Below are 72,089 nucleotides of genomic sequence, written 5' to 3'. Positions count from 1 at the left end.
AATCACTTTTCTGCAGTTCTCTGTTCACTTAATAAAGTATATAAGCCCTACAGCTTTAACTTGGATATGTGTATAATTGGTAGAACTTGTAAGAGTCTAGACCTCTTGGGTGAGGGTATATAACCACTAGAGACAAGGTGAGGAATATCTCTTCCAGCTTAATTAGTTCTTCCCAGCATCAAACCACACAGAAGCAAGGCTTCTACTCCTACATGGAAGGCAGTCCCCTGACGGCATGCTCCAGATGGTCTCTCTGATCCCCTGTCTTCCTTTCTGGTTTGGAGAGGAGACCAGACTGCCTGCAGTGCACCTCCAGGACAGTGCTGTCTCTGTCAGATAAATAGCCAGCCATATAATATAAATAGAAAACAAATGTAATTTAAACATTAAAAATTATATTTAGTCTGAAGTCAGGGAGCAGCATTTTCTTAGTCTTTCCAAAAACATAAGGGGAATCTCTCTCCAATGGGAACTTTCTTGCACACTCTTTTTTTTCCTCATTAAATAAACTGTCAGCACTGTGTGGCTTTAAGCACCAGTTCAGTTGCTACAGTGCCAATTTAAACTTTTAACTTTCTATTAAAAACTCTCTGGTTGTTTCCCTGAAAAGGTGTTTTCCATGCAGGCTGTCAGAAAAAAAAAGAGCAGGGGAAGGTTTGGAGAGCCACAAGGTATGTTAGAATGAAACCATTCAGAAACACATTAGCCTGGCTACAGATGTATACACCCACATCCACATGTACCCATGACCCATTTCCACAGCCTCTGCAGGAATCATCCTCCTAAAGAAGACATAGGACCCGACTGTCTCTCAGTTTAAACAAATGAACCCAAAAGAGTCTAACATATCAAAAGTCCCCAGGTTTGGCCTCTAATTTGGCCTGCTCCATTAGTTTAATATACTGCAGTTGTATAAGAAGAAAAAACAAAAGTGGTTCCACTCTACCTCTGTCTTCCCTCTTTAATGGAGTTCAAAACTTTAACCCTCTTTCAGAGGTCAGTGAATGACAAAAATTCAGGGAATAGTGCAAGTACCAGCAAAGTACACACAGTGCCATGTACATTTCATCACTTTACAGAATTCTCCCATGTTGGATAACATGGATATTAAATTCTTTGTCAGATACTGAATACTTTGGGCCAGATTCTATTTCTTGCATTAGGTGTATAAGCAGACCTAGGTGACTAAATGACATTCTACTCCATCCAGCCTGAGTACCAGGAAAAACAGTTCATGCAAGATGTGGGTGGGTCTTTCTCCTCCTTGCTGCTTTTTTGTGGTTGAATCCTAAGGGTAAGATGACTGTGCTACAAAAGTAGATGCATTTACACAGAGCATAAACATACTCTATGTTTGCAGTTAGAAGTGTAATTGGTGCAACAGAATCTGTCCTTTCTGTCCTAGAATGTTGTGAAGTGCATTGCCTCCATAAAAGAGAAGTTTAAACATAGGTCTGTGGTTCTGTCTACCCTACATAATAAAGTATGGTGTAGAGATTACGGCTGTGCAAAGCTTCAGTCACTGATTCAATCTGGTGGTGATTCAGCCCAATTCAGTGGCTGAATCTCTAAATCCAAATCAAATAAGGAGACCTTTTAATCTCTCTGAATCGAATCAGAACCCTCCAAATAGATTCAGAGAGATTCAGAAAGACTCAGTGATTTAGACAGTGATTTAGACATAGACACAGCTTTAAATGTTTTTTCTACCTAATAGGAGTTTAATGCCTCCCCAACTCAAGGCTCCCGTGCTGTCCGGACAGCTGTCCAGTTGTGAGTTTGAAACAACAGGGAAGTTGAGCTCTGGCCCTCTTGGGTGCATTCTGATTGCCAGGAGATTGTCATGCATCACCCCATTGCACCAGAAAAGGGGGTGGCCATGGCCATCAGGGAACTGGCCATCCCCACCAGCCTCCACCTCATCAGATACCAGTTTGGTGTGGCTCCCTGCATGGCCAGGGTGGTGGTATGTGAGGTATGCCAGTTGCTGCAGGACAGCATGGCAAACAATTTTATCTGCCTCTGTAAGCCCAGGAATGTTGCTGACAGCTTCAAGGCCCTAGGGTTCCCTAACTGCGTGGGTGCATTGGACAGCATACACATCCCAGTCCTATCCCCATCCCAGGAGAGCCGCCTCTGGAGGGAGTTTATTCAACAGCCTGGACACCCTGACTGTGAAGAAGTTTTTCCTAATGTTGAGCCTGAATCGATCTTCTAGGAGTTTGTGGCCACTCTTGGGTGCCCTGGTGAACAGTTGCTCACTGAGCCTTTGATGTACTCCCCTAGTGTAGCAGTAAACTGCTACCGGGTCCGCTTTAAGCCTTCTTTTCCTCAGGCTGAAGAGTCCCAGATCCCTCAGCCTTTCCTCATATGTGACATACTTGATCCAATGAATGAAGTGCCCACATGGCAACTACGTGGGTGAAACTAAACTCACAGAAAGAATATAAAGGGCAGGGACATGCATAGAACATTAGAAAATATTAGAAAGCTGATATTTTTAACAGTTTCTTTGCCTCTGTTTTCTTGAACAGGGACCGGGACATCCCACCTACCATAGGTAGGGACAATCTCGGGGAATAGCTCTGTCAGGCCTTCAGTCAGCGCAGATGTAGTTAGGGATCTTCTGGAAGGGCTAGACATTTTTAAATCTGCAGGACCAGATGCCCTCCACCCAAGGGTGTTGAGGGAGCTGGCAGGGGTCACCGCGGAGCCCTTGGCTTGGCTGTATGAGCATTCGTGGTCATTTGGCCAGGTGCCACAGGATTGGAAACTGGCTAATGTGGTCCCAATTTTCAAGAAAGGGAGGAAGGAGGACCCAAGTAACTATAGGCCTGTAAGTCTCACCTTGGTGCTCGGGAAGATCTTGGAGAGAATCATCAAGGAGCACATCTATGGGGGGCAGCAGGAGAGATCATGCTCAGGGGCAATCAGCATGGGTTCCTCAAAGGCAGGTCCTGCCTGTCCAACCTGATTGCCTTTTATGACCAAGTAACTAAATCCTTGGATGATGGTGTCACTGTGGACATAGTCTTTCTAGACTTTAAGAAGGCCTTTGACACTGTCTCAAACCCCATCCTCATCAATTAATTAAGCATCTGTGGCACTGATGCCTGGACAGTCGGATGGGTAAAAAATTGTCTGATGGGGTGCACCCAGAGAGTAGTGGTGGATGGGTTGTACTTAACCTGGTGAGATGTGAGCAGTGAGGTACCCCAGGGCTTGGTCCTTGGGCCCACACTGTACATTTTCATCGGCGACTTGGAGGAGAGGGTGGAAAGCACACTGTCCAAGTTTGCCGATGACACTAAGATGTGGGGCAAAGTGGACACACTTGAAGGGAGAGAGAGGCTGCAAATAGATTTAGACAGACTACAAAAGTGGGCAGATGAGAATTGGATGGGGTTCAATGTAGACAAATGCAGGGTGCTGCGCCTTGGCAGAAGGAATCCACAGCATACAGGCTTTGTAGTTCCCTTCTTGAAAGCACAGAGGAGGAACGGGATCTTGACTCCAGGATGAACATGAGCTGCCAATGCCAGACCGCAGCCAGCAAGGCCAGCCATATCTTGTCATGCATCCAAAGATGCATCTCAAGCCGGTCCAGAGAGGTGATACTCCCCCTCCATGTGACTTTGGTTAGGCCGCAATTGGAGTACCACGTCCTGTACTGGGCACCACACTTCAGAAGAGATGTGGCCAGCCTGGAGAGGGTTCAGAGGAAGGCCACCCACTTGGCGAGGGCAGCAGGACAGGTCCTATGAGGAGAGACTGAGGGACCTGAACCTGTTCAGCCTCAGCAAATGGAGGCTGAGGGGGGATTTGGTGGCTGCCTACAAACTCGTTAGGGGAGAGCAGCAGCAAATAGGAAGGGTCCTATTCCCCCCAGCAGCACCTGGGGTGACAAGGAACAATGGCCAGAAGCTGCTGGAGAATAGGTTCAGGTTAGACATTAGAAGGCAATTTTTTTACAGTTAGGGTGGCCAAAATCTGGAACCAACTTCCCAGGGAAGTGGTCCTCGCCCCTACCTTGAGCAAATTCAAGAGGAGTTTAGATGATCACCTATCTGGGGCCTTGTGAACCCAACATTCATTCCTGCCTGTTGCAGGGGGTCAGGCTAGATGATCTGTTCAGGTCCCTCCTGACGCTAGCTACTATCAAACCATGAAACTAGGAGCACCTTTTCCAGAGACAAGCACTCCCTCTGTGACTTCCCCATCCTTCAGCTCAAGGAAAATCCATTGAATACTTTGAAAAGGCAAAGTTGGGAACAAACTTTCACTAAGATGCCACTAAGAACCCAGGACTAAATGTTGCTATCTGTTTTACAGCACACTATGGTTTATCTAGCTTCTGAATTATTTCCACACAGGAAAGGTGAGAATGAACCTCCTCCCTTTAGATAGGCTTTCATTTTCCAGTAACCAGCTTCTTTTTTTAATGCTAATTGTGTCTCTGCTATCTCTGAGAATCTCTCGCACCCACTTCCCTCAGCTTTTTTTCACTAGTCTGTACCTAGCTAACTATGATCAGAGACCTGAGGAAGAATGTCTTTCATTTTAAAGCTCATCTAACTTTTTCCCAGCTACCCAGTTGGTTCAGTAGAAAATATCACCCTAAGAAATCCTTGCTTCTCACAATCTGAATGGCTTACACTTTTTGCAACAATTGAATGATGCCACAAGCTGTTAAGCAGGTGAGATGAAGGAGTAGAACTATGTTGTCCACATGGCCTAGCTTCCATTTTGTGGGCAAAAACAATGGTATATTTCCTGGAAAAATTACATGCAGCTATATGAGAAGAAGTATATATATTCCATATTATCCATGTTAGCTCTCTAAAACCTTTTTTGGACATCTACGTCATCTACAGTTTTGCTGTTTTATAGTAAAAAATGAAGACAGCCGTATTCCTATTTGCAGCCAGTTATTTTTGTTCCATCTTCCTCTAAAGTTTAGTAGGATCAGAACTTGCTAATAATAGAGCTTTTTTTATCTAATGGCTACAGATAAAATACTAATATTACGCTTCTTTCTGCATTAATAATACATTAGCTCCATTTACGTTCATATATATTAGAACTTGTCCTGTAAATTGCAGCCACTGTAACCAGAATTCAAACAGCTCTGTAGTCATTTATTACTATTGTATATTCAGCTGGTTACTAGGATGCTTTTTGTAAGATTATATTGGTTTAATTTAATTGGGGAGGGCAGGAAAAAGTGGCTCAATATAAGCTACTTCTGATTGACCACGTTACAGTTTTAAAGAGAAAAATGCCTGGTTGATTAGCTCTGAATGTTCTTACCCACTTGATAAAGAGAAATGATAAACAAGGACAGGACCTGGAAATCAAAAGACCAAAACAACTTGAACATCTTAAAAAGGAATACTTTGAAGAGAGAGGGGCAGCTCTTCAGCTGGACCAGTGGCACACAGGACCTTTTGGGCTGACAGGGAAAAAATTCAGGGAATGAGAAACACCTAGGTAAGAGGGATTTGCCTAGAGATAGTTTTAAAACCTTGCATTTTTTTTCCATACTGCAAAACAAATATGAGGTTTGTTTAAGAAGGCTTTCCGGTCACTCGAATTACTGCTAGCCATAGTCTACAGAGGGGAAATACCAGAGATGCTAACTTCATAGGGCCTACTGAATAAGCATGATTGATACCCATGGTAATGTAGGTCAGGGCCTGGGCCTAAAAGTGATTATGGCATTATCACAGCTGAAGTAAAGGCATCAGGTAGAAGACCTGAAAACGTACACTTCAAGGGACCCCAGGTGGAGTAAAATCACAGATAACCCCAAGCATTTCTGTTAAAATCAATAATGTTCAAAGGTCTATCCTGGTCAAGACTAAATCACATGTGATCTGAACCTTCCTCCTGGTAATACTTGTTCACAATACTGGGCCTTTACTCTAAATGCTCCTGAAAGAGAACCTGTAGTAAAGGCATACTGCTTTTTTCTCCCCTTTATACCATGGAATAATTTTTGGTTTAAAATCTCAACATTTTTGGTATATGATTTTGCATATTAGGATGACATCTTCTAAAAACAAAAGGAAGGACACCCCCAGTAATCTTAACTAGTGATGTGCAGATTTTGTTTGTTTTTTGGGGGGGGGAGGGTTATCAGTTATATTAATAATTGCTCTGCAAATGCCTTTGTATTGGAAAGCAGATCACGCCTAAACAGTAGCACCATGGACAGCAGCTCTGGAGTCTTTAGCTGTTGGTTTAATTTCCAGTCTTGATCTGCAGTATCAAGAAATACAGTGCACATGCACACTTTATAGAATAAGCTTGGTGCATCACTATAAATTGTTTAGTTGTGGGTTATCTAGATAAGAAATGCACTAGAAAAGGCTCATCTAATTTGCTTCTCTATCTCACTGAGCAACAGCAAAGGGACCTGGGGTTTCAGCTATAGCCACATCATTTATTTTCTGCTCACCAGAAAATAATTGAAGTCAAGTGATCCATGAGCACTGCCTCACTGGAAAATGTACCATATAGATCTACATAATAATCTTTGCTTTTATTAGTGATGAGTCAGTTGTCAATATTTGCATGAAGGAAAGGCATGACTTTCCAAATTAAAGTCAGATTCTTACTCCTGCAGGGAGGGAAATGTTTCAGTAGAAACAAACTTGTTTTCAGACATGATTATCTCAAAAACAAGCTAACTAGGTCTTAAGTGGCATACTTTCCTGAACTTTGCAACCAGAGAGGCACTAACAGAGTCCAGCTTTTGTGGGCACATTTATCTGACACCTTATATGATTGTCTTCCCCTCCCCTCCCCACCCCCACTCCCACCCAATTTCCTAAATCAGCCTAGTTTCCCCATTTGGATTATTCTGTTAGAATCTTTTTTTAATGGTGGGTGTTGGAGCCTAGGATAAAAAAATGTCATTGCTATAAGCATGCAATACAGTTTCTGGGATGGGGAACAAAGGGAAGTTTTGTCATAATCTGTTTCAGAACATCATTGTCCCCTCCCCTTCTCTTTAATATACTTATCATAAGTGCAGCTTCTTAAAAGGAAGACAAGCACAACTTAGCTGAAGAAAATGCCTACTGGTTGATGTACTTGCCTTTTAGAGTGATCTATTTTGCAACAACCGTGTGCATCTTTCCAGGGATAAGATTCCAACCCCACCCCTGGAAATAAGCAACAAAAGCCCAGTCTGATTTATGATTCAGTGCATCTGATTTCTATAATGAGGTGATCTATTCAATCTAATGAAGGATTTGGCCTCCTCTGCCATTTCTCCATCAGTAAAATGGAGATAAGGATGCTTACCCATCTACCATCCATGAGTACGATGAGACTTGCTCAATAGTTGTCTGGTGATTTGAACATTTAAAATACTGTAGGCTAAGAGTCATATCTTTTAAGACTTCTGTTTGTATTGACATCTCCTTTTCCCATTCTTTCTTTGGAATTAGGGCTTAGATTTTCTTTATGTTGTTTGTGTATGACTCCAAGTCTTGTCAATCTAAGATCCTAAGGAACTGTTACTTCCACCTGTCCCTTGGCAAATGAAAACAGTAGGAGTTACTGTACAGCTTTTGGGCAGCAGTAATTCCTACTGATCCCATCCTAGTGATGATCATTACTAAACTTCCATTTATACCAAGAGTCGGCAAAATGGCAGATCTGGCCAGCACCCAGACTCCATTTCCCAACAGCCCTTGCCTGCATCACTCTGGCTGGTTTCCATGGGGACCCAGGAGCAGAGGATCCATAACAGCATGGGGCCAGGGTCTCCATGGAAACTGGCCTAAGCAGCACTGGCAGGGTAGGTGGATGGGCAGGAAGCTGCTCCAGGGTTGGGGCTGGGGCCAGGGCCGGGATTTTGCAATGGAGATGGCATGGGCTGGAGCCAGGGCCAGGATCCACTGTGCAGGCAGCAGATCCCAGCTCTGCCCTGGCTCTGGATAGTTCTGCCACCGCCACAAGATCCCGGCCCATGAGCAGCTCCCTGCCCACGTTAGCGCTGCTCGGAGCAGTTTCCATGGAGACCCTGGCCCAGTGCTGTCACAGCCCTGCCACTCCTAGGGTCTCCATGGAAGCTGGCTGGACCTATGTGGGTAGGGGCTGCTGGGAAATGGAGTCCATTGTGGGCCCAGTCTGGCCTGTGGGCTGGACTTTGCCCACCCCTGATTTACAGCATTTTCTGGCTCTTCTCTGAAGTCCAAGTCAGTCATTTCCACCAGATGCTCTTCATTGGTTCAAGTGACTCCTTCCCTACTTTGCAGAACGGCTCAAGGAGCCAAGAATTCCCACAAAAGCTTTGGTTCACAATTCTGTAGGGGAAAGAAGGGATCTGCTTTCTGTATGATCAGAATAATTTCATATTTTTTCACTAGGGACTTTGTTGCTTATGATTTTGTTTTATTTTATTCCACTTTCCAAGGGAAGCCAGAACAAAGAGCACACCTATAGATGACAATAACTGAATTAATTACCATATTTATTGGAATATAAGATGACACCCCCATAATTAAACTCTACAAATGGAAAATGTATAAATGTGTTGTAATTTTCCAGGTATAAAATCTAATTATTGGACATTTGCCTCAAATTTGTCCCCCTCCCACTGTTACAGCAGGGAAAATAAATCTGAAGAGTCAGGTCACCCCCTTGCCTTCTATGCCCCCAGATTCTTCCACTTGTAGCCTGTTTTGCCTTTTCTTACTGTCAGACCCTACTCTTCCTGAAGCAAAGAGAAAATCTGAAAACAGTAACCTCAAAATGAAGGGGCCTGTAGTAATTGCATCTAGAAACCGTAATTCACACCTGCTGCAAGTTTTATTACAGGTATTCTGTAAGCACACTTTTAGGCAATACTTTTGTGCAACTACTTATATAAACTATGCATGATATTAATCTAAACCCAAAATCTCATGATTTACCATATAGTTCTTTGGACTGACTGGGCCCCAGCAGAGTCAACAGCATTTCAAGCCATAGTAACCCCATAGCTCAGCACTGCTCAGGGTATGTGCTTACTCCAAATACTCCCCACAAAGGATCCATGTGTTAATTATTCCCCCACTCATGACTGGAACCAGGTATTCTTGTCACGAGTCCTGGGATCCTCCAAAAATTTATATGCAGTAAGCACAGGGCAACTGGGTCTAGCTCCATCTCACAGAGGGCAGGGCCACAGTAATCATATACACCAGGTAGGGAGATGGGGTGAGTTTCTGGGCAAACTGTTTGGGGACATTTGGTAATGTTTACCAGACTTTTAAGGTTCATGAAGAAACAGGAATCATTGGAAATGGAAAAGAAAGGGGTAGTGAAGAGGAAGTTGAAATATGTGTATTGTTGTGGCTTGAAAAACAGTCGGCACTAAGGGTGACTGCACTCAATGGACCCTACCATGCATCTTATTCAGATGGGCTCTGCTAGCCTATCCTTGTGGTAGGGTCCCATCAGCATCTTGGCCTTTTTGGCTAAGATGAAATGTAGTGTGACGGTGGACGCGCTCATCGTGGGGACGCTCGGAGCCTGGGACCCCAACAACGAGAGCGTCCTCCGCTCCTGCCGCGTTTCCCGCCGCTACGCCAAGCTGATGCGCTGCCTCATGGTGTCCGACACCATCCGCTGGTCCCACCACATCTACGTGGAGCACATCACGGGCCACCGCCAGTTCATCGACCCCTCCAGACCAGCCGCCGCCGGACCGGACCCGGAGGACGCCGCCGCCTGAACCGCCCCCCCACCGCTTCGCTTCGCGTCGAGAGGACTTCGCCGCCACGGACGACCCCGCCCCACCCGAAGAGGACCCCCGCGATCGGACTTTATGGACTGAGACGCTCACTCCGAGCCACTTCCTTCAACATCGCGGACCACTGTAACGGGTATGTGTGTATCTATCTTCTTTCCCTCTCAGCGTCGCGATCCCCCCCTCCCCCCTCCCCCTTCCACACCCCCCCCACCCCCGGGCTTAGTTGGCTAACATTGTATGGTATGTAACCTAGTCGCGTTCCACTCCTCTCCCCCACCCTGGATTGTTAGTCCCTCGCTCGGGCGCTTTGTATTTCCATCTCAACATTGTCATCTTTTTCCTGGATTCCCCAACCAAAACATCTATTTTTTGGACCAAGGAGCGCTGGGAGCTGGGAGTCTCCCTGCAACCAGCCCTGCACGCTGACTGCATCACCGTGATGCCCCGCACGAGGACCTTCCTGGAGAGGTTCCTGAAGGACGCCGTCTGAACCAAGTACACCAGCAACCTGAGGGCCAAACCTGACCATGGCAAGGTCTTCGACGTCACCTCGAAGTGGGATGCTAGCAACCACTTCATGCCCAGCGGGAGCTTCAAACACTTCACGGACTGGCGCTTTCTCCGCTGCACCCGCCTCAAATGCCTGCCTCTGAACTGGGCCGTGCACTTCGGCCACCAGGACAAGAAGTGCTGATAGTGCGGCTACATGGCAGAGATCCTCTCCCACGTGCTGTGCAGCTGCAAGCCGCATGCCAGAGCCTGGCAGCTCCACCACAACGCTGTCCAGGACTGCCTAGTGAGGGTCATCCTGGCCATGGCAGGGGAGATCTCCATGAACCGCACTGTCCCGGGCTGTGAGAGCCAGATGCGACCCAACATAGTCATCACCAATGAAGAGGCCAAAAAGGTCGTGATCGTGGACGTCACCATCCCCTTCAAGAACCGGCACCAAACCTTCACCGACACCCGGGCTCGCAAGCAGGAGAAGTACACCCCACTGGCTGACACCCTGAGGGGCTGCGGCTACGACATGATGGTTGATGCACTCATCGTGGGAACACTCGGAGCCTGGGACCCCAGCAACGAGAGCGTCCTGCATGCCTGCCGCATCTCCTGCTGCTATGCCAAGTTGATGCGCTGCCTCATGGTGTCCAACACCATCCGTTGGTCCCACGACATCTTCATGGAACACATCACGGGCCACCGCCAGTACTCCGACCCCACCAGACGAGCCGCTGCTGGATCGGACCCAGAGGGGACTGCCTGAACCGCCCCCTCCCTCAACAGACGGACCTTCACTTCAAGAGGATTCTTCAACCACAGATGACTCCGCTCCACCCGAAGAGGACCCCCGCAATGAGACTCTATATGGACTGAGACACTTCCTTCAAACCACTTCCTCCACCATTGTGGACCATTGTAATGGGTTTGTGTGCATCTATCTCTTTTCTCTCTCAGCGGCGCAAACCCCCACCCTCCCCTTCCCCCTTCCCCCCATTTCCTACCCCTGGGCTTAGATGGCTAACTTTGTATCTCCTGTAACCTAGTTGCATTCCCCTCCTCACCCCCATCCCTCTATTGTTAGTCCCTCGCTCAGGCGATTTGTATTTCCCTACCAGCTTTGTCATCTTTTTTTTGGATTCCCAATGCTAAATATTTTTGGGATGGTGCCCTCCCAATGCCAGCCTAGTATTGCAGTATCTCCAGGCCTGGTGCCAGTTTCCTGTGGAGGGAACACCCACCCATTTCTTTAAGGGACACACACACACACACACACACACACAAAAGGTTTCCATCAGCACGTTTGCCTAATATGGGCCATATGTTTTATAGTCATGCTCATTGTTGGCTGCATTTAACCACCTTCATAGTTGGTTTCCATTGCTGAGCAAATGCTGCTTTTGTTAGCAGTTTAATGATAAACAATGTATTTAGTGACTTCTTCTTGTATGCAAATGAAAGACAAAGGGTTTTTCCCCCTATGCTGATTAGTGTGTGTGTGGGGGGGGCACTTTGTCTTGTAGTTGAGGAAATATGGTAATAATTTTAGAGGAAGTTGAATGTACAGTATAGATTCAAGAAAAATATTGATTAGACAGATAGGTGCAAAGAGAAATCAATTAAGAATCTGATTTGATTTTTAAGGCTTGTTCCTCCAGTTCCCACTAGGGCATAAGCTACCTTGGAAAATATTGGGTCTGTCTCTCTGCCCCTCCTTGTTCCAAAGATATTGCAGATGTCCAAGTATCCATCAGCAAAAATGCAATGATATGGGAATATTGCTTTGCTTCTTTTCTTTTCCTTACTGCCTTCCTCACTGCTTCTGGCCCTCTATAAAATGGGGAAAAAAATAGTCCTCTCCTCCTACAATCCATGTTATTTAACAGTTTTGCAGTATTCCATTGCTTATAACTTTTATTTCTCATGTCTCTTCATTTGTTCCTCTCTCTTGACCAGAAGTATCTGTAGGGTACAGATTCTGTCTCCTGTTTATGTAGAGCCTTATCCCATGGGTGCTACCATTTGCAGCAACCACAGCATTAGTTGTTAACATAATATATGAGGGTGTTTGAGAAACTAATGGAAAAATGGCTGCCCACACTGTGATATCTGTGACAGAGTAGGAAACTATGCAGCAGCAGGGAGTACCGATGGCAGCACTGTCAAATGCAGCTATCTTTTATGACTATGTAGACAAGTTATGTGGTCCAGTAAATGATAGTTGCACACAAAATAGTTTTATTTTGAAGTTGCCATTAGTTTCAGAAACATTCTCATAAGTATTTAGCAAGACTCCCCATAAATATAAATTCATAACTTTTGTGGGATGTCAGTATATTTCCATGCCATGTTTTTCTGTGAATCTTTCCTTTCCCTGAATCATTCTCTTTTCATTTTCCTTCCCACTAGGTGGAATGGCTTAAGAATAAGAAGCCTATTGATTCCAACCTCGATGAGAACATTGACACCAGGGCAGATCATAATCTCATCTCCCGCCAGGCCTGTCTGTCTAATTCTGGGAACTACACCTGCATGGCTGCCAATATAATGGCCAAGAAATGGTCTGCAACTGTGGTGGTGTATGGTTAGTGGAAAGATGTAATATTCACTAGACATTGTTAATCATTCAAGGTACTCAGGCAACAGATGCACAGCAGGTACTTACAGACCCATGGAGTTGTGCATTTTCCACCTCTGCTCCCTACTTTAATGAGCTCCAGTCCTGAGACTTGACCTCAAGGTCAAGTTGTTTGCACAGTGTTGCACAATAAGGGCTCCCTGCTGCCAGCTCAATAATATGATTGCCATTTAGCAGTCCTTGTTACAGTTCCTAATAATTGCAACCAAGCAAGCAAGCCTTATTCATAGGCCCAAATCTAACTCCCCAAAAGGCAGGTAAGTAGCACTTCCCCATCTCAGTAAGCCACACTTCCTGTGGCTTGCTTTTCTCCTTCATCAGCATTCTGAGGTGGGAAGCTGACTTACGAATTTGGGATGTTTTCCCAAGGACAATTATTTACACAATTTTCAGCAGCCTGAAAATTGCTGGATGGGTTCTTTTCCCCTGGACAAGGATTTCTGCAATTTTCTGCACCCAGTACATCAGTGTTTTGGCCCAGGAACCTACCCTACATATTTGGGCCCTATTCCCAGGACAAGAATTTTTGCCATTTCCTGAACCCCACCAGACAGCATTCTGGGCCAGGAAACTGACCTATAAATCTGGCCACTTTTGCCCAGGACAAGCATTTTCAGTTTTGTGCACCCCAGGTGTCAGCATGCTACAAATCTGGGCCCTTTTCCCCAGGACAAGGATTTTAGGAATTTTCTGCACCCTGCATGCCAGCATTGTGACTTGGAAAGCTGACCATCAAACTGGTCCTTCTTTACCCAGGACAAGAATTTTCACAATTTTCAGCATCTCGTGGGTAGTCATTATGGTCCGGGAAGTTTTATGACAAATCTGAATCCTTTTCCCAGGACAAGAATTTTCACAATTTTGTGAACCCTTTGGTTCAGTTTTGTTCAGTCCATTGGCTCAGGAAGCTGCCCTGTAGATCTGGGCCCTTTCCCCAGAACAAAGATTTTCACTATTTTTTGCACCCTGTGGGTGCGCCCACACACGCAAGCATGTGCACTTGCAGCAGCTCAAATAGAAGATGTGCAAATTTGAGCCAGGGCTTTTTGCTTCAGTGCATGTGCTTGGACATTCACTTTGTTGTGGAGCAAATTGTGCCACTTGGGGCACAATAACCCTGCCTGGCTCCTACTGGATCTTCAGACAGGGGGAGCTAGAGCCCAGGGCCAGCACCTGTGCTGTCCCCAGGAATATAAGCTACCCTGTCCTGGCCCCAGCAGTATAAAATGCCACCCTGGCAAGTAACTCAGGGCTAGTAGCTCTCAGGAGCTTCTGGGGCCCAGCCACTACCTGGAGACACTAACCCTTGTGCCCAAACAAGAGGTTCAGCCCCCCAACAGGGGGTTCAGCACTCTCACTCTCACACTCTCACTTGAACCCCCACACAAGGGGTATGAGCCCCCAACAGGGGCAAAATGGCCCCCACAGGGGCTACCACCCCCCCTTGCAAGGCCCACATGCCCCATCCCAGCCCCCCAATTGCTGCCCCACCTGGCCCCATCCCCCACCAGTTGCTGCTGCCCCACAATGGCTGCCCCACTCCCCCCAGACCTCCCAATGGCTGCCCCACCCATCCTCACCCACCCAAATTGCACCCCCAGGCCTGCATAGCTGCCCCTACAACCCCAGGCACCATCACTTAAAAAAAAAATGAGAAAAAAAAACCAGAAAAAAATGGGAAAAAAGCCTCTGCTTACCTTAGAAGCATGGGGGGGGGGGGGCTCCAGGGCCTCCTGGCAGAGGCCCCCAGGCAGCACAGGACAGTGGGGGGCAGAAGGGCTCAGGCTGGGGCTACTGGGGTTGTCAGCCTGCCCTGCACTGTGCAGGCGGGGCCCCAGTCAGACAGACAACAGCTCCAACTGCTGGTAAGTGCTGGGATTTTTTTCATTTTTTTTTAAGTATGGGGTGGGGGGCCAGGGATTGGGGAGGGTTAGGGGGATGGGGACAGCTAGGGAAGGGGTCAGGGGCCTTAGAGGGCTGGTGGGAGGAGGGATCAGCCCCAGGAGGGGTTGGGAGGCCTCTGGGGGGCTGGCGGGGGGAGGTGCCAGTCCTGGCAGGGGCCAGGGGCCTTGGGAAGGGCTGGAGAAGTGGGCGGGGCCATTGGGTCCTCCTGTGGTCCCCTCCCCCTCCTCCAGCCCCCCTGACCCCTTACTCACCGGCCCCAGAGCCCTGGTGCTGAAACATGCAGTCTGGCTGGCTGTGTGTTTCAGCATTAGGGCAAGGGCCAAACAGAGATGCTGTGGCCACTGGAGCATCTGGATGAAGGACGCAGCCTCCAGTTGCCTCAGGCAACTTTTTTAAATGTTGATTTTTTTAGACCCCTGGATATTCAAGGGTCTAATTTTCTCCCCATGCTGCAAGTTTGCTGCACAGGGAACATTTTTATGTTCCCTCACATGGCTGTTGCTCTGCCTCAAAGGGGTTTGAGACGTGGCAAGAGGCATCTGCACGCTTGTGTGCACACACCCTGTGGGTCAGTGTTTTGGCCGAGGAATCTGCACTGAAAATCTGTTAGCTGTTCTGAGGACAAGCATATTCATAATTCTGTGCAGCCCACATAGGCATTGCAAGGCAGCCAGCTGCCCTAAAAAATGGGGCCCCTTCCCCAAGACAAGGATTTTTGCAATTTTTCTGTGCACCGTGGGTTAGCATTTGGGTCCAGGGATCTGCCCTGCCAAGCTGGGCCCTTTTCCCCAGGACAAGGATTTTCACAGTTTTCTGTATCCGATTTTCACAATTTTGTACGCATTTTGGCCCAGGAAGCTGACCTGCAAATCTGAGCCCTTTTCCACACTGGTCGCTTTTCCCCAGAACAAGTATATTCATAATTCTGTGGAGCCAACATAGGCATTGCAAGCCAAGAACCTGCCCTGTAAAACTGAGCCCTTTTCTGCAGGACAGGGATTTTCACAATTTTGCAGGCCTGAATCCCTGTGCATTTGGGGCCAGGAAGCTTCCCTGCCAAGCTGGGCCCTTTTCCCAAGGACAAGGATTTTCAGAATTTTGTCCATCTGATCTTCACAATTTTGTAAGCATTTTGGCCTCGGAAGCTGACCTGGAAATCTAATCCCTTTTCTACACAGCAACGATTTTCACAATTTTTTGCACATGCCTGGTCAGCGTTTTGGCTCAGAAAGATGGCCTGCTAATCTAGAACCTTTTCCCAAGGACAAGTATTCTGCAAATTTCTGGACCCGGCGAGTCAGTGTTTGCTCTGCAAAGCTACCCTGCAAATCTGGGCCCTTTTCCCAAAGACAAGCGTCTTCACAATTCTGGCCCGAGAATCTGGCTTTCAAATCTAGTCCCTTTTCTCCAGGACTAGAATTTTCACAGTTGTCTACACCCCCAGGTCTGCCTTTGGGCTAGGAATCTGGCCTGGAAATCTGTAACCCACTTCCCCACTGCAATATTTTTAGCATTTTTATCCACCCATTGTTTTAGCCTGGGAAGAAAGCCTGCAAATTAGGGCTGTGCAAGGCTTTGGACAGAGCTTCGGATCCAGAGAAGCTTCGGATGCTTTGGAGTCTGAAGCAGCACATCCAGGTTGAAGTGCTGGCCTTGTTCAGCTTCTCAAAGTGGTTTGAAGCTTCCGAAGAGTTTTGGAGCCACTGCGGAGATCCGGCCATAGGGTATAATGGGGAAACAATAAAATATCTAGAACTTTGTTGTTTTTTGTCCAATTGAGATGAAAGTTTCAGGATTGGTAGACACTGAAAACAGGATGAAGCCTACCAAATTTCAAGAAGATTAGTGCAGGGGTTTGGGGGAAATGGCACCCCAAATTCTTAAAAGCAAAACTCCTGTCATGTCTATGTGTTACAACACAGAGGGTTCAAAACTGCAGGGGTGGTACCTCTTACTGAGGCCACAAATTCTGCCAAGTTTCAAGAAGATCAATGCAGAGGTTTGGGGGGAACTGCCCCTCAAGCTGCAGACAAGCAAAACTCATGCCATGGGTGCTTGTGGGACTGACTTTCTCTGTCTCGGGGCAGGGAGGGGAGATGCTGCAGGCCTGGCTGCTAAGTTACCAGTTACCAATCGATCAATCATGATTCACTCAGGAACAGCTCAATACACAGGACCTAGCTACTGCATAATGACTGAAGGAGCATCAATTAGCAGCTACAAAACCAGGCTAAGGAGAGGAAAGAATCAATACAGACAATCAACTGCCCCAGGACAGACACAGTCTTGGCAGGAGTTTGCCTGTCAGCACCTAGGAGTGCAGGGCTCCAAAACCCCCCTGCACTGATCTTCTCCACAGCTGGCAGGTGTCGTGGCCACAGCAGGGGCCACCATCCCTGCAGCTGTCATCCCGCTGAGCCTGAACACATGCAGTGTCACCCATGGCACAAGTTTTACTTGTCCGCAACTTGAGATGCAGTTCCCCCCAAAACCCTCATACCGATCTCCTTGAAACTTGACAGGCTTTGTGGGCTCAGTAAGAGCTACCACCCCTGCAGTTTTGACCCCCCTGCGTTGTAACACTTAGACATGACAGGAGTTTTGCTTTCAAGAATTTGGGGTACAGTTTCCCCCAAACTGCTGCACCGACCTTCTTGAAATTTGGCAGATTTCATGGTCTCTGCAGAGGCTGCCATCGGTGTAAGTTTCATCCAAATTGGACAAAAAAACAAAAAAGTTACAGATATTTCATTGATTCCCCATTATACCCTATGGCCAGATCTCTGACGAGGCTCCAAAGCTTCGGAGCCACTTCGGCCAGACTGAGGAGGAAACCCGGTCCAGAGCTCCGGATCAAATCGTGGCCATCCAAAGTGGCCTGATCCGAAGCTGGATCAGATCACTGCCGACTTGCACAGGTCTACTGCAGATCTGTGCCCTATTCCCCAGTACAAGAATTTCCCCAATTTTCTGCACCCCATGGGTCAGCATTTTGGCCTGGAAAGCTGCGTTGCAAATTTATGGCACTTTATGCAACTTCAAGTATTTTTGCAATGTTTTCACCAGCATTTTCACCCATTATCCTGCCCTTCAAATCTGGGTCCTTTTCCACAACACACAAATCTTCCCATTTTGTTGCACACCATGGGTCAACATTTTGGCCAGGAAGGTGCCTTGCAAATCTGGACCCATTTTCCCCCCGTAATGATTTAGGTCCTGCTGTGAATATCAACAGCTAGAAATGAGGGACAGAACAGAACTTTAATGATACCACAATGCTGGGTTCCTCCAGCACAGACTATGTGACTGCCTCCCTCTTGATTTCGCCTTACTCCCGAGGGGTCATGTTCAAATTCCTCAGGTGATAAGACATTTGCTTGTAAGGACTGCCTCCAAAGTCTAACCCTTATTATTAATTGCAGTTTTCTGCAGCCTGCAGGTCATCGTTTGGTCTGGGAAGCTGGCCTGCAAATCTGGACCCTCTGCCTAGGAAATCTGGACCTAATTTCTCCACTGCAGGAATTTTTCCAATTTTCCTGCACCCTGCTGGTCACGGTTTTGGCCTGGGAAGCAGTTCTGCAAATCTGTGCCCTATTCCCCAGTGCAAGATTTTTAACAATTCAATGTACAGCATTTGTGCAACATTTAATATTTCAATGTCAGCATTCTCAGCCACAAAGCCTTCCTGCAAATGTGGGGTCTTTCCCCACTCCAAGAATGGCTGGTCAGCATTTTGGCCTGGGCAGCTGTGCTGCAAACCTAGCCCTTTTCCACACCAGTAGAATTTTAGCTATTGTCTGCATGCTGCACATCTTCATTATGACCCAAAAAGCTACACTGGAATTCTGATCCCTTTGTCTCAGGAGAAGGATTTATGCAATTTGCTGCAGCTCCCAGTTCTGCCCTTTGCAAAAAATTCTTGCAGTTAGGGTATGGGTCCAGATTAACAGTGAAGATTCTGAAGCCAATGTTTTGCACCCCACAGATCATCGTTTTTGCCTAGAAGCAGGCCTGCCAATTTGTGCCCTATTCCCCAGTGCAAAAATTTTTACAATGTTATGTACGTTGCTGTTCAGCATTTTGGCCCAGGAAGCTGCCCTGCAAATCCAGGCCCTTTTCCCAGGACAAGGATTTTCATTATTTTGGCCAACCTGTTAGAAATATTATTAAAAATGCATAATAAATAGAGTGTTGTTAGAACTACACAGTTTGTATCTTGTACCTGATAAGGAGAAACACCACCAAGGACATTTCCCTCCTTCTCCTTCAACTTACTATCTCTTTGTAACACTAAATCACACACTCCCTCTGCTTTCTTATGTAGATTACAGAAGCTGTAATTCAATTTAATTGTGTCCTTGAGAAAGAGAAGGATTTGAACTTTTGGTAACCTGGAGAGCTTTCTAAGCATGCGTAATTAGCTAATGCATATATGCCTATCCGCCCCGCATACTTAAGTAGTTAATTATAATGCACATGCGATGGATGACGTAACGTCATTTCATGTATGTTTGTATGAACCGGAAATGAGTTGTAAGAGTTCCTGCTTCTGCACACATGCCCAGGAGGGAAGGGATAAAAGCCAGCTAAGAGTTCTCCTCGGGGGCAGAGTGGTCTTTTGTCTTCACTCTGACCCTATTTGCAAATATATCCTTTGTGTTGCTAACAATGTGTGCCTGAGGAATTATTATTCGTGAGCCTCCAAAGAAACGAACCGCGATTTTCATATCAAACCCATAGGTCTTCATTTTGACCCAGAAAGCCGCCCTGGAAATCTGAGGCATTTTCCTTTCCACAAGACTTTTTGCTATTCTATGCACACTGCAGGACACAGTTTTGGCCCAGCAAGCCACCCAGCAAATCTGGACCCATTTCTCCACTGCAAATTTTCATAATTTTCACTACCTCAAAGGTAATTTTTCCCCTGGGAAGATGACTTGCAAATCTGAGCCCTTTTCCCAGGACAATGATTTTCATAATTGTGTGTACCCTGTGGGTCAGTGTTATGGTGCAGGAAGCTGCCCTGCAAATCTGGGGCCTTTTTCTGAAGACAGGAAATTTTGCAATTGTCTGCATTTTGTCCAAGGGGTGCTTCCTTGCAGATATGATCTCTTTTCTCTGGTGCAAGAATTTTCTCATTGTTCTGCACACCTCTGGTCAGTCTTTTGGCCCAGGAAGCTGCTCTGCAAATCTGGGCACTTTTCCCCAGGACAAGAATTTTTGCTATTTTGTGCACCCCGCAGTTCAGCAGTTTGGCCTGGTAAATTAGCAGGCCTGCAAATCTGGGCCCTTTTCCCCACTGCAAGAATTTTCACAATTTTCTGCATGCCATGGGTCAGCCACTTGGTCCAGGAAGCTACGGTGCAAACCTGGGATCTTTTCCCCACCTCAAGAATTTTGCAATGTTTTGAATCCCACTATTTTCTGAACTCCATGAAGCAGCATTCTGGCCCAGGAAGCTGACCTGCAAATCTGGGTCCCTTTTCTGAGGACAAGGATTTTCACAATTTTCTGTATGATGCAGTTCAGACTTTTGGCCTGGGAAGCTGCACCAGGTATCTGGGCTCTTTTCCCAGGACAAGGATTTTTTCTTTTTACTACACAACACAGTTCAGTGCTCTGGCCTGGGAAGCTGAGCTGCAAGTCTGGGGCCTATTCCCCTAGGACAAGGATTTTCACAATTTTGTGAACCCTGTGTGTCAGGATTCTGGCCCTGGAAACTAGCCTGCAAATCTGGACCCTTTTCCAGGGGACAAGGATTTTTGCAATTGTCTGCACCCAGAAACAACAATTTTCCACAGGACAATGATTTTTACAATTTTCTGCATCCTGTGGGCAGGCATTGTGGTCTGGGAAGCAGGCCTGCAAAACTCTGCCCTATTCCCCATCGCAGGAATTTCCAACAATTGTGTGTAACCTGTACGCCAGTTTCCACTGTCGAAGCTGCCACAAAAATTGGGGGCATTTTGAACACATCAAGAATATTTCCAATGTTTTGCAACCTGCGGGTCAGTGTTTCCACCCAGGAAACTGCTGTGCAAATCTATGCCCTTTTCCCCACTGCAAGAATATTCTCAATTTTCTCCACCCTGTGGTTCAGGCATTTGACTCAGGAATGTGCTCTGCAAATCTGAAGCCACATCTCAACCGCCAGCATGTTCACAATTTTCTCCACCCCATTGGTCAGCAGTTTGCCCTGGGAAGCTGCTCTGCAAATGAGGGCCCCTTTTCACCAATACAAGTATTTTCGCAAAGTTCTGCACCCCATAGGTAAGCATTTGGCCCCAGCAAATGCCCAAACAACAACTGTGCACCAGGATGAATGCACACCGGAAATCTATCAAAGACAGGAATACCCAATTACCGGCGGGGCACATTTCTCACAAGAAAACTACTCTCTCTCCAATCTCTCAGCCCTGATCCTCAAAGGAAACTTACAAAACACTTCCCAGAGATGAGCCTATGAACTGCACTTCATCAACCTCCTGGATACTAAAAATCATGGACTAAATATGGACATTGGATTTGTGACACATTATAACCTGCCTGACATCTGACTCCCTAGGTATCTCTCCACTATTCATCCCCCTTCTTTCTCTTCCCTCCCCCCGACCCCACACCTGTCTCTCACCCATTGACTCCTCAATCTACATTTTCACTGACTGCCTGTCCTGTATGCATACCAGCCCCGCCTCTGGCTTCTTTACTTTTCTTTCCATCCAGGAAGAGCACACACCGACTGCTGAAACTTCCTTAGCCTGATGAAGGGTTTTTGAACCCGAACGCTTGCTTAATAATTGTTTTCCAATTGTTAGAAATGCGCAGCTTCCATCTTGCACCTGATAAGAAAGAAATACTGCCCAAGTCTCCTTTCTCCCCCAGTCCCGCCTTAGCCTTTCTCATGCTGATTACAGAAGCTGGAATTCAATTGACTGTGGCCTTGGGGTATGAACTTTTGGCGAACTGTTGTAGTTTTTGGGCATGCTTAATAAGCTGTTACATATTTACCCCTCCGCCCCGCATACTTAAGTAGGTAATTATACTACACATGCGATGTATGTAATGATGTAACTACATGTATGCTTGTATGAAACGGAAGTAGCTGTAAGAGTTCCGGTGTCTGCACACGTGCTCAGGAGAGAGAAGATAATTCCACTTGCAAACACAATTAGTTGGTCAGAAGCTGATTTGGGCATCAATGCCCCACTCTGACCTTGTTTGCAAACAAATACATCCTTTTGTGCCGGCTGATGTTTGTGCGTCTGTGATCTTTGCAGGCCTCCAAAGAAACGAACCGCTTTTTGCAACACAATTATTTAAGTTGGTCTAATAAAATACATCAGATTCACACAAAGAAACTTGTCTGCTTGCATAATTGAGCCCTTTTCCAGAACAAGGATTTTCACATTTTGTGTATCCCAGGAATCTTCATTCTGGCCATGGAAGCTGACCGGTATATCTGGGCCCTTTTCCCCAGGACAAGGATTTTCACAATTTTGAAAAACCCTCTGGTCAGCATTCTGGCCCAGAAAGCAGGCCTGCAAATCTGGGGCCTTTTCCCAAGTATAAACATTTTCAAAATTTTATGCACCCCATGGGTCCGCCATTTGGCCCAGGAAGGTGCACTGCAAATCTGGGTCCTTTTCCCCAGTTCAAGAATTTTAGCAATTTTGTGTCCCCCATGGGTCAGCAGTTTGGCCCAGGAAGCTGGATTGCAAACCTAGAATCTTTTCCCCAGGACAAGAATTTCTGTAATTTTGTGCACTCTGTGGGTCAGCACTCTGGCCCAGAAAGCTGACCTACAAATCTGGGTCCCTTTCCTGAGGACAAGGATTTTCACAATTTTCCCCGGGACAAGGATTTCAGCTTTCAGGTTCTCCAAATCTGAGGCCTTTCCCACACTGCAAGAAGTTTTGCAATTTTTGGCACCCTGCAGTCCAGTCTTTTGGCCCAGGAAGCTGGTCTACAAATCTGGGCCCCTTTCCCCTCCACAGAATTTTCACTAATTTCAGCAGTCTGCAATTAAGCACTCTGGCTCAGGAATCTGCCCTGTCAATCTGGAGTCTTTCCCCCTCCACAGAATTTTCACTATATTCTGCAATCCGCAGGTCTGCCTTTGGGCTCAGGAATCTGGCCTGCAAATCTGTGCCCTATTCCCCAGTGCAAGAATTTGCCCAATTTTCTACACTCCACAGGTCAGCGTTTTGGCTTGGGACGCTACAATGCAAATCTATGGTATTTTATGCAGTCTCAAGAATTTTCACAATGTTTTCACCAGCATTTTGGCCCAGAAGTCTGCCCTGCAAATTTGGGCCCTTTTCCCCACCTCAAGAATATTCCCAATGTTCTGCACCCTTTGACCAAAGTTTTGGGCCAGGAAGCTGCCCTGAAGATCTGAGCCCTTTTCTGCAAACCAAGAATTTTTGCAATTTTCTTCACTCCTGTGGTCAGCATTTTGGCTAGGAATGTGCCTTGCACATTGGGATCCATTTCCCCCCTGTAATGGTATAAGTCCCACAGTCAATATCACTAACTAGAAATGAGGGAGAGAACAGACCTTTAATGATACCACAGCACTGGGATCCTCAAGCACAGACCATGTGACTGCCTCCATCTTGATTTCTCCTGACTCCCCAGGGGTCATGTTCAAATTCCTCATGTGATAAGAAATTCACTTGTATAGACTGTATCCAAAATCTAACCTTATTACTAATTGCAATTTTCTGCACCCTGCGGGTCTTGTTTGGTCTGGGAAGCTGGCCTGCAATTCTGTACATCGCAGGTCAGCTTTCTCACCAACAAAACTGGCCTGGAAATGTGTGGCCTTTCCCCACCTCAAGAATATTCTCAATGTTTTGCAACATGCTGGTCAGCTTTTTGGCCTAGGAAGGTGCACTGCAAACCTGGACCTTTTCCGCAGCTCCAGAATGTTCACAATTGTCTGCATTGTGTGGGTCTTCATAATGGTGTTAGAAATATTATTAAAAATGCATTATCAATAGCAGATTTAGAAAAACACAGCTGCTTAGCTCTCCTTGTCTCCTTGGTGAGAGAAGGGGGGTTTGGAAATTGAAGGGGAAAAAAACTACTAAGGGCTCTTTGTACTAAGGTATCACTCTCTCTTTGTTCTGCAAATTTACTATCTCTTTGTTACACTAAATCACACTTTCTTTCATGACTCCCACATTTCTTAGGCTAAGATAAGAGTAATTGCCATCTTAGCCTTGGGCTTGAACCTTGTATAACCTTGAGTTCTTTCTAAGCACGCGCAATAAGCTAATACATATTAAGCCTATCCGCCTCGCATACTTAAGTAGTTAATTATAATACACATGCGATGTATGATGTGATGTATTCACATGCATGTTTGTATGAACCGAAAATAAGTTGTAAGAGTTCCTGCTTCTGTACACGTGCTCAGAAGAGAGGGGATAAAAGCCTGCTGATGGGTGTTCTCCGCGGGCACAGCGTTTGATCTTTTGTCTCTCTCTCTGACCCTATTTGCAAATATATACCCTTTTGTATCACCAACAATGTGTGCCTGAAGAATCATTAATATTCATTGAGCCTCCAAAGAAACAAACCAAGAGATTTTTTTTTACTTCAATCCTGGCGCCCAACGTGGGGCTCTTTGGCTGACTCCGGAGTTCGTCGGCACATCGTCTCTGCCCCCCCGGGGGGTTGCGTGCCGAGCCTTTCTTTCTGGCTCGCCCTGAGGGGGGGCTCGAGGCGTGAGTCGGGACATCCGGAACACTAAGGGCTCCTATGCAAATTTTGTTTTTTTGGAGTCTTCAAGTACACATTTTGGAATTTGGATCGAGATCTCTGGGGTATCTGAGTGAGTATATGAATTCCCTTTGCCCAATTTGGTTCTAGGTTCAGAGCAGGAGGTGTGCATGTTCTCTGAGAAACTCTAGGCTCAGCTCTCATGGTAAATCATCTGCTGTAAGGGACTTTTTGGTATTTGGTGTGCCTTGGGTGCACTCTTGTAGGCAAAATGAGTACGGCTAGCTCCCATGTAGAAAACAACATGGATACCCCTCTAAGGTGCTTATTACGTTATTTTAATAAGTTTGCAAAGCCGGCCGATTACAGAGTAAAAATGAAAAAAAGTGATTTAATTAAGTTTTGTCAACTCGAGTGGCCAACATTTGGGGTCCACTGGACCCCGAAAGGATCCTTTGTGCTAAAAGAAGTGATAGCTATCCATGAAATTGTTATGCAGAATGGGTATTGGAATCAGTTTCCTTATATTGATTGTTGGTTGTGGGTGGTTCAAAATCAGCCACCTTGGATTAAGAATTACTTAGCAAAGTCTCATGTGATGCTTGTTAAGAAAAAGACTCGGGGGGGGCCGCCTGTACTTCCTGAGTCTAATGAGGGGGGGATTCTGAATTGGCTGAGTACCAGACCCATGCTCCAGTTGCCCTGTCGGGTAGCGAAGATGAGTCAGACACCTCCTCGGCATCCAGTCCTTCTGCACCACCGCCCCCTCCCTTAGAGAGACCACCACCGACGTACCAAAACATACCTAATGAGTTAGAGCGTGAGCCTCAGCCAAGTGCCTCATCTGAATCAGGGAATAAGGGTTATTATTTGCGCAAGCCTGTAGAGTCACAGCCGGTGCTGAACTGTCCGATGCGAGAGGTTATTGGGGAAGAAGCAATGCAACTTTTGTCTACACCCCATTTAGCACTTCAGATTTATTTAACTGGAAGAATCAAAGCCCCTCTTTTCGTGAAGACCCTGAAAAGATGAGGGACCTGTTTCGATCTATTGGGCAGACTCATCGACCCACTTGGGCTGATGTCCAGATGATGCTCCAAACCCTCCTAACCCCGGAGAAGAGGAGATTAGTGTTAAAAACAGTGGAGCATATTGCGGCAGCCAGAGTTAAGTCAGAGAGTGCTGCTGGTCGTACTCTGCGTGATACCTTCCCTGTAGAAGAGCCGAGGTGGGACAATCATACTGCCGAAGGCAGAGAGCTGAGTGCACAGTATCTAGGAATTATAGTGGAAGCAATGGGAAAGGCAGTGCCTCGAGTTACCAATCTGTCTAAGTTGTATGAAGTGAGACACGGAAGAGAGGAGGATCCCTCAGCTTTCCTTGGGAGGCTGTATGAGGCGTTTCGCAGATTTTCGGATCTGGATCCAAAAGCCCCAGATAATCAACGCATGGTAAATCTTATGTTTATTGGTCAATCTGCTGCTGATATCCGTAAGAAGTTACAGAAAACTGAGGGAGGTGCAAGGAAACCGATTTCAAAGCTGGTGGAAATTGCATATAAGGTGTATGGGAATCGTGAGCAAGTGCAAGAGCGCAAGAAGGATAAAAAGGCTCAGCAACAAATGGCAGCACTAGCAGCTGCGATAACTGGAGGTAACCCTGGAAAGGCTGGGATACAGAAGGGGAAAGGAGAAAGAGTGAGAGCAGACGTTTGTGCTTATTGCAAAGAAAAAGAACACTAAAAGAGGGAATGCCCGAGGTTGAAGGAGAAGAGAGATAGGGAACCGAGAGGTCACCTCATGCGGGCAGAAGACAAGGGTGAGGATTCAGAATGAAGGGGACAAGGATCTAAGACCACTACCCTTCGGGTTGGAGCCCGAAAAGATCCCATGGTAACCATTAAGGTTGGTGGCAAAAACTTTGAAGCCTTGGTGGATACTGGGGCTACATTTTCAATGATTCCAGAAAAAAAACCCTGTACAAGAACTAGTGAACAGCATGTACTTGTGGAAGGGATTGAGGGAACGCAATCCCGACTCCCTGTTTGTAAACCATTCCTCACCAAAGTGGGGGACCATTTGCTCGAGCACTCCTTTGTGTATTCTCCAAGTTGCCCGGTTGCACTCCTTGGGCGGGACTTACTCACAAAATTGCAAGCTGAGATCTTTTTCAGAGACGATCAGATGGTAGTCCAGCTACCTGTCAAGCAGAGCTCGAACTATCAGATGGCTCTCCTGGAGGACCGGCGCCCTGCAGTAAGTCCAGAAAATCACATGACTGGAGTAGACCCCTCGATACGGGCTGATGGAACCCCTGCGCGAGCTAAGTTCGTCTCCCCGGTAAGGATTGTACTCAAGGATGGGGAGGGGCCCGTTCGGGTAAAGCAGTATCCACTCAGCCAAGCGGCCAGAGCTGGACTCAAGCCGTTAATAGTGAAATACAAGAGGTACAGATGGCTAGTGGAAGGGTCCTCACCCTATAACACCCCCATTCTTGGAGTGCCGAAGGCAGATGGGGTCTCATACAGACTGGTCCAAGACCTACGGGCAGTAAATAAGAAGGTCCTTTCAGACCATCCTGTAGTCCCGAACCCTCACACGATTTTGACACAAGTACCGGGGGAAGCTGAAATATTTTCAGTGCTAGATTTGAAAGATGCTTTCTTCTCTATTCCCCTTCACCGAGAGAGTCAAAAATTGTTTGCTTTTGAATGGGAGGATCCAGACACCTTCCATAAAGCCCAACTCATGTGGACAGTTCTCCCACAAGGATTCGTAGCAGCCCCTCATATTTTTGGACTTGCCCTTCAGAAGGACTTGGAGGAGTGGAAGGGATCACACCCCGCAGTGACTCTCCTCCAGTATGTGGATGACCTGTTAGTTGCAAGCCCAAACTTGCAGCTCTGCGAGGAAGCCACCAGGTCACTCCTAAATACTCTGGGGGAAAAAGGATATAAAGTCTCTAGAGAGAAAGCCCAGATATGTCAGCCTGAAGTCACATTTTTGGGATATAAGCTCTCAAAAGAAGTCAGAGCCCTAAGTGCAGATCGCATACAGGCAATCCAAGGTCTAACCCCACCCAAGTCACCCAAGGAGCTGCGGGCATTCCTAGGGCTAACTGGGTTCTGTCGACTATGGATACCAGATTATGGTGGGAAGGCTAGACCACTGTATGACTCCCTGACTAAGAACAGTCTCACTAAATGGAAATGGAATAAAGAAATGCAGCATGCCTTTGATCTGCTTAAAGCAGCATTAACCCAGCCCCCTGCCCTGACCATCCCAAATAGTAAAAAGCCATATCGACTGTATGTTCATGAGAATCGAGGGGTTGCATCAGGGGTGCTGACACAGCCATCGGGCCCGACCTGGAGACCCGTGGGATATTACTCAAAGGTTCTAGATCCAGTTGCACTCGGGTGGCCAGCCTGTCTTTGGGCTGTGGCAGCCACAGCAGTAGTTGTTGAAGAAGCCCAGAAGATAGTCATGGGTGCGGATATAGAAATACTCACTCCTCATGGAGTTCCCCAGATCCTAGGGACTGAGGGAGGAAAATTTCTTAACCCCTCCAGACAATCACAGTATGAAATATTTTTGCTCTCTAATCCAAGACTTACTTTCAAACATACTACAGCCTTAAACCCTGCAACCTTGCTGCCTGAGCTAGGGAAACTGATGCATGACTGCCTTGAGGTCCTGAATCAAACTATGCAAGTGCGACCTGATCTTGCTGAGGACCCAATTGAGGACCCAGATGTTGAATACTTCATAGACGGCTCCAGCTCTGTCATCAATGGAAAAAGACGAACAAGATGTGCAGTGGTAACCTTGGATAAGGTAGTATGAAGGGAGTCATTGCCAAGCTCATGGTCGGCACAGGCCACGGAACTCACTGCGCTCACCCGAGCATTACAGCTGGGGACAGACCAGCGGGTTAATATATACACTGACTCTCGCTATGCTTTTTCTACAGTCCATGCGCACGGACTATTGTGGAAAGAAAGGGGTTTCATTACGGCCTCTGGAAATAAGATTGCTAATGGCCCCCAGATTATCAAGCTACTAGAGGCACTCCACCAGCCTAAAAAAGTAGCAGTCATTCATGTGCAGGCCCATGGGAAGGCTGCTGAGGAAAAGCATAAGCTTGGAAATGCAAAGGCTGATGCAGCAGCAAAGGAAGCTGCATTTATTGAGGAAGAAGCAAAAGAAGTATCCAAGCAGGCCATGTCCCATGCCATATGGCCAGACATCCAAGATTTAGTCCCACAGGATTCCCCTGAAGAAGATAAATTTGCACAGAAAGCTTGTGCAAAAAAAAACTCCCAGGGGTGGTGGATAGTACCAGGAGGGAAAGTTATGATACCCAGGCCATTGCTCCAGGAGGTGCTACAACAGCTCCATGCAAGAACCCATATGGGAGGCTTGGCCATGGGTGATCTAGTGATCCGCCAAGCAGTAGCCCCAGGGCTATATGTAGAAGCTCAGCGCATTGCTACCAAGTGCATCACATGCCAGAAAGTAAACCCTTGAAGGAAACCCCCTGTGCCAATGGGAGGTAGACCCTGGGCAGCGTACCCTGGACAGGCATGGCAGATTGATTTTGCCGAGCTCCCACGGTCCGGACATCACGAGTTTTTACTTGTCATGGTAGACCAGCTCTCTGGTTGGGTCGAGGCCTGGCCCACCAGAACTGCCACTGCGGCTACAGTAGTGAAGTATTTGTTGCAGGAGATCATTCCCCGGTATTCCCTGCCTAAGTCCATTGAGTCAGATCAAGGACAACACTTCGTGGGAAAGATAGTTCAAGAAGTCGCGCAAACTCTCAAGGTTACTTAGAAACTACACACACCATGGAGACCACAGAGTTCAGGACAAGTAAAACACATGAATAGGACTTTAAAGACTTTGCTCACCAAAATCTGTATTGAAACACGCCTTAAGTGACCTCAAGCATTGCCGCTCGCTCTTACTAGCATTCGAAACACTCCCCGACGGGGTCTCAAATAGACCCGATATGAAATTATGTTTGGCAAGCCCCCTCGAGTCTTACCTCCTGGGATGCGAAAAAATGTAACTTTTGAATTAGGTAATAGTGAACTTCATATATACATTATTACTTTGCAGTCTGTCTTGTCTTCTCTTCACAGGTATGCAGGCTCCTTTCAGCGCCTGCCTTTAGACGTACCGGTACATGACTTCTCCCCGAGAGATTAGGTCTTGGTGCAGCGGTGGAAAAAGGAACCTTTGACTAAGAGGTGAAGTGGCCCTTTCCAGGTACTTCTAACAACCCACACCGCTGTAAAGATTGCTGGCCATGACCGTTGGATACACCATACCCGTGTGAAACGACATCCACAAGCGTCAGAGGACATCAACTCCCAAGACGAACTCACTCCGGAAGCTGAGTCGTCTTCGGAACAAGAAGCCAGCAAGTGAAGCTGTGAACCTACTGGTGATCTCCAAGTGCTCCTGAGATGGCTTAATCAGAGCTCAGAAAATTAGTCAAGAAAGTAAAAGGAAAAATATGGTGGGAATCTTAATGTGCCTTGTTGTTATCTGCATAATGAAAAAAGCAAGGTTGCGTAGCCTTAGCCGCTGGCCTATGCCCCCGCTTTCCCCAATTGTTTCCCCAGGGACAAATTTGTATGTTGACATGATGGAAAGAATTGCAGGTACTTTTAATCTTACCAACTGCTGGGCCTGTGGGGGGCTCCGGAAGGCCGGAGGCCAGTGGCCTTGAAGGGCTTTCCTTTGGCCCCGAAGTAGCTAGTAGGTAGTAAGGCAGATGTTAAGAGTACTAGTCAAAAATAGAATAAAAACCACAGTTAGGAACTTTCCCAAGTGGCATTAAGAGAGTATTGCATCAGTAATAATGGTACAAGAAAAAGGTTGAGACACAGCCGTTGCATATGGACTTTAAAAGTAAAGTGGATAAACCTTACAAAATTAAAACAGCTTTATTATCCTAATAGCCCAGGGTATTATCAGCTAGTGTGACAGCATCCCAATGGGACAATTGTGTGGTTTAATAAGTATTAGAGTGCCACAAATCGAAGTAATAATCGGACAGATTGTACAGACAAGAACCAGGATGGGCTATAGAAATGTTCCATGAAAAGAGGCCACGCAGTTGCTAGTCCTTTGGGTCCAGAAGAAGGCTTGGGGTTTCCCGAGATGCCCTATGGTTGGGCCCCTCCGAATGCCACCAATAAAGAAAATAGGGCCTTAAGAGAATACTATTGGATTTGTGGACGACGGGCCTATACAATACTACCACAAGGGTGGACAGGAACTTGCTATATGGGAATAATTGTACCAGCTTTCTTTTTGTTACCGTCTAAGGTTGGAAATAAGCTAGAAGTCTCTTTGTATAATGATTGGAAAAGGGCCAAGAGAAGTATTGACGTAAGTTTGACACGAGGTGGCTCCCAAAAGTAGAAGAAGGATGAGTGGCCTCCTCAGAGAATTATTGAGTATTATAAACCAGCTACATAGGCTAATGATGGGAGTTAGGGGTAGCAGACACCAATATATATGCTAAATAGAATCAGGTTGCAGGCAGTCTTGGAAATAATTACCAACCAGACTGCCACTGCTCTCGAGTTATTGGCCCGACAGAGTTCTCAGATGAGAGCAGCCATATACCAAAATCGGATGGCCTTAGACTATTTACTTGCAGAGGATGGCGAAGTCTGCAAAAAGCTCAACCTTTCTAATTGTTGCCTCCAAATAGATGACAACGGAAAAGCGGTCTTAGAGATTGCCAAAGAGATTAGAAAAATAGCCCATGTACCAATACAAACGTGGAAAACCACATGGAATAAGAACTGGTAGTTCCAATTATTTGGAGGACCCTGGTGGAAAAAAGTAGAATTTGTGCTTTTGTGTGCTCTGACTGGTTTGATTTTTATCCCTTGTCTCATTCCTTGTCTTACTAGATTGATAACCACCACAGTAGAAGGAATGCAGGTCGCAGCAGTCCCTCTAAAAGCACAAACTGTAGCAAAAGTCATGGTCCTCAGAAAAATTCCTCGTAATTATCTTGATATGCCCAAATGAAGTAAAGATCAGAAAGCATCTTGAGGGGGGATATTGTTAGAAATATTATTAAAAATGCATTATCAATAGCAGATTTAGAAAAACACAGCTGCTTAGCTCTCCTTGTCTCCTTGGTGAGAGAAGGGGGGTTTGGAAATTGAAGGGAAAAAAAACTACTAAGGGCTCTTTGTACTAAGGTATCACTCTCTCTTTGTTCTGCAAACTTACTATCTCTTTGTTACACTAAATCACACTTTCTTTCATGACTCCCACATTTCTTAGGCTAAGATAAGAGTAATTGCCATCTTAGCCTTGGGCTTGAACCTTGTATAACCTCGAGTTCTTTCTAAGCACACGCAATAAGCTAATACATATTAAGCCTATCCGCCTCGCATACTTAAGTAGTTAATTATAATACACATGCGATGTATGATGTGATGTATTCACATGCATGTTTGTGTGAACCGAAAATAAGTTGTAAGAGTTCCTGCTTCTGTACACGTGCTCAGAAGAGAGGGGATAAAAGCCTGCTGATGGGTGTTCTCCGCGGGCAGAGCGTTTGATCTTTTGTCTCTCTCTCTGACCCTATTTGCAAATATATACCCTTTTGTATCACCAACAATGTGTGCCTGAAGAATCATTAATATTCATTGAGCCTCCAAAGAAACGAACCAAGAGATTTTTTTTTACTTCAATGGCATGAGAATCTACCAGGAAAATCTGGACCCTTTTCCAGAGGACAAGGATTTCTGCCATTTTCTGCACCCCTTGAATCAGCCTTTTGGTCAGGGAAGCTGCGCTGCAAATATTGGTGCTACCACAGGTCAAGGATTTTCAGAATTTCTGCCTCCTCCCTCCCTCCTCCCCCCAGGGCAGTGTTTTGGCCTATGAATTGGCACTCTATAACTGGGCCCTTTTCCCAGGACAAGGTTTTTCACACTTTTTTGCATTTGGGCCCAGGAATGTTAGAAATGCGCAGCTTGCATCTTGCACCTGATAAGAAAGAAATACTGCCCAAGTCTCCTTTCTCCCCCGGTCCCGCCTTAGCCTTTCTCATGCTGATACAGAAGCTGGAATTCAATTGACTGTGGCCTTGGGGTATGAACTTTTGGCAAACTGTTGTAGTTTCTGGGCATGCTTAATGAGCTGATGCATATTTACCTCTCTGCCCTGCATACTTAAGTAGCTAATTATACTATACATGCAATGTATGTAATGATGTAACTACATGTATGCTTGTATGAAACGGAAGTAGCTGTAAGAGTTCCGGTGTCTGCACACGTGCTCAGGAGAGAGAAGATAAATTCTGCTTGCAAACACAATTAGTTTGTCAAAAGCTGATTTGGGCATCAATGCCCCACTCTGACCTTGTTTGCAAACAAATACAAGCTTTTGTGCCGACTGATAACTATGTGTCTGTGATTTTTGCGAGCCTCCAAAGAAACGAACCACTTTTTGCAACAGGAAGATGACCTGCAAATTGTGTATTTTCCTCAGGACAAGGATTTTTGCAATTTTTAGCAACCCTTTGGTCAGTGTTTTGGCAAGGGAAATTGCCCTGCAAATCTGGGGCTGTTTCCCCACCTCAACATTTTTCCCAATGTTCTGCACCCCGGGGTAATGAGTTTGGCCCAGGAAGCTGCTGTGCAAATCTGCACCCTTTTCCACACTGCAAGAATATGCGCAATTTTCTGAACCCATTGGGTCAGACTTTTGGCCCGGGAAGGTGTCCTTCACATCTGGGCCCTTTTCCCCACCTGAAGTATTTTCCAAATGTTCTACACACTTCTAGGGTTTAGGCCCCAGAACATCCGGTGCAAATCTGGGCATTTTTCCATGCCGCAAGAATCTTTGCAGTTTTCTGCACCCCTCTGGTAAGAGATTTGGCCTGGGAAGCTGTCATGCAAATCTGGGTGCTTTTCCATAGCACAAGAATTTTCACAGTTTTCTGCACCTGGTAGGTGACCTTGAAAGGATTTTCACAATTTTGCAAACCCTGTGTGTCAGCGTTCTAGCCCAGGGAGCTGACCTTCAAATCTGGGCCCTTTTACCCACCTCAAAAATTTTTCCAATTTTTTGCACCCATGGGATTGCCTTTTGGTTTAGGATTATACATTGGAAATCTGGGCCTATTTCCCCACTGCAACAATATTCATGGTTTTCGTGTTTTATTCCAGGAAGCTGCTCTGGAAATCCTGGCCCATTTTCCCACCTCAAAAATTTTCACAATGTTTTGCATTTCCTACTTCAGCAAAGATTGCCCAGGGCAAGAATTGTTACAATTCTATATACTCTGTAGGTCAGGGTTTTGGCTCAGGAATCTGGCCTGAAAATCTGGACACATTACCCAACTGAAATATTTAGCAGTTTTCTGAACCCCACAGGGCATTGCTTTGGCCTGGGAAGCAGGCCTGCAAATCTTTGCCCTATTTCCCAGTGCTAGAATTTTCATAATTCTATGTACCCCTCATTTCAGCTTTTTCACCCAGAAAGGTGGCTTGAAAATTTGGGTCCATTTCCCCACCGCAATAATTTTTTTATTTGTTTTGCTCCCAGGATAGCATTTTGGCCCAGGGTACTGCCCTGCAAATCTGGACCCTTTTTTGGACAGCAAGAATTTTCCCCACAGTTCAGCGTTCTGGCCCTTTTCCCTGGGACAAGGATTTTCACAATTATGTGCATCCAGCAGATCAGCATTCTGGCCTAGGGAGCTTACCTGCAAATCTGAGCTCTGTTCCCTTCCAGAAGGATTTTCACAATTTTCTGCTCATGGTGGGTCAGTGTTTTGGCCCAGAAAGCTGTCTTACATATCTGGGCCCTTTTCCCAGGACAAGGATTTTCAGGATTTTCTGCAGCCCACGGGTCAGCACTGTGGCACAGAAAGCTGATCTGCAAATCTGCACCCTTTTCCCCTGGACAAAGATCTCTGCAGTTTTATGCATCCCTGTGTGGCAGGAAGCCACCTTTGTTTCTCCCCAAAATCTCTGCTGTGTGACAATTTGGTTAGGATGGGCCCAGTAGAGGATACGCACCTTACCCTATCTCTTAGGTAACCTGAGCTGGATACATTCCTGAGGGAGGGGGGAAACCTGCTCCCTCTGCCTACGTGACTGGTATCACCTACCTGGGTGAGGGGCTTCTACCTGGTGGGCTAGAGTCTGCCCGGCAAGTAGTGATGTATTTCAAATTGGTTGGCCAACACCCAACAGGTGCTGGCCTCCATTGGACCAGGTGAATGAGGTCACAGGGGCTATATAAGTTAAGACTGCCCAGGAGGAGGGGACAGCAGCCATGCAGGGGACTCAGACTTAGAGAGGAGCTTTACCATCTGAACTGGCTCTCTCTCCTATAACTCCTGATCCAAGGAACTGCCTGCCTCCAGAAGGAATCTCCAACAGCCTCTGGATGATGCTTGTCAGTAAGCTACTTGAGATCTGATTAGATATCTAGCTGGCAGTAACTCAGATGCGTGATCAAAAGGCTATCTCAGCCAGACTGTTTTGCTCTATGGGATTTCTATGATATTGCTCTATCTTGTACCCTATTTTCACCCTACCCCTTGTAATCAGTAAAGTTCTCCTTTGTGACCAGTGTAGGAGACTTATTGAGGGGTGGGTCTAAATTATGCCTAAGAGGTCCCTTGGGTCTGCGGACTAAGGGAGACTGTTTTTGGCCCCCAACTTGGGGAAGTGCCCCAAGTGCTCATACTGGGTCAAGTACCCATTGGAATAGTAGGTCTGTGTTTCCCCAAGGACACAGAGCTTAAGAGGGTCCCCCTCGAGGTGGTGGCAGCTTATGTTACCCCCGGACTCTGCGGTGGGTCTCAAAAGGGGGTCTGCCAGGGCTTAGGCGCCCCTAGAGAGACATGTGGAATCCGGAAGGTGGACAGCTGTGGTGAGGTGGGAAGCTCAACACAGAAGCTGCCTCTACGGGCCCACCACAGCCTGTGTGTCAGTATTTTGTCCCAGGTAGCTTCCCTGCAGATTTGGGCCCTTTTCCCCAGGACAAGGAATTCCACAATTATCTGCACCCCACAGGTCAGTGTTTGGACCTGGTAAGCTGCCCTCCAAATCCTAGTCCTTTTCTGCACTGCAAGAATTTTCTCAATTTACTCCACATCTCTGGTCAGTGTTTGGCCCAGGAAGCTGCCCAGCAAATCTGGGCCCTTTTCCCCAAGGCAAGAATATTCACAATTTTCTGCACCCCATAATTCAGTTTTTTTGCTCGGGTACCTGCCCTGCCAAGCTGGGCCCTTTTCCCCAGGACATGGGAAAGTACAAGGATTTTCACAATTTCTGACATGATTTGTCCACAAGATGCCTCTTGGATTCACTGTGAAATCCATGTCATTTTCAATTTGGTTGGTAGCATTCTGGTGTAATGCATGCCTTTCCACAGCATGGGGAAAGGATTGAAATTGTACTACCTACAGATCAGGCACATCATCTCCTCAAGGCCTGATTCAGGTTAATTATTTATTTATTTTTTTACTGAAACCATTTTCTGTTAGTAAACGTACTGTACTCACAGCTTCAGTAATCTGAAGCTAGCCCTAGCTCGGGCACTAACCTGCAACTTCTCACCCCTTTCCCTGAGGTCTTTCTATAATGCATTCTATTTTTTGAACAACCCAGGGTTTCCACAGTGCTCCCGCAGGTGTTTTAGAGGTCCTTGAAACTGTAGCCTGTCAAGCAAGTAGGCTGTGACAGTACTGGTCCTGCACACTTTGGCACATCTGGCCCATCCAGCACACTGGTCTGGCCAATGCAGGTGCAACCTGGGGTCTTCCCTCCTTACCATGTTGCTGGCTGGGGCTTCCTTTTCCCAGGCCCCCACATCAGGGTTATTTCTCCTCCTTGGACCTTGGGGCTCCCCTGGTCACCCTCACAGTCCCCAAGACATGGAAGGCAGAGGTAGGCACCCCATGAGTGCACCTGGCTCTGGCTGTCCGACAAATTCTTGCTAACACAAAGGCAGGTCTTTTCTGCCCCCCAACCTGTTTTCAAGCACCTCTTTGAAAGCACAAAAACAGGGTTCTTTTAACACTAAGCTCTCTTGCTCCCTCACCAATGTAGGATATCACACTGTTGACTGTTTGGGAAGCCGCTTGTGGCAGTGCTGGCCCTGCAAGCTTTGCCACCCTTCAGCACCACCCAGCCCAATGGGGTCACCAATGGGGGTACACCTCAGTGGCTTCATGCCTCATCTGTCAGCCTTGCTGGGGTGCTAGTTTCAGGGTGACCCCAGGGTCTCCCAGGCAGTTCCTGCATTAGCATTACAGCTCCCCCAATGCTGAACAACTAAGTGGACCATAGTCCTTTTTCCTCATCTCTTCCAGGCCACACTGTCTCAACTCAGGAATGACCCCACTCCTCATGCCGCTTTGGTTCCAGGTTCCCAGATACTTTCATGTTCCCCATTCTGTTCCTGCAAGCCTGCTCCACAAGACCTTCTGTACAGTCAGGCAGTTACAAATCTGGGGAGAGAACCCTAGCATGTTGCATTGGGCTCCCTAAAAAGTGGATGGTGAGTGCAGGCCACTCACTGTGAGCAGGGGGTCCCCCACACCCTCAGGTCTGGCCATGGGGAGGGGTCACTTGCAGAGAGCAAGTGAAATGTGCCTGGGGTCCAGCAACACCCAGAACAATTGTCTCCATGCACTGCTTGCTAAATATAGAGTATGGCTTCCTCCATTCCTAACAGTGTAAGCAAAAAGAACAGGGAAATATTTCTGACCCTAGAAGAGTCACATTGCAGAGCTCTGCTTCAGGAAGAGAAAAATATCATGTTTATTGAACTGGGCTGGCATCTGTTCAAACTCCTGGCAAACCATGTTTGGATGTCTGCCTCAACACACAGGTTCCTGAAGTCTTTTGAAGAAGATGAATTTAGGGCTCATGAGACAATAGCAATAGCAACAATCACCAGATCTAGGCACCTGAAAGCAGCTCTGACTGGTGGGAACACATTATGTTGACCTGGGAAGACCAGCAGTGGCTGGAGATGTTCTGCATAAGCAGGGACACCTTCTTCCACATAGTATGCTGTCACTGCATACTGGGTGCCAGACAACTGTCACGCGGAAGCCAATTGCCCCAGAAAAGCATGTTGCCATGGCTGTTATGAAACTGGCCACTCCAACAAGCCAGTGCCAGGTGGCAAATCAGTTTGGCCTGGCTCCCTGCACAGCAGGGGTGGCGATAAGAGAGGTCTGCATGCTGCTGCAGGAGCTGGCAGCAAACAAATTCATCTGCCTCAGTAACCCTGGGGAGGTGGTTGAAGGATTCAAGGAGATGAGCTTCTGAAACTGCGTGGGAGCACTAGACAGCACACACATTGCCATACTGTCACCATGCCAGAACAACTGGTCATTTGTCAACAGGAGGGGATTTCCTTCAATCATTCTCTAAGCTGTAGTGGATCACCATGAAAGTTTGACTAACGTTTACACAGGATGGGCAGGAAGCAACCATGATGCACCTGTCTTTTGAAACTCACTGCTGCCTGGGATGATGGAGAAGTGCCAGTATGCCCCAGAAATGGAGGAGGTTGTCATCTGGGGTGTTTTAGTGCCACCCCTCATAATTGCTGACACAGCTTACCCGTTCCTGCCCTGGCTCATGAAGCCAGATGGGAGGCAAGTGACTGACCCCCCAGAACAGACCTTCAGCTGCCACCTAAGTAAATGCCACATGACTGTCAAATGTGTCTTCGACTGTCAAATGTGTCTTGGGGTAGCCTACATGCTACACAGTATTTGTGAAACACGGGTGAAATTTTTAGTGAGTCTTGGACCCAAGTCTTGAGACAGTGTCTCTTATGGGTTTACAGGATAGAGAGAAGTCCGCCACAATATATTGGTTCAAATCAGTACACTGGTGGGGTGAGGCTGAGCCCTGTTTGTTTTCACAATGTTCATGATTTTTATTCCTTTAATATGTTTATTAAAACTCCTTGCTATGCATATAACACTGCTTAGCTTTAAGAAGAACCACAAACATTAAAAACACAATAACTACATATATTAGAAACAATGCTCCAAATGCACTTCCTTCCCAAACAATGCTATAAGAATTAGTATTACAAAAACAGCTACAATCACAACTAAAGGTTAAATTGGAATCACTACTATTATTTCTCATGGTATACTTACAGTCCTAGAATTCAGAGAAACCAAATCCCCGGATATACTTTCATTCTTTAGTTATAGTTTTAGGGTTGGTCTCAGCAGTAATAGGAACAAGTCCCCTTTCTTTGATTCCACTCGGACGCTCTGTGGCTTCAGCGTGAACAGGAATTCTTGTTCACGGAGAAGGTGGTTCAGGTGATCAGCCTGATCCGGCCTACACTTGCGATTCTTCCTTCGGTGTTCTGCAAGTAAGGTTACCTCCGAATTGGGACTATACGTTACAGGTTATATACTGGGTGAGTTGCCGTCATGGGTCCCTCCTACCCAAACCTGTCACTACCCACAAATTGGGCTCAGATCTTACTCAAAAGATTTTTGCTGGGTGGTCAGTTTGTATTCTGCAATGGAATTTATCCGCCGACTATTCAGTTTATCTTAAATTCTTGAGACTTTCCGCAACACTGTGGTGACTTATCTTTCCCAACCCCCTTTTGAAAGCTTCTAGGATTTGATCTCTCAGAATGTTTACCTAAGGGTCGTTTTTCTTGTCCCCAGGTTAACTTGTCAAAGGCCTCTAAAGATAAGATTGAGAACCTAAGACTTTTAAACAAACTTGTTGCAGGCCAGACAAAGCAAACAATGGCCTAGATAAGAAGAAAACCTTGCCTTTTGTCTAAACTGGCTAAGGGGCAGTTATTACAAGAATTCAAACTATTACATTCAATATGACAGAGACAGGGTTGGGCTGGCTTCTGTGGCTGGCTGGTGAGGACAGAGTGAGCTGTGAAAGGAAAAAGGAAAAACTTAGCCAGTTTGCAATTTAATTCTCTGACGATGCATTGATAACACTGTATGAAGAAAAAAAATTCTTTGTACAATCAAAAGAGTCTGGTCATTGCTTTGTCTCCCTTTTGGGTGGTGGGGTTGCCTGAAAATGGGCCTGGCTGAGAGGGAAGGCCCTTGATGTACAGTCTCTCAGTCAATGTTGATGGGAAAAAATGGGTATGCTGGTGGGGGGGGATATTGGGGTACACTGTGGTACGATGCCTGCTAAGCAAGGACAACAGTAAGGCAAAGAGAGCAGTAGCTGAGCTGTCTTAGGTGTTTCCATAGTTTCCTGTTGTGTTCCCATGATGGTTGCAAAGGTGATGATTCCCTGAGGCAAAGCTGGCGCCCCCGAGTGTTATTATGTTTGTTGGACAAATGACCAATGCACAGGTTCGGCAAACCAAGGTTTATTGCATAGTATATGGATAACTGAGGCAAACTTAGCAGCTTCTATAAAAATCACTCTTACTCATTCACATCATACATACTACACACCATTCAGGCCATCCACACTGTCACCTATCCGCGGCACTTGCAGTCGCGCTGCAGTGGCCAGTCGCAGGCTTCTTTGAGGCAGTGTTCAGGGAGTAGGGTGCCCAGAGACTTGTCCACTAATCACCAATCACCACTCAATTCTTCACATGTGCTTATCTTTTGGACTCTGTTCCTGGTTACGTGTTGTCTTCACATCCCAGTCTGTTTTTCAGTTCTGATTCGTATCATCTCCACATTCCTGGACTGCCACCTGCACTTCATCCTGGCAGTTATCTCTGCTTACTCCAAATATTTCATAGCAGTCTGTCTAATACCTGCTGCAATTATCCAGCTATCAATCACACACCACAAATACACACACATCCTTATTGCTTCTTCTTTTATAAAATGGAAGTACATTTTAAAATGGCAGCTTAGCATAAATATACCATAGTACAGAAAAAATATATTCTAAAACACATTCTAACATGTTAATGAGGAAGGTAATCACCATGCCTATGTCAGAAATGAGTACTAAAAAGGACCATGACCCAGCTTGGACAAAGAGGTTTTAAAAAAAACAAAAATTAAAAAAACCCAAAGTGACTGTAATAAAATTGCTGCCATGCCTCAACATTGACCAAGCCAGTACATTTCTCTGGGGGAGCACCTGAAAATGCTTTGCTGATTGGCAAAAAATCTATGGCAATGCGAGAACGCCATACATAGGCAATAGGGTCCAAGCCCCCCACATCCCGGCGGCTGCATGTGGGGACGTATGCTGGCCTCTGTGCAGGGGCAGTACTTATGGAACTGCAACCAAACACTAACCAGGCTCACCTTATGTCCCCAAAACTGACAAAGTTAGTACATCTCTAGGGGAGAGCACCCAGAAATGCATTGCTGAACAGCAGAAAATTGAGGTGGTGGGAGGAGTCTAACCCGACCCTGCCAAACACCTAAACCAATCACAAATTACATTCCAAAATGGGCTCCCTGCTAGAATTTCGTAGTAGGTCAGGAGAGTAAATTTGTTAAGAGGTGCCCTCTAGTGTTTTCCAGTAATAATAGTACATTAACCAATTATAAGTGCTAAATGCATTCAGTGCAAAATTGTAATGGGAATCATTATGGTACGTTGTGAGAGTCAAATAAACCCAAAGAATATCTTTAGCTACAAAAAGCCAACATTGTGTACAGGTGCACCCACCCCCCTCCACCCCCATAGTAGGGCTGAGAGGAGAGCAGGGGTCTGACCCCAGAATCCTTGTCTGAAGCTGCCCAGGCCAGAAGGACAATAGTGCTGGGGCTCCAGGCTCTCTGTAACCCTGATCTTTGTTGGTTTTTGTAGGTGCTGATGAGCTATGGCTGGAGAACGGAGGCAGCCCCTGTGCTGGGAGAGTGGAGGTTAAACACCAGAATGAGTGGGGGACAGTGTGTCATGATGGGTGGGACATGAAAGATGCTGAGGTTGTTTGTAGGCAGCTGGGATGTGGGTCTGCTGCCTGAGCCCCTGGAGAGGCTCATTTTGGAGAAGGGTCTGGAAGGATTTGGATGGACGAAACTGCCTGTCGTGGTGCTGAGTCTGCTCTCTCAGAATGCAGCCACTGGGGATGGGGTGTGAATAACTGCGATCATGATGAGGATACCGGTGTTATCTTTTCAGGTAAGAAATCAGCAAACTCATCCTTACGTTAAATCTTTGAGAGGAAAGGGCTTGGTCCTGAGCAAGTTGCAAACATTAATGTCATGTGAATATGATGTGACTGGGATTTTATTCCCAAACCCCAAAACCATGCATCTTGCCATGCCATATATGCATGACTGGATGCGTAGTGTTTGGGATCAGGTAAAGAATTCCTCAGATCCCAATTGAATGACTGCTCAGTTTTGCAGCCGGGGATTAGGTGCCTTTACATGTGGTCTGGAGGTTGGGTGGTTTCCAGGTAAGCTGAGATGTATACTCTGAAGCAGGGAGGCTTCCAAGTAGGCCAAAATGTATACAAGGAGCGTGCTCCCTGAGGCAGGAAGCTCCCTCATGGTACACAGCCCTTGTATACATCTCAGACTACCTGGAAGCCTTCCTGTGCAAAAACAGTCCTCCAGGACAATGCCATGGAAATCATGGGTATTTCCCTTTGCCCTCAGTCTCTAGGATGGGAATGTTTGTGCAGATCCCACTCAGTCAAAGCTTGTCCAACAAAAATGTCTGTATTTGCCCAGGTGATTTAGAGAGTGAATGAGGCATTATTAATACAACTCTGTGTAAAGCACAAGTCTCTGCAGCTGGCTGCACAGGCGAGCCCCTCTTTGTATGTTGCTGACAAATGGCAACACTTGCTCTTGATGGCTCAGTCTATGCCTCTCTACTAGCATCTCATGACCACTATTGGTAAAGAAATCCCAGGGTGCTGGGGTCAGTGCTCTCTGAGTGATCTCTTCCTATCCAACCGCTTATTAATGAAGAATGGGTCCACAGAAAGGGGCCACAATATCACCGTTAACCCTCCTTGACTCTGGTAACATGACTGACATGATGGGGCTGCCTCAGGAGCCCAGGGTCACAGTAGCCCCAGCACTCAGAGGTGCATGAAGTCCCTGTGCAAGGCCAGGGCAGGATTTCAAAGGCTTTCCCAGTGTAACTGAACGTACAGACTGTTCCTGCAAAGGGATCCCAGTACAGGTGCAGCGTAGACTGGTAGAGCTCGCTCTTTCTAGAAGGGCTTGTTCCAGCCCTTCCACTTCCATTTCTGAGGCTGGAGTTTCATCTCTCCCTTATCTGTACCTTGTCTGTCTTCTGAGCTGGGACTTTTCCTCTCAGCCCAGAACTTTACCTCCTTTCTCTCTCTCTCTCTCTCCCCCTTTTTGTCCCCTTCAGCAGCGCCATCCTACTCCAGGGCAAGTAAATTACCTGGGGTAACTCATATGCACCTCAGAAAGCCTGTAGCTAATACAGCCCACAGGCTCCTCAGTTTACGCAGTGTACTCACCTCCTTATCCTGGGACACAGTTTATTACCACTGCCTTACTGGACTCTGGAGCAACATACAGTTTTATGGATGAGACTGTGCCTCACACCCTGTGAATCCTACTAAAAATGTGGCTCAAGTCTGAGAGGATTGAATTAATAAATGGCTCAGGTCTGGAGTTTTGCCCGTCAGCAGCTAGAGGTGCAGAACCCCTGCACCTATCTCCTTGAGAGCTGGCAGGCTTCGTGGCCGCAGCAGGGGCTAGCAAGCCTGCAGCATGCACCCATGTCACAATTTTTGCTTGTCCCCAGCTTGAAGTGCAGTCTCCCCCAATCCCCTGCACTTATCTCCTTGAAACTTGGCATGCTTCATGGCCTCAGCAGGGGCCACCATCCCAGCAAGTTTCATCCAAATCAGACAAAAAACAACAAAGTTATAGATATTTGATTGACTTCTCCATTATACCCTATGGCCAGATTTCCGAAGCAGCTCTAAAGCTTTTTCGAAGTGGTTCGGAAGCTCGGAACCACTCTGGAAACCCTAAAGAAGGCAGCGCTTCAATCCAGACATGCCGCTTCGGCATCCGAAGCGTCTGAATCTTCTCTGGATCCAAAGCATGGTCCAAAGCCTCACACAGCCCTACTAGCCACCTCCCCCTGCATAGCTGCATACTGCTGGAAAGGTTGTCAGCATGCTATATTTACAAAATTAGAAAAAATGTTCATTGCATCAAACTACCTTTGAATACCTTGGTTTTCTTTTATTCCCTGAATTACCTACTGTACAAAAACAGAAAATTCCTCCAGCATGGGAAGCAGCTGCAAAGGTTCCTGGGATTTGCCAACTTTTATCAAGGGCCTATAATCAATTTTGCTGAGGTGGTGAGCCGTCTCACCACCTTATTGAGAAAAACATCCAGTTCTACTTGTCTGCAGAAGCCCAATGAGCCTTTGAATATCTGAACAAGGCCTTCACCTCTGCCCCTGTTTTAGCCCATCCAGATCATGCTACCTTGCCATTAATAGTAGAAATAGATACATTCAGCCTTGCAATAGGTGTAGTTCTCTCCCAACAGCAGGTCCTGAACTGATTCTGCATCTCTGCATTGCCTTTCCTATAAACTCAGCCTGGAAACACAAATTATTAGATCCTGGAACACAAAACCCTGGCAGTCAGAGCAGCTTTTGGGGACTGGTGGCAAGGCATTGAAGAGACATGGAATGAAGTACAGGTCTTTACAGATCACAACATCCTTAAATATGCCTTTAAGGCCAGTGCATTTGGCCAGAGGCAGCTTTGCTAGGTGCTTTCCTTCTCTCACTTGGACTTTCAAATAGCTTATGAGCAAAGGCCAGAAATGGGAAGATGGCTGCTTTTTCTGAGAAGGTGGAGGGAGATGATGACCCAGCTCAGGGACCATAGGAACCAAGGCACAGTTTGAAGCTGCACATCAATATCATCACCTCCTTGCTGGTGGATATGTTGTCCCTGCTCTGTCATGCCTCCCGGGAGGAAGGCCCTCCTGAAGAGCAGATCATCTTTACTGTATGGAGTGCAGGATGGGGCACAACTTCACCAGGGTGAGATTTACATGCCCCCACGTTCAGTTCGACCCACAGGATTACCTTTAAGCCAGGATTCCCCATTTACCTGTTCACCCTAGAGCAAGGAAAACCTATTAAGTAACTGGGTTGCAGGCATGACTCATATTCCTTATTTCTAAGCTTATGGCCTTTCCCTTAGATAGACAGAGCTGCAGAGGTATACAAGTCAGGGTGTGTACCCTGGATGATGGCACAGGCAGCGGCTGACACGCTTCAGTTTGGTGCTAGCTGGAAGGCAGCCCCAGCACTGAAACTCCCTCATGCCCCAGACAGCAAGGTTAGCGTCTACATGTGTGTTGAGGCAGCTTAAACAACTCTGCTGTAGGAAAGTATTTATATTTACAAGCACTTTCCTACAGCAAAGTTAAATAGTATCCTCTGTCCTAATAGCATGGCATGTGTAGATTGTGAGGTTTCACTGTGGAGCTGATTAGCTAAACAGTAAACAACTTGTGTAGATATGTCCACAGAAACCTGAACACTGTATTGCATCTATGCCATTGCTCTCTTCAACCAAATAAATGAGCCCTTATCAGATCATTCATCTTTTTCTTTGGGAAGACCTCTTTTCAATAAAAACACATTGAATAATTTACCCCTAACTTTACATTATTTATGGACTAAAGACTATCCATTTTTTGCATCATTTTGCTCAGAACTTATTTCCCAAGTTACCATCCTATCATTCCTCAGATCAGTAAACTCTAGGGGTGCGATGAAATGAGGACCCTAAATTGAAGTGGTGGGATTACAAAACACCACTTCAACTGAGCACTGATTAAACCCCTGTGTCGTGCACACACCCTGCACCTACCTGCCTCTCTGGCAGGAAGGGGAAGGTGAGCGGTTGATGGGCAGAGTGGTCCCTTGGCTGTGGAGGTGAGGTTAACGCTTCTCTCCATGGCAGGAGTGGCTTCCCCAGGTGGCACCCACCCTACAGGCACCTGTCTAAGGCAGTCTTGGTAGGGCACCACAGCTGTGAAGGGAAGCACCAGGCCCCCACGCAACTCAGGCAGGCAGGATCTGGGAGGCGGGGAGAATCAGGTTTGCCACTTTTCTTGGGCAACGTCTGGTTTCCTGGGCTGCTGCCAGGCTGAAATTAATGCACAATACACTGCTGAGGAGCACAAACACGAACACCATTAAAGAGGTGCAAAAGCATTTAGCCTGCTTTAAAGGTGTCATACACACATGCCCCTCATTTCGTCTACATATGGCTTAGCACAGCAATGGTTCTTCCAGCCTTCTGCAATGTTTTTGGGATTGAAGGACCAGAGATCTCAGGAGCTAATTCACTTAGGACACTAGGATAGAGGATCTCCAAGCCTGTTATTTAAGATCTGTTATCCCTTGTAGATGTTGTTTTACATTCTGCTGTGTTGCTGGTCAGTCAGAGAGTTCTTTATTCCCCTCATACGATGAGAAAGCATTATCTTGCTCCCATCAAACTAGAGCAGAAAACCATTTACAGACCACTTTTGCCAACTCAGTATCATTATTATTGACTTTTTAGCATCTGCGTAAAGCATGGAGGTGGCACAGTGACAGACTAGGGCCTCACTACAACTATACAGATGTGCATTTGAGCCCTATTCTGGATTCAAGACACTGGCCACTCCCAGGTGACCAGCTGTAATGGATGCCTGGTCATTCAGGTGGTAGAAGCCAAAGGCAGCCAGATGGAGTACTAGCCCTAATACTCCCTTGCAGGTCATGTCTACAGAAAGAAGTCACACAAGCCCCATAGAATCAAAAGGTTTAGGGAGACCTTTGACTTGACCTGATGTAGGACTAGGATGTTATCACTGGAAGGATTTCCCTTGTGTTTTTGTAATGAGGTCAAAGCACAGTTCCAGATCCAGGCAGCGTCAATCAGGGGGCAGGGCAATGTATCTCCTGAACAGGTACTACCTGCAGCAGTGCTAGAGCAACATCATGGTCCCAGATAGGCTGAGTGAAATGTTCAGGGCAGTCTGTCCCCTGAAGCCACAGACAATAGGCCCCACCTGCTCCAGGACTTAAAAGCCAGGCCCAACTCAGTCTTCTTGTCCAGGCACTGGCAAAAGCTCTTGCTCCTGCCCCTCTGCGTACTTCCTTCTTAGGTCTCTGGTTTTGACACCTGGCTCCAACTCCGGCCTCCAATTGTGGCAGGATCTGTGGCACCCTCTTATCATGGTTTTCTGCTCTTGATTCTGGTTTGACCTCCATCATTGGCTTTTAGTTTCTGATCCTGGTTAAACCCTTGGCTTACCCTCTCTCTGGCTCTGGCCCCAGTCTGTCTTGACTTTGACTACAGCTCCCAGTTCCAGCCCAGATATGAGATCCCTCTGTACTCCCAGCTCCTGGGGGACCAACCTGGACTGCACCCATTTCTCCTTATCAGTTTCTATTCTTCAGAAATTCTCACTTATGCAGATTGCTACCTATTCCCTTTCTCTTTACACTGGGTCTTTTTATTTCTAATTGCTTCAGTCACTTCACTGTGAACCAGGATGGGTGTAATGGACCAGGGCATAGCTGGTCTGGTTTATTGCTTAGGCCACCAAGGAAAAACAGGGCCTAGGACTGCATCAAAGAGTGGGAGGCATAAGCTAAAGCAGAGAGATCCAGAAGCAGAATCCATGATGCAGTCCAAGGTCAGGATCCAGGGGTCAGAAGCCAAGTACTAATCTGGGCAGCAATCCACAGGGCAGTCCAAAAACAAAGTTGAACCAGGGTCAGGAGCCAAGAAATAGAACCACAGGGAAATCCAAAGCTGAAGTTCAGAAATAACCTAAAAATCAGGGTTAGGAACCAGGAGGCTTGCCACAGCACAATGGTTGACTGTTCTGCAGACCCAGAGCTCCAGCTGGTGCTACATGGATAGCTGGTGCTCCCAGCAGCCAATGAAGGTGCTTGTTGCTCCTACCCTGGGGCAGATTTTATTAGCTGCAGTTTGCTGCAGGTGTGGCTGCTGTGGTACTTGGCTCAGGCAGCCTCTCTGTTCGAAGTCCAGACAGCACTGGGCCCACTTTGCTCTGCCTTGTCAGTTTAACATCCCTGACAATGGGCTGTTAATAAAAGAGTGCTCCAGGAGAGGTATCCAGGTCTAAAATGGCACTTTGAAAATTCCTGCCTTTGACGTTCTAGGCCATGTTCAAGCCCATCTGGTTGGAGGGCCTGGAACCTGTGTAGGACGTGTGGGAGATAAAACTCGGAGACACCTGGGAAAGCACCTGTGATTCCCACTTTGATTTCAAGGCTGCCAGTGTTGTCTGCAATCAGTTACAGTGCAGAATAGCTGTATCCACCCCAGGAGGAGCTTGCTTCAGAGAAGGACAAGGGCCCACTTGGACTGAGGAGTTTCAGTGTGTGGCAAACAGGTCTAGCCTTGTGTACTGCCCCAGGACACCACACACAGATCAATCATGTTCACATGGAAATGATGTTGGTGTCATATGCTCAAGTAAGTATTCAACATCATGTCTAAAATACTATGGATGTGTGCTCTGGATGAGGATGAGCTCACTATAAAGCTATAAAATCAACTAACTGCCTTGCAGGAAAACCGGGGGGGTGGGGGGGGGAGGTCACTGCATGTCAGCTGCTTCACAGAAATTGCTTGTTTGCAGTTTCCTGATGATAAAGGGTATCCAGTGATAGTTCACATCTTGTTCACTGTAATCTTGTCCCTCATTAGTCTTCAAAATACCACAGGTTATGTCCTGATTCATGGGCAGGTACTGTGCAGCTGCTGATGTATTATAAAAATACACCTCCTTTTACAAGGTGCTACATTGGCCCCTTGCCCACAACCTAACCATGTAGGGAATTAATGGCTGGGACCAACTCCTGGTAAACCTAAAACAGTCCAAGACAAGGAGGAAGGAATCAACTTCCCTTTCCCTTCTATACATGATTGGCACGTGGGCTATTTATCTCTCTTAAACACCCTCTCCCTTCTCTGAAGGGTTCAGGCTGGTGAACGGCAGCACACAGTGCTTGGGGAGAGTGGAGGTCCAGGTGCTCGGTGCCTGGGGCACCCTCTGTGACTCATGCTGGGATTTATTAGATGCCAATGTTCTCTGTCATCAGCTCAACTGTGGAGTTGTTGTATCCGCCCCATGAGGAGGGCATTTTGAGAAAGGAACTGGCCCTGTCTGGGGAGACACATTTCATTGTAATGGGACTGAATCCCATCTGTGGCACTGCTCTTGTTATCATCCTGGGGGCCCCTCAGTGTTCACAGGACAGTGATGCTGGTGTGATTTGCTCAGATAAGTGCAGAAGCAATACAGAGTTAGCTACACCTACTCCTCACTGCGTAATACTCAGGGGAACCTCAGGGCTGTTCCCTCAAAAGGTAAGCTAGATCAGAACTGATGGATTATTTAGTTAGAAGCTTGTTATTACCTGGGGAAACTCCTGGATCCTCAGAAGGACCACAACAACTTTGCCTGCTGCTTGGAGACAGATTCCCCATGAAAGAGATTAAGACTGAGCAAGATGAAAAGGGGCACTTGACTCACTTTCCAAAGCTGGGTGCTCAGTCCCATGGTCACTCTAGGTCATGGATGGGCAGAGACCAGCCTGCAGGCTGGATCCAGCTGGCAATGGATTCCATTTCCCAGCCTTCCCTGCCTACATGACTGGGTCTGGTTTCCATAGAGATCCCAGCAGCAGCAGCACTATGGTACCTGGGGCCCTAGGTTGGCCCCAGCAGTGCTACAAGGGGCTGGGCTGGGATCTTGCCACAGTGACAGCATGGTCTGGAGCTGAGGCAAAGCCACAATATGCAGCCTGCATGTCATGGACAGGGGCGTGCAGGCAGCAGATCACGGCTCTGCCCCAGCTCTTTGCAGCACTGACAGCATGGTCTGGAGCCGAAGCAAAGCTGCAATCTACTGCCTGCAGGCCCTTGCCTGGAGCATGCAGGCTGCAGATCGGGGGGTCTGCCCTGGCTCTAGGCCATGCTGTCACTGCTGCAAGATCCCACCCTGGCCCTGGAGCAGCTCCCCTCCCTGCCAGTGCTGCTGGGGCCATGGAAATGCCTGCTGTGCTATCACATCACAGCTGGTGCTGGAGTCTCCATGGAAACTGGCTCCAGCCACCTGGGCAGGGGCTGCTGGGAAATGAAGACTGGCCACTGGCGGGATCCTACATTTTGTCCACCCTGCTCTAAGTGTTGCATCCCCCATCCTGCTGCAGCCCTAGCAGGAGCAGGCACCCAGGGCAGAGGCAGGAACTCAGACTGGTACTGCCAGGGCCTCAGAGGTAACCTGCCTGGGAACAAGCTGATTGTGACGCAGGTGAAACAAGGTTTCAGGAGTTGCTTTCATTCCTGATTGGCACCAGATTTGAGCTTTTTACATATCTTGTAGGAAAATAAATCTGAGAATGCCAGTAACATCCACTGGCCTCTGGAGACAGCCTCCTAGTGTGCAGGGGATAGGGTCTTCCCATGCCCAGAGAGTGCTTTAATCCTTGGATTGAGGCATCTGTCTCTCCTCCTAGAACAGCAGGTTTTTCTTTCCTGAAATTGGAACAAAACACAAGGGTGCCTATACTTGTACTTCAAGGTGGGGGGTCAGAGGAGTGTTTTAATTTGAGCGGCTCTTGTGAGTGTCTCAGGTATTCAGCATCCCACATTTCAAAATGGCAGCAGGGGTACTGTAACTAAATCTCATTTGATGACATTTAGTTAAAGTGCCCCCACTGCCATTTTGAAACACAGGATGCTGAATACATGAGTTGTTGCAGAGACTTAATTAATCAAGTCTGCTCTGACTCATTGATTGTTCTTTTTTCATATCAGCATATTTTCCCATCCTGAAGTATCTCATGATCTGCAGGACAGGGGATCTCTGCTCCCAGCAGCTCTGCTTGCTATATATGCTCTAGGGAACAGGGGAGCAGATGCAGATATTTATTAGAGAGGAAACTTCTCCCCAGGCACTTCCTGTCCCCTCCCCTGCCTGATACAGTGCACTGGAGAAAGCTTGGGACATCCCCTCTTCCAACTCAGAACTCTTTCCTGCCCATGGCAGGGGTCAGACCTGATGATCTGCTCAGGTCCCTTCCTACTGTTAAAAATGCACAGTAAATGGAGTATTGTTAGAATATTGTTAGAAATCGAGTGTTGTTAGAACTGCACAGTTTGCATCTCGTACCTGATAAGAAAAGAACACTGCCAAGGACTTTTTCTTTCTTAGCTAGTCTTGTTACAGTTTTTTTCTTATGCTAAATCACTCCCTCTCCCACACTCCTTCAGCCTCCCTGGTTCTTCTCATGCAGATTACAGAACCTGGAATTCAACTGACTGTGTCCTTGAAAGGGGGCGGGATTTCAACTCTTGGTGACCTAGAGAACTTTCTAAGCGTGCGCAATTAGTTGATGCATATTCACCTATCCACCCCGCATACTTAAGTAGTTAATTATAATATACATGCGACGGATGAAGTGACGTGATCACATACATGTTTGTATGAACCGGAAATGAGCTGTAAGAGTTCCTGTTTCTGCACACGTGCCCAGGAGGGAAGGGATATAATGCCAGCTGAGAATTTCCTCGGGCGCGGAGTAATCTGAGTCCTTTGGCTCTGCTCCGAACCTATTTGCAAATACACCTTTTGTGCTGCTAATAAGTGTGTGTCTGAGATTTCTTCGCGTGCGAGCCTCCAAAGAAACAAACCGCTTTTTGCATCAAATTTGGCGCCCAACGTGGGGCATCTTTGGACTACCCCAAAATTCAGCGACAAAATCGCCTCCGGCAACAGGGGGAGTGCGCACCGAGCCGACTTTTTGGGCTCGCCTGGAGGTCTGAGACGTGAGTCGGGATATTCGGGAAGTTAAAGGCTCCTGTGCAAATTTTTGGTTTCTGAGGACGCCAGACACACACTCCGGCATTAGGATCGAGATCTCTGGGGTATCTGAGTGAGTATAGGAATTCCCTTGCCCAATTTGGTCTGGATCCAGGAATAAAGACGCGTTCTATTTGGTTTAATACCAGGAAACTTTCGGCCTGGTATATAAGAGCCGTCTGTAACCACGATCTTTTGGTATTTGGTGTGCCTTGGGCACACTCTTGTGGGCAATGGGTGCGGGTCGCTCCCGTGTAGAAAACTCTGATAGGCCCTTAAGATGTATGTTATGGAACTTTAGTAAATTTGCAAAGCAGGCAGATTATGGAGTGAAGATGAAAAAGGGTGATTTAATTAAGTTTTGTCAACTCGAGTGGTCAACATTTGGGGTCCACTGGACCCCGAAAGGATCCTTTGTAGTAAAAGAAGTGATAGCTATCCATGAAATAGTTATGCAGAACGGGTATTGGAATCAATTTCCTTATATTGATTGTTGGTTGTGGGTGGTTCAGAATCAGCCACCTTGGATTAAAAAATGCTTAGTAAAGTCTCATGTGATGGTTGTTAAAGGAAAGACTCAAGGAGGACCGCCTGTAATCCCTGAGTCTAATGAGGGGGGGAATTCTGAATTGACTGAGTATCGGACCCGCTCTCCGGTCGCCTTGTCAGGTAGTGAGGATGAATCAGACAACTCCTTGAGATCCAGTCCCTCTGCACCACCGCTCCCTCCCTCAGGGAGACTACCACCGGCGTACCAAAGCACACCTAATGATTCAGAGCGTGAGCCTCAGCCAAGTGCCCCATCTGAATCAGGGAATAAGGGCTATTATTTGCGCCAGACTGTAGAATCACAGCCGGTGCTGAACTGCCCGATGCGAGAGGTTATCAGAGAGGGGGGCAATGCAACTTTTGTCTACACCCCATTTAGTACTTCAGATTTATTTAACTGGAAGAATCAGAGCCCCTCTTTTCGTGAAGACCCTGAAAAGATGAGGGACCTGTTTTGATCTATTGGGCAAACCCATCGACCCACTTGGGCTGATGTCCAGATGATGCTCCAAACCCTCCTGACCCCGGAGGAAAGGAGATTAGTGTTGGGGACGGCAGAGCGCATTGCAGCAGCCAGGGTAGAAGCAGAGGGAGCTGCTGGTCGTACCCTGCGTGATACCTGCCCTGTTGAGGAGCCGAGATGGGATAATCATACTGCAGAAGGAAGAGAGCTGAGTGCACGGTATCTGGGGATTATAGTGGAAGCAATGGGGAAGGCAGTGCCTCGGGTTACTAATCTGTCTAAGTTGTATGAAGTGAGACAGGGAAGAGAAGAGGATCCCTCAGCTTTCCTCGGGAGGCTGTATGAGGCGTTCCGCAGGTTTTCGGACCTAGATCCAGAAGCCCCAGATAATCAACGCATGGTAAATCTTATGTTTATTGGTCAATCCGCTGCTGATATTCATAAGAAGTTACAGAAAACTGAGGGAGGTGCTGGGAAACCGATTTCAGAGCTGGTGGAAATTGCATATAAGGTATATGGGAATCGTGAGCAAGTGCAGGAGCGCAAGGAGGATAAAAAGGCTCAGCGACAGATGGCAGCGCTGGCAGCTGCTATAACAGGAGGTAACCCTGGAAAGGCTGGGATACAGAAGGGGAAAGGAGAAAGAGTGGGACCAGACGTTTGTGCTTATTGCAAAGAGAAAGGACACTGGAAGAGGGAATGCCCAAAGTTGAAGGAGAAGAGAGAGGGTGAACCAAGAGGTCACCTCATGCGGGCAGAGAAAAAGGGTGAGGACACAGAATGAAGGGGACGGGGATCTAAGACCACTACCCTTCGGGTTGGAGCCCGAAAAGATCCCATGGTAACCATTAAGGTTGGTGGCAAAAACTTTGAAGCCTTGGTGGATACTGGGGCTACATTTTCAATGATTCCAGAAAAAAAACCCTGTGCAGGAACTAGTGAACAGCATGTACTTGTGGAAGGGATTGAGGGAACGCAATCCCGACTCCCTGTTTGTAAACCATTCCTCACCAAAGTGGGGGACCATTTGCTTGAGCACTCCTTTGTATATTCTCCAAGTTGCCCAGTTGCACTCCTTGGGCGGGACTTACTCACAAAATTGCAAGCTGAGATCTTTTTCAGAGACGATCAGATAGTGGTCCAGCTACCTGTCAAGCAGAGCTCGAACTATCAGATGGCTCTCCTGGAGGACCGGCGTCCTGCAGTAAGTTCTGAAGATCACATGACTGGAGTAGACCCTTCGGTATGGGCTGATGCAACCCCTGCACGGCTAAGTCGGTCTCCCCGGTAAGGATCATACTCAAGGATGGGGAGGGGCCGATTCGGGTAAAGCAGTATCCACTCAGCCGAGCGGCCAGAGCTGGACTCAGGCCATTAATAGAGAAATACAAGAGGTGCGGATGGCTAGTGGAAGGGTCCTCACCCTATAATACCCCCATTCTTGGAGTGCCGAAGGCAGATGGGGGTCTCATACAGACTGGTCCAAGACCTGTGAGCAGTAAATAAGAAGGTCCTTTCAGAACATCCTGTAGTCCCGAACCCACACACGATTTTGACACAAGTACCGGGGGAAGCTGAAATATTTTCAGTGCTAGATTTGAAAGATGCTTTCTTCTCCATTCCCCTTCACCGAGAGAGTCAAAAATTGTTTGCTTTTGAATGGGAGGATCCAGATACTTTCCATAAAGCCCAACTCATGTGGACAGTCCTTCCACAAGGATTCATAGCAGCCCCCCATATTTTCGGACTTGCCCTTCAGAAGGACTTGGAGGAGTGGAAGGGATCACACCCCGCAGTGACTCTCCTCCAGTATGTGGATGACCTGCTAGTTGCAAGCCCAAACTTGCAGCTCTGCGAGGAAGCCACCAGGTCACTGCTAAACACTCTGGGGGAAAAAGGATATAAAGTCTCTAGAGAGAAAGCCGAAATATGTCAGCCTCAAGTTACATTTTTGGGATATAAGCTCTGAAAAGGAGTCAGAGCCCTGAGTGCAGATCGCATACAGGCAATCCAAGGTCTAACCCCACCTAAGTCACCCAAGGAGCTGCGGGCATTCCTAAGGCTAACTGGGTTCTGTCGACTATGGATACCAGATTATGGTGGGAAGGCTAGACCACTGTATGACTCCCTGACTAAGGAGAGTCTCACTAAATGGAAATGGAATAAAGAAATGCAGCATGCCTTTGATCTGCTTAAGGTAGCATTAATCCAGCCCCCTGCCCTGGCCATCCCAAATAGTAAAAAGCCATATCGACTGAATGGAGGGGTCGCATCAGGGGTGCTGACACAGCCATCGGGCCCGACCTGGAGACCCGTAGGATATTACTCAAAGGTTCTAGATCCAGTTGCACTCGGGTGGCCAGCCTGTCTTCGGGCTGTGGCAGCCACAGCAGTGGTTGTTGAAGAAGCCCAGAAGATAGTCATGGGTGCGGATATAGAAATACTCACTCCTCATGGAGTTCCCCAGATTCTAGGGACTGAGGGAGGAAAGTTTCTTAACCCCTTCAGACAACCACGGTATGAAATATTTTTGCTCTCTAATCCAGGACTTACTTTCAAACATACTACAGCCTTAAACCCTGCAACCTTGCTGCCGGAGCCAGGGAAACTGACGCATGACTGTCTTGAGGTCCTGAATCAAACCACACAGGTGCGGCCTGACCTTGCTGAGGACCCAATTGAAGACCCAGATGCTGAATACTTCGTAGACGGCTCCAGCTCTGTCATCGATGGAAAAAGACGAACAGGATGTGCAGTGGTAACCTTGGATAAGGTAGTATGGAGGGAATCATTGCCGAGCTCATGGTCGGCACAAGCCGCGGAACTCACTGCGCTCACCCGAGCATTACAGCTGGGGACAGGCCAGCGGGTTAATGTATACACTGACTCTCGCTATGCTTTTTCTACAGTCCATGCGCACGGACTATTGTGGAAAGAAAGGGGTTTCATTATGGCTTCTGGGAATAAAATTGCTAATGGCCCCCAGATTATCAAGCTACTAGAGGCACTCCACCAGCCTAAAGAGGTAGCAGTCATTCATGTGCAGGCCCATGGGAAGGCTGCTGAGGAAAAGCATAAGCTTGGAAACGCAAAGGCTGATGCGGCTGCAAAGGAAGCTGCATTTATTGGTGGAGAAGCAGAGGAAGTATCCAGACAGGCCTTGTCCCATGCCATATGGCCATACGTCCAGGATTTAGTCCCGCAGTATTCCCCTGAAGAAGATAAATTTGCACAGAAAGCTTGTGCAAAAAAGAACTCCCAGGAGTGGTGGATAGTACCGGGAGGAAAGGTCATGATACCCAGGCCATTGTTTTGGGAGGTGCTGCAACAGCTCCATGCAAGAACCCATATGGGAGGCTTGGCTATGGGTGATCTAGTGATCCGCCAAGCAGTAGCCCCAGGGCTATATGTAGAAGCTCAGCGTATTGCTACCAAGTGCATCACATGCCAGAAAGTAAACCCTTGAAGGAAACCCCCTGTGCCAATGGGAGGTAGACCCTGGGCAGCGTACCCTGGACGAGCATGGCAGATTGATTTTGCCGAGCTCCCACGGTCCGGACATCACGGGTTTTTACTTGTCATGGTAGACCAGCTCTCTGGTTGGGTCGAGGCCTGGCCCACCAGGACTGCCACTGCGGCTACAGTAGTAAAGTATTTGTTGCAGGAGATCATTCCCCGGTATTCCCTGCCTGAATCCATCAAGTCGGATCAAGGACAACACTTTGTGGGAAAGGTAGTTCAAGAAGTCGCACAAGCTCTCAAGATCACTTGGAAACTACACACACCATGGAGACCACAGAGTTCAGGACAAGTGGAACGCATGAATAGGACCTTAAAGACTCTACTCACCAAAATCTGTATTGAAACACGCCTTAAGTGGCCTCAAGCATTGCCCCTAGCTCTTACTTGCATTCGAAACACTCCCCGACGGGGCCTTAAATTAACCCCATATGAAATTATGTTTGGCAAACCGCCTCGAGTCTTACCCCCTGGGATGCGAGAAAATGTAACTTTTGAATTAGGTAATAGTGAGCTTCATATGTATGTTATTGCTTTGCAGTCTGTCTTGTCTTCTCTTCACAGGTATGCAGCCTCCTTTCAGCGTCTGCCTTTAGACGTACTTTAGACATGACTTCTGCCCGGGAGACTGGGTCTTGGTGCAGCGGTGGAAAAAGGAACCTTTGACTGAGAGGTGGAGTGGCCCTTTCCAGGTACTTCTAACAACCCACACCGCTGTAAAGATTGCTGGCCATGACCGTTGGATACACCATACCCATGTGAAACGACATCCACGAGCGTCAGAGGACATCAACTCCCAAGATGAGCTCACTCCAGAAGCTGAGTTGTCTTCGGAACAAGAAGCCAGCAAGTGAAGCTGTGAACCTACTGGTGATCTCCAAGTGCGCCTGAGACGGCTTAATCAAAGTTCAGAAAATTAGACAAGAAAGTAAAAAGGGAAAAATTTAGGCTGTATTTGATCTCATGAAAGGGAAAATATGGTGGGAATCTTAATATGCCTTGTTGTTATCTGTATAGTGAAAGAAGCAGGATTGAGCAGCCTTAGCCGCTGGCCTATACCCCCGCTTTCCCCAATTGCTTCCCCAGGGACATATTTGTATGTTGACATGATGAAAAGAATTGCAGGTACTTTCAATCTTACCAACTGCTGGGCCTGTGGGGGGCTCCGAGAGGCCGAAGAACAGTGGCCTTGGAGGGCTTTTCCTTTGGCCCCAAAATGGTTGGTAAGTGATAAGGCGGATGTTAAGAGTACTGGTCAAGAATGGGGAGCAGAAAGCATCTTGAGGGGGGAATATTGTTAGAAATGCACAGTAAATGGAGTATTGTTAGAATATTGTTAGAAATCGAGTGTTGTTAGAACTGCACAGTTTGCATCTCGTACCTGATAAGAAAAGAACACTGCCAAGGACTTTTTCTTTCTTAGCTAGTCTTGTTACAGTTTTTTTCTTATGCTAAATCACTCCCTCTCCCACACTCCTTCAGCCTCCCTGGTTCTTCTCATGCAGATTACAGAACCTGGAATTCAACTGACTGTGTCCTTGAAAGGGGGCAGGATTTCAACTCTTGGTGACCTAGAGAACTTTCTGAGCGTGCGCAATTAGTTGATGCATATTCACCTATCCACCCCGCATACTTAAGTAGTTAATTATAATATACATGCGACGGATGAAGTGACGTGATCACATACATGTTTGTATGAACCGGAAATGAGTTGTAAGAGTTCCTGTTTCTGCACACGTGCCCAGGAGGGAAGGGATATAATGCCAGCTGAGAATTTCCTCAGGGGGCGGAGTAATCTGAGTCCTTTGGCTCTGCTCCGACCCTATTTGCAAATACACCTTTTGTGCTGCTAATAAGTGTGTGTCTGAGATTTCTTCGCGTGCGAGCCTCCAAAGAAACGAACCGCTTTTTGCATCACTACCCTACAATCTATGAAACTATGAAACTCAGATACTCCCAAGCCATCTATGATACAGAAAGGCAGGAATCCACATTACACTGGCTCCTGCTCAGGGAATGCTGTGCCCAGGCCCTGAGCTTACCCCCCGTATAGACACCTGCCTGAGGCTTTTCAGCAGCTGCTGGATGGGTTTTGAATGAAGTCCAGGACAGCAGAGAGCAAGAGGCTGCTCTTACATTTGAGGCAGGACAGTGCTACTTTAGACACTGGGCTCTGCCTCTCCACAGTCCAAACACACTCCGCATTATGTTGGTTAAGCTTCTTAACTGGTTGCCCATAGTGGAGTGTCCTCCTGTTTACTGATGACAGGACCATGCAGAAGCCACTGCAGGGGAGCTTTGTCAGGTGGGCACCAGTTAGGTAAGTAAAAGGGAAATCAGGGAGTGCCTTAGGCTAAAGCAGTGTCAGAGCTGTTGACCTCATTAGGTATTTTTCTTGCTCTCGCCAGACCTTCCCTGCTGCAGGCATACTGCTCCTCACTCCCTTGCTCTGAAGCTCTGCTTAGCATGGTTGCTTGAAGTGTCCTCAAAAAAACAGTGCTCAGGCCCCCAGGAACAGCTGTTACTTGTTCAGATAAGGCCCTATAATAGAGGCAAGTCCTTGCATTATTGCAGTGCACTGACAGTTCCTTACCATGTGTCTGGATATTTAGGCACTTAAGGAATTTGTACACATGCTCCGGGGTGGGAACACTTTAATTAGAGTGGCTCCGAGAGCTTCTCTAGTTAAAGCTCCCGGAGCATCTCGCGTATCAGCATCCCTGAGCTTCAAACTGGCAGCAGGGCTGCTCTAGCTAAAGCTCATTCTATGAGTGCCCCTTCCACTATTTTGAAGCATGGGGACACTAATACACAAGATGAGGAAGGCTGCTGGAGCACAGTAATTACCACACTCCAGCAGACTCAATTAATCAAATCTGCTCTGGTGCACTGTAGTTACACCGTGTCAGAGCAGCCTCCCTGCTCATGTAGAGGCACCCTGACTTTCCTTCCCTGAGTCTACCATGGTAGATAATGTATCATGGGATAATCAGTGCACTTCCCATCTCTCCTGGGCCCAGGTGACTCTGAATCCCTCAGACTGCTGAATGGAGAGAGCCGGTGTGATGGGCGAGTCGAGATTTCCCTTGGTGGTGCATGGGGCAGAGTCCTGCATGATCAGTGGGACATAAATGACTCCAACGTGGTGTGCAAGCAGCTCCAGTGTGGTGATGCAGAGAAAGCCTATAACTCCCTGAAGTCTGAACGAGAGACAGGCCTTGTTGGGTTGAGATGCGTCCAGTGCGCAGGAAATGAGTCTCGTCTGAACCCAGCTCTGGACTGTCCCATAATTATACAAAGGTGTTTCAGAAACTAATGGCTATTTTGAAATAAAACTATTTTGTGTGCTGCCATCAGTGTTTCCCACTGCTCTGTAGTTCCCTATGTTGTCACAGACATACATCATGGGCACTCATTTAATCATTAGTTTCTGAAAACCCCTCAGTTGACATGTATGTATTATATAGCAGAAAAAAATAACAGTATTTTTTAACAGTAAAAATAACAGGAGGGATGTGGATGGCCTGGGGAGGGATCAGAGGAGGGCCACTCATCTGGTTAAAGATCTACAGAAAAACCCTTTGTGGACTGATTGGGAGACCTGAACCTCTTCAGCCTCCGCAAGAGGAGGCTGAAAGGTGATCTTGTGGCCACCTACAAACTCATCGGGAGTGGGGGGGCAGCAAGAAAGAGCGGATACCATGTTTACCAGGGCGTCCGTCAGGATTCCTAGAAATAATGGCCACAAACTGGAAGAGAGCAAATTCAGATTGGACATCGGGAAAAATTTCTTTGTGATGAGGGTTGCCAAAATATGGAATATGCTTCCAAGGGAGGTGGTGCTGTCCCCTTCCTTGGAGGTATTTAAAAGGAGATTGAACAGACACATAGCTGGGGTCATCTTGTGGGAAAAGCAGGGGGGCTGAAAACCGTTTGCTTTACGAGAACTCAGGAAGCATCTACATGCAGCTTGTTTCCCGCTCTGTTGTGCAAACATGCAAACCGCAGACTTGCAGTTGGAAAGTCCTTAGCTTCGCAACTATGCTAGTTTGAAATGCGATTGCGCTAATGGAATTTTCCCAATACCTTGTAATCAAGCATATAAGCAATGGAGAATAGGCACTCGGGGTCGGCTTTGATCTGAGTCTCATGACTCCAGGCCGACCTGCTTGCAAGCAATAAAGGCTTTATCTCTGTGGCTTGTGGTGTGACTCACTTCTGGGGACCAAATTGGAACTTAGCCTCCAGGAGCTCGAATGGCCCCTTGTGCAACAATTCAACCCCAGCACTCATTCCGGTCCAGGGCAGAGGGTCAGACTCAATGATCTAATAGGTCCCTTCTGACCCTAACATCTATGAAACATTTATGAAACTATAAGTGTCATGAATGCTTTGACACCATTCTAGGAATCCACATCGTCAGGGATGATGTGCTCATTGTAGCGGCTACCAAAGAGGAGCATGTCACTATCCTGACACAAGGTCTGGAGAGAGAACGTCTGAAAGGAGTAAAGTTTAATAAGAACCCAACACAGATTTTAGTCGACTACGTTAGGTATATGGGCCATAACTTCTCAAAAGATAGTATCAGAACAGATGATGACAACATGGAAGCCGTCCACAGGAAGCCCCCTCCAACACACAAGAAAGGCCTTCCAAAACTCCTCTGAACTGTTCGGTACTTGGCGCAATACATTCCACGTGAGTCTGGCCTGACGGCCCCACCGAGAGCGCTTCTCAGGAATTACATTATGTGGCAATGGGGACCTGAGCATCAGGCAGCCCTGGAGAAGCTCAAGCAAACCATCAACACAGCACCTGTGCTCAGGTACTTCAACTCAGCAGAGCAGCTGGAAATCCAAGCCCGAAGATAGCTTAGGAGTATGTCTGCTTCAGCAGAATCACCGATTGCATAGTCTTTGGGGGCTCTAACGCAATCCAAGAGAAATTATGCGCAGGTTGAAAAAAACCTTCTGGCAATTGTCTTCACCATGACAAAGCTCCACTAATGTGTGTGTGGCACTCAGTTATGGGTTCAGTCAGACCACAAACCCCTGGAAGCAATTTTTGCAAAGCCTGTAGGAAAGGCTCTGGCACAGCTGCAGAGGATGCAGTTGCAGCTCCAAAAAGATGGCATCCAGATTCACTATACCAAAGGCAAAGACATGTTGGTGGCTGACACATTTTCTAAAGCCACAACACTCACTTCTGCTCCTGAACCACATCTTTTCCACTCAGAAAAGGTGATTCACGGTCTGACGGAAATGGAGCCACTCAGTGACCAGTTACTTCAGCAGTTACAGGAGCACATGCAGTCTGAGCAGGACCTACAAGCCCTTACAGCGCAGCATCTTCATGGATGGCCAAACAGGCAAAAACCAGTCAAACCTGAACTAAAACCCTACTGGCCTCTCAGAGACCAAATCCAGATTTAGGATGATTTGCTTATGACTGGGCCAAAAATAATCATTCCAGGTCATGAGAGGACCAACTTGTTGACATTGCTTCACTCGGCCCATCAAGGCATACAAAGGTCGAAAGCATGAGCCCGACAAATCATGTATTGGCCTAAAATGAATGCCCACACCGAGCGATGGATTGTGAATTGTGCACCTTGTCAAGACCTCCAACCCAGTAATCAGAAAGAGCCCATGATCTCACATGAAATCCTCAACCTGCCTTGGCTAAAACTGACACCAGACATTCTTGACAAACGGGGACAGTCTCATTTGATCCTAGTTGACTATTACTCCAAGTACCCTGAATTTTTGCACCTGCCAGACGAAACAGCTGGCATGGTAGTAGGCAAAACAAAGTCTGTGTTTGCTCACCATTTCATACCAGAGAAATTGTCTGTGATCACATGCCATTTGTAAGTTACACAATGAAACCATTTGTGACCGACTGGGGCATAACAATCACCCATTTAGCCCCAGGTACTCACAATCCAATGGCCAGGCTGAACGCACAGTTCAGACCATCAAATCAATGCTTAAGAAGACATTGCAGTATGGCTCTGATCTCCATCTGGCTTTACTCAATCTGAGCAACATGCCCATTTCTGGTCTTGAGTAAGCTCCAGCACAGCTTCTGATGGGGAGGCTTTTGCGTGACCTTCAAAGGAACCAGAAGGAGTGCTACAACTGCACAGTTGCATTCGTGCTGCCTCTATGACACGAGGAGAAAGTAGGGATGCAAACAAGTACAGGTTGGACACCAACATCCATCATGGCAAAAAGAGATGAACTGCGTGACATCCCCCAGCGCTAGTGACTACAGGAGGAACAGAAGACACTTAAGATACGATTACTGGTCAGTCCCAGCACGACATGTTGGTGTCCCTCAAGAAACAGCAGCTGAGCAAACTTCAGAAGATGAACCAGACCACCACGAGAGGAACCTGATGCCACCACGCCAACTAAGACTGGACATGTGGTGAGATTGCCTGTGAAGTACAAGGACCATAATGGGATAGCGGTAAAGGCTAGAGCCCACCGGTAAGCCAAGTGCTAGCAACCTCTGGTTCCACAATCCTGAAACATTCCCAGTTAAAGTAGTGCCTGATGAACATCCAAGTGGTTAAGAGGGAGCTCCCTGAGTAAAGAACGGCGATGTGGTATATGGAAGGTCCCTTGAAGGGGCCAGCAGTGGGACCATGCATTCTCTCCCCGTGATGCCCTGCGGGCACGGTTTGTGCTGGTGGGTAGTTGTAGTTCTCTCTCCAAGCTGTGAACTTGTGAGTTGCTGAATCCTGTTCCTAATAAAGATCAAGCTGTTTGCCACCCTGCTGGTCTCAGCTGAATGGTGACTTGTGGACAGGACCCCAAAGGCATGGAGGTCTGAGTGAGTGCCCCACCCCTGCAACCCAATGGTATAGAGCAAGTACTATCGTTGGGCCCATCCCTGACACCTGGACTCATGTGAGGAGCCCACAAGTGTCCTGTTGGTCATTTGGTTGTTCCAAATCTATCCTCATACCTGTCCCTGCTCCCCCTTCCCCATGTGGAGTGACAGGGCGCAGGGAGTGTCCCCCTGAGTGGCACGTGTTTGCCCCATCCCCTTCCTGGGGGCGGGGGTTAGTGCAGGGGCAAGAGGATCATAAGGAAAGTCTACTCCTAGTGACTGCACCATGCTGGGGAGCTGAGCTGTATCTGAGCAGGGGCAAGAGGAAAACCCCGCAGGGGAGCATGTCGGGGGGGCTTCTGTAAGAGTCTAAGGAATGGGAGGTTTTTCTGTCTGACAGAAGCAGGGGTGGAGGGTTCAGAGGCCTTTGTAACTCTGGATTTGCAGTTGGGGCAGGGCTCATGTGTTTGTGTGTGCTCCTGGGTGTCACTGCTCTGTGTGTATGCATGCGAGTGTCACTGACAGGTGGGGCGGGGCGGTGTGTATGTATGTCTGGCTCTATATGTGTCACTGATATGTGCAGCACAGGGCACTGTCTCGGTGCTGCACCAGGACCAGGCCCAGCAGCGCCGGGCAGGGGAGGCCACATTGGAGGTAGGTGCTTGCTGACCCTTGCTCCAGCCAGCCTGTTCTTCCTGGGATCCTGTCATCCCTCCCTGCATGAAAAGGGGCTGAGGTGGAGCTGGGCTCTGTGTGCCCACCCCAGCCACTGCCCTGATGTGCCCTGACCCCACAGGTCAGTGATCAGAGAGGAGCTGAGATCTGGCACCAGGGTCTACTGTAACCAGGACCCACTGGACCAGGGCTGTCACTGCTTGGACCACACAGACAAGGAAGGACAACATGCTCAAAGAGTTCAGGGTCTCGGGTCGTCCTGGGCCAGGAACATCCCCCGCCAGGCCAGGCCAGGTCAAAGGTGCCCACAGCCCCAGCACTCAGCACCTTGCCCATGTGGGAGGGAGACCCCAGGTTGTCATGGCAACAGTGCTGTTGTGCCCAGTGACATCACAATCCCCAGCCTCACTCTCAGGTATTGGCTCCTCCCAATGCTCTCCTGCCCTTCACCTGCGCCACTCGCCCTTCCTTGTCCCTCGTGCCTTATTTCTGTTGGTTAGTTAGTTCCTTAGTTTAGCAGTTCGTTAGGTAATTTGTTAGTTCCTTAGGTAGTTAGATTGTTCATTTGTTAGCTAGTTAGTTTCTTGATTCGTTAGGAAGTTAGTTTGTCAGTTCGATAGGTAGTTTGTTAGTTCATTAGATAGTTCAATAGTTAGTTATTTCATTAATTCATTAGTTAGATTGTTTGTCTCTTAGTTAGTTTAACCCATTAGGTAGTTAGGTTTTGTCCATCTTCCTATCCAGGCATCGGCCGCGAGCGCCTGCTGCAGACGTGAGTGCCCTTTCTCATTCAGCCGTGGGGGTGGCATTGGGGACACAGCATGGGTCTGTCCCAGGAACTTTTGGGAGATGTGGCAAGTTGTGGGCAGGGGCAGGGGCTGAGGTTGGGCAAGGGCCCAGCACTCAGCCCCATGCCTCGTCCCTGCTCTTGGCAGTCAGGCCCCTCTTTCCCTCCTTCAGCTCAGGGCTGTGTTTCTTTGCAGCTGCCCCAGTGGGAGAAGCTGCCCCCCATGCACCTGTGCTCCAGCAACCTGGGTGAGACATGGGCACATGCCCGCCCCCCATGGGAGCAACGAGGGCTGGGCAGCAGGGTTTGGCTGGCAGCCCAAGCCCATGCTGCCCAAGGTCCAATCTGGACAGCCCCCACCCCATGCCCTCCTCCCTAGCTATCACCCCCTGCTCCTCACCAGCAAGTTCCCTGAGGAAGGGGAACAGGACTGGCCCCCATGAGCTTGTCAGTCTGGGCCAGGTCCTGGCCCTGCAGCCCCTGCCCATGCCCCAGCCCTGAGAGCCTTCCTCCTGGCAATGGCCCTGCTGCCCTCTGCTCCCTTGCAAGGGTGGGCTCATGTGGGCTCTGGGATCCCCATCCTAAAAGTGGTGCTCAGTGCCACCCAGCCTGATGCTTAGCCCTCATGTCCTCTCAGCACCAGATGCCAGCCTGGACACAGACAGGTGGGCCAAAACAAAACTGTCCCCCATTAAAGGGTCCCCATCTGTCCCCTCCATTGGACAAGTCCAGGAGAGAAGGGACCCTGCACCCGTGAGTTTGGGTCTGGTGTGAGCTGTGGAGGACTTGCGCAGTTGCATGGGAAGGGGGCAAGGTACTGCTCCCCAGAGGGACTCCCACCCGACCCCTGTGGAGGAAGGTCCTGCCCTTGCAGCATGCAGGACTCCTGGCAGTGCCCCCATGCACTGTGTCCCAGAGGGGCTAGTCACCCTATGCCCGGGCATAAGAGTGGGCTCAGCTGATGCGCAGCCCCTTGTCTCCCTGCAGGGCCAGGAGCAGTGCTGGGGGCAAGCGAAGTGAGAGACCAGATGTGGCCAAGCTCCCCCTGCTGCCGTAAGTGTTTCCCCTACCCAGGGAGTGGGATGGGTGGATCTGGGGCTGGGCATTTCTCACCAGGTGCCCCCTGCCCCTCCCAGCCCCATGCAGCACACAGGACCCGGGGGGATAGTCTCCATCTCCTGCCAACTCCAGGGGCCCTCCAAGAATAAGGGAGGGTCATGGGCTCATCCCCCAATCACAGGGACAGTCCTTCCCAAATCCAAGTGTCTGATGGAATCTGGGACCTTGACCTGGGAGGTGGGGACACCTGAGACAAGTGGTAACAACCAAGCCCTAGCGTTAGGTTATTAGCATGTGTTCAGTGAGGGGAGCTGAAGGAGGGCTGGAGCCAGCAGCTCATTCCTGGTCATGGGAAGGGTCTTGCAGGTTGAGACAAGGACGGGGTGGGGGCGCCCTGGGTGTCTAGGTGGGGCAGGGCTGGGGCAACAGTGCTGCAGGCCTGGGTTCTCTGTGCTGGGAGCCGTCCCTGTTGTGTATATGCAGATGGCAGCCAGGAACCAGACCTAGGTGCAGGCAGCACAGAGGGAGGAAGGGAGATGGGTCTGGCAGGATGCCCAGGGCCTGTCCCTGGTATGAAGGCAGTGATGGAGAGAGGGGAGACCTGGGCATGGGATGGTGGCAGTGGCCAGAGCCTGGGGGCTTGTGGTGAATGTGAGGTGACCAGTGTCTCTGCCTCCCACCCCCAGGGCTGACACTGCGGCAGAGGGGAGGAGGAGAAGGTCAGAGGCAGCAAGGAGGTGAGTGTTTCCCCTGTACCCCAGCCAGCCCCAGGCCTGGGGGGCTGCCCCTCCACCAGCCCACATGATGACTGGGTGCCCCCTTCCTCCAGGCCACTCAGGATGACCCGTCCTGCCTCTCTGCTGGAGCTGTAGTGCCCTGCATGGACCAGCTATCTCCTGGGTTGGCCCCTCATTGCCCGCCTCTGAGTCCATGGACTCTGTTACCAGGGGTTCACCCTAGGAATCAGAGCTTCTGGCCCAGGCCAGGCCTGCTGGGACAGAAAGCCCCACTGAGCCGTGTGTGAAAGCCATGTCCTGCCCCCTGCTGGGGAGACTCCTTTACCCCATGGTTGTTCCCAGGGGTGAGTGGAGGGGCCCCACACTGAGTGTGCCCTGACTCTGCCCTTGTCCCACAGGTTCCAGCTCACCTGGCTGCTCCCATGCTGCTTCACCCTCAGGAGGTGACGACCTGCACTCCTCCCCTCCCCATCCACCCCCGTCGTCCCCTCCCTCCAGCCTCTCCTGCCCAATCCAGCATGGGCCTACAGGATGACAGCATTGATGCCTCTGCCTGCCTGAGCATGTAAGTGGCTTCTCATTCCTTGTAGGTTTCTTATCTCCTTGTCTTGGGCCCGCGTACTCCAACAAAGGGGCCTGGTAAGTCTTAATGTTGAGATTGCCTCCTCCCTCTCATGTTACCTTGTTACAGGCCCCCGCCCAACTCACCTCAGCACTGCCACTTAGGTGGCCCGGCTACATTCAAGGATCCAGTGCCACGGCAAACAGTGGAGCCTCGCCCATTCGTCAAGGGCTTGTCTGCAATGGGTGGAAAGTGGGCTTGGAGATGGAGGCACCCCCGGGAGCTTCCACTGGGACACTGTCAACTTGTTTATCCTTACAGCCAGGAGGGATCTGGTGGTTTTCCCTAAGGACAGCATGCTGGGGGAAGCAGTTCACACCCAATTTGCTTCTGCAGCATCGTTGCCCTGCTTGGCTGGCCAGTATGAGCCATTTAACTTCCATTACCTGTTGAGCTGTGAGTTTGAATGTAAAAGGCAGAAGCAGAATGCTTGCAGTCTCAATTCTGACCAGACACCTAACACAGAAGAAAAGACAAGATCGTCATGCCGACATGTCACCAGGGTAATGACAAGACTCAAGTAGAAAGGGTTGGGCTGTAGGGAAGGAGGAACCTCAAAGAAGTCATGCCAACTCCATCACACCTGGACCCTCAGGGAACCACTGATCACGACCTCCAGTCAAGTGAAGCTTCACCCACTGAATACAAGAATGTTGTGGCATGGCATGACCAAGTGGGGTGGGATGTATCTGCGTCTGACTTGAGCCTATCACAAACCCTTTCTCCCCTGCACTAGAAGTCTCTTTCATTGATTTGTCCTATCCTCTTTCTGACACTAGGTCAAGCCCAGGACAAGTGCAGTGAGGCCTGGTGTTGGCAGGGGTATCCTAGCAGAGAACTACAGAGGGGTGAGGATGCTGCAGCACTACAGACTCCCTGTGCAGCTGGCCTAGGCATAGTGGGATGGCCCAGCTAGTACCTGGGTCAACAATCAAGCTGTCACAGTAAGTCCTCTGTAAATCTTTTCATGTTCTTTGAATTGCAGGGCTGCCTCCATCCTACAAGGACTGGAAAGTCCCATCTGCCAGCCTGACCCCCTGGTGTGAGAGGTCTGCTTCATGCCTGAGGCTTGGGTTAGGGAACTCACAGAGAGGATCCCAGATTTCATTTGACCTGTAGACCGGTACCCCATGGTTGTCATCCATGTGGGAACGAATGACGCAGCCAGGGACAACCCTGACCGCATTATGAAGGAATTCAAGGCTTTGGGGGACAAGCTTAAGGAGAAGGGGGCACAGGTGGTATTCTCCTCTCTTCTTCTGGTGAATAGGCGAGGACAGCAACATGAGGCCTGCATTGGCGAGGTCAACTGGCATTTATGCAGGTGGTGCCGCAAGGCAGGCTTTGGTTTCCTAGATAATGACCCATGCTTTCGGGCAGGGGACTTGCTGGGGTGGGATGGGCTTCACTTCTCTCCTAAAGACAAGCATGTCTTCTCTTCCAGGTTGGCTGATCTCGTACGGCGAGCTTTAAACTAGCCTCGCCAGGGAGGGGGCCACAGGAAGAAGTGGAGACACCACCCGAGCAAGACAGGTGACAAATGCAAGGAGTGCCCAGGTAAGAAACAGGGGTTCAGACAGTCTCCCAAATCGGGGGGTGACTCATGCAGCTATGCAGGCTTTAATTGCCTATATACCAATGCTCGTAGTATGGGGAATAAACAGGAGGAACTCGCCCTCAGAGTAGCCAGTTCAGTCCCAGACAGAATAGGACTTACAAAAACATGGTGGGATTCATCCCACGACTGGGCAGTTAGTATTAGGGGCTATAGGCTTTACAGGCGGGATAGAGAAGGAAGGAAAGGTGGGGGTGTGGCGCTCTATGTCAAGGAGCAATACACATCCTCTGCCAGCAGAATGGGGTCAGAGGAGGGGCAAGCTGAAGTGCTCTGGGTCAAGATACAAGGGGGCCGTGGGGACAGGGATCTAACGGTGGGGGTCTACTACAGACCCCCCAGCCAAGGGGAGGAGCTGGACTGGGAATTTTTGGGCCAGCTTGCAAAGGCACTTAAGGCAAGGGATGTAGTTGTCATGGGAGATTTAAATTACCCGGACATCTGCTGGGAGGTACAGTCAGCCAGGTTGGACCATTCCAGGAGGTTCCTGGCCAAGATACAGGAGGTGCACTGTCCCACCAGAGGAAATGCCCTGTTGGACCTGGTCCTGGCCACAGGCGATGACCTGGTAAGGGTCATCCAGGTCCCTGACCACATGGGTGATAGCAATCATCGCTTGCTGGAATTCACCATCCAGCGCAGGATGTCAAGAGCCTGCAGCAAGGTGGTAGCCCTAGACTTCAAGAGGGCCAACTTCAATGAGTAGAGATTAGTGGGAGAGGCTCTGGGGTTCTTGAGAGCAGGGGAACTCAGTGCCCAAGATGAGTGGTCGTTCCTTAAGGAGACGATACTCAGGGCCCAAGGGGTGACCATCCCAGCAAGAAGCAAGGGGGGCAAGAGTGCCCAAAAGCCCTCCTGGCTCACCAAGGGTGTCCGGGAATGCCTGATTGCCAAAAAGGTGGTGTATACCTGGTGGAAGGGGGGGTGCTATCTCCAAAGAGGAGTATACCTCCTCTGCTCGGGCCTGTAGGGGGGCTGTCAGGAAAGCTAAGGAAGAAAGGAAAGACGGCAGCAAGACCTGGATAGGTTACAGGGGTGGGCTAACAAAAACAGGATGCGCTTCAATACTGACAAGTGCAGGGTGCTGCACTTGGGCAGTAGTAACCAGCAGCACACTTATAAGATGGGAAACGCACTTCTTGAGAGCACAGAGGCAGAAAGGGATCTTGGAGTCATTACTGACTCCAAAATGAACATGGGCCAACAATGCGAGAGGTCATGGTTGGCAGGGCTAACTGGACCTTGTCATGCATCCACAGGTGCATCTCAAGCAGGGCCAAAGAGGTGATCCTCCCCCTCTACGCGATGCTGGTCAGGCCACAGCTGGAGTACTGTGTCCTGTTCTGTGCACCCCACTTCAGGAGGGATGTGGACAACATTGAGAGGGTCCAGAGGAGGGCCACCCGCATGATCCAGGGACAACAGGGCAGACCCTACAATGAGAGACTGCGGGACCTGAACCTGTTCAGCCTTCACAAGAGAAGGCTGAGGGGAGACCTGGTGACCGTCTATAAACTCACTAGGGGGGACCAGACGGGTTTGGGAGAGACCTTGTTTCCTCTAGCGCCCCCTGGCATGACAAGGAATAATGGCCACAAGTTGTTGGAGAGGAGGTTTAGATTAGACATCCGTAAGAACTACTTCACAGTCAGGGTGGCTAGGATCTGGAACTGACTTCCAAGGGAAGTGGTGCTGGCTCCTACCCTGGGGGTCTTTAAGAAGAGGCTTGATGCCTACCTGGCTGGGGTCATTTGAGCCTAGTTTTTCTCCTGCCCAGGTGGGAGGACTTGAAGATCTACAAGGTCCCTTCTGACCCGGCTTCTATGATTCTATGAAAATGTCGGGGGTGCCTCTTGTGGCTGTCTCAAAATGGCAGGTAAACCTTTCCCAAAAATAACCTGCATTTGTGTTTTTACTGGTCTTTTCATTTTGAAGGTTCACGTACAGAATGAGTGACATTCAAGTAGGGCAGTGATGGTGCAAGTAAAAGGTGCATATCATAGTTCACTAGTATGTGCCAACATGTCATATACACCTTGTTCTTGAAAGCTGGAACAAAGAGAAAAAGATTGTGACTTGTAGTACCTAACTGTACAGTATGGAGTCTGAGCCCACTCATTGCTCCACACCCCGTAGATCACATGAAGATTGGACTTTTGCTTTTGGCAGGAACTGTTCTCACCCTATGTCTTGCATGTAACGAACAGTGGGATTGCCAGCAGTGTTGGTTTTTTTGTTTGAAAAGGGGGTATGTTGTATTTTGAAAAATACAATACTTACTACGCTGACATACTAACATGCCCCTGATCCTGGAGGACAGGATCTGCTAGGGAAAGGGAGTGTTGCCCAGTGCCTCAGCTCTTCCCAAGTATGCTGGAGAGCTTGAACGAGCACAGCAGGGCTAGCCTGATCCTCTGTCAGTTTTGCTGTCTCCTAATATCCACTTTGCTGCATCAGGATTTTGAGGAAGTCCCAATCTTAGTGGGGCTCTGCAACTCAAGCCCTCAAACTTTGGACAAGGCAGTTTGCTCTGCCACTGCCAGTTGCACCCTGCAGATGGGCATGCATTGATCCCCCAAGTGGGCTGGAGAGAGAGACTGGGGCACTTTTTAAGCTGTGACCAAAGCTTACATTGGGAAGGCTGTGGCTGGAGTGGGAAAGGAGCTTGTGTTTTTCTCATTCCCCTTTTGCTGAGCGTTCTGCTCCAGTTCTGGCCTCTCCTCCTGTAAGCACCAACCCCACAAAATCCTTTCCCAGAACTTAGAGTGAAGGGTAAAGTGTCTGGGTGCATGTAATCTGCAATACGCTGGCTACTAACAATGGCTACGTGAAGAAAGCTGCACATTACTAGCCCATCCAAGTGCCTTGCAGAAAGGTGTTCATTGTCCTGATGTGGAAATTACAGGGGGGGCTTTTTGTTTTGCTTTATTTTTCTCACTCAGAGGCAGAGACCTGTCCTGCCAAGGCATCCTCACAAGGATCGCAACTGTGATGTGATGGAGAGAGTCTTGTCTGCTATCATTGACATGAAGAGCGATGCTATCTGCGGTTCTATACTTCTGCCAGGATCACTTATGTTGGCAAAGTGGAGAGCGAGCTTGCCACGATGGTGGCAGAGGCAGATGTAGTCTGCAGCAGAAGATATCTTCAGTGCTCTCGGTTTTCCTTGACATGGGATTTAAGTTTCCTTCCTGCGAACTACTGTCTGATTGCTGTTGCACCATTTCATCCCCATATTAAGAGAAGACATGCACAAGTCTTTTGCTTCAATAGCAAGTCCCACAGTGATGGGTGAGTGGTGATGGGGACACATGCTAGTGATTACCCGAAGCCCCTAGTCACGGACTTGCCCCTCATCATGGACCTTTGCATACAGAGACAATGACCATACAATGGTTATTTTGTACTTGGAACTGAGACAGGTTTGTGATTAGGCAGCTGCAATTATGCCTGAGCAGGCCTGTTTCAGATGAACTCTCCTCTCCTGTGTATGGAGGGCACTAGAAAAGGCACATTAAAGAGCCTGTGTCAGGTCACCTGCCTGGGATCTGTCCAAATCCAGCACTGAGGTTTGCAACCTGGACTTTCCACACCCTAGCTCACAGCACAAACAGCGCCCAACTGGATTGAAAGACAGTACTTGTGCCCAGAGCTGCATGGATTTCTTTTCCTGAACAAGCATGCACAATATGATCTAATCATCACAAAGCAACTGAATGAACCATTGAGACTTATGACAGGTTCTTGCAGATACACTCGTGTTCCTTGGCTGTCTCTTCTATCTCATACTCCTCCTCCTCAGCCTCAACATCGAGAGGCTAA

The 72,089-nt window shown here is 48.0% G+C and overlaps 1 pseudogene; it reads left to right on the top strand.

Moving 5' to 3' along the window:
* The first annotated feature begins 12,399 nt into the window (after positions 1-12,399).
* Positions 12,400-66,477, top strand: LOC149857287 (scavenger receptor cysteine-rich domain-containing protein SCART1-like; annotated as a pseudogene).
* The last annotated feature ends 5,612 nt before the right edge of the window (positions 66,478-72,089 follow it).

The sequence above is a fragment of the Crocodylus siamensis genome, chromosome 9 (genome assembly GCF_052110815.1).
Source record: "Crocodylus siamensis isolate JL-2025a chromosome 9, ASM5211081v1, whole genome shotgun sequence".
Taxonomy (NCBI): Eukaryota; Metazoa; Chordata; order Crocodylia; family Crocodylidae; genus Crocodylus; species Crocodylus siamensis.
Note: the sequence above shows the minus strand (reverse complement) of the source record. Positions and strands in the feature narration are given on the sequence as shown.